Source organism: Entelurus aequoreus, linkage group LG25 (assembly GCF_033978785.1).
Source record: "Entelurus aequoreus isolate RoL-2023_Sb linkage group LG25, RoL_Eaeq_v1.1, whole genome shotgun sequence".
Lineage (NCBI taxonomy): Eukaryota > Metazoa > Chordata > Actinopteri > Syngnathiformes > Syngnathidae > Entelurus > Entelurus aequoreus.
This window is the reverse complement of record NC_084755.1, coordinates 25,102,844-25,174,932: the sequence shown is the minus strand read 5'-3', so window position 1 is coordinate 25,174,932 and position 72,089 is coordinate 25,102,844. Positions and strand designations below refer to the sequence as shown.

The window sequence follows — 72,089 nt, the reverse complement described above, 5'->3', positions numbered from 1 at the left end:
TTACCATTTACACAACGTGCCAACTTCACTGGTTTTGGGGTTTGTACGTGACGGTTCCACGACATGTTTTTGAAGGTCTTTCTGTCGCCCAACTTTTCCACAATTCAGCTTTCCAGCAGACCCGTGTCACTTTGACCATTACGACTTTTGACGAGCGCTGTCAACTCAGAATGCCAAAGGTCAGCGCGTAGGGCGAGTCCTCCGCCGTGGCAACGATAACTACCCATAACCACTCACAAACCAGCCTCTTTTTTGGCGCGTGTTGGAAAGTTCTGGAGCTTGTTTGCCGTGTCTGGGATAGAAGCCGCCGAGGTAAAAAGTATTAAATGACTCCAACGGACGTCGCGCGCAAATGTGGGAAAAAAACACGGCGGTGTGTTTGTGTGCTTGCCGTTAGTTTTACAAGCTGCATTTTCTCCTGACGCTTGTTTACACGGCGGTGTTACATCACCTCGCTGACAGAAAGACATGGACTGTGTGGGAAGAGGATGGAGGTTTGCACTCTGTAAGCCTCTTTGTGCTTATGTCAGCAGTACATGTGACTTTTTTAAAGGAACATGCACAAATGATCATTTGTTTTCTACATTTAAGACTTCCTGGTGGTCTACATAACATGTCATGGAGGTTCTTTGGTCAAAACATTGCACAGATGATGTTTTATAGCCTATTAGTGGTGTGCGATACCACTCGTTTTCTTTCCCATCCGATACCGAGTAAAAGTCAGGTTCGTATCAGCGATTCCGATCCGATACTTAGTGCAAATATTTAATAAAGTTGTGTATTTTCAAATAATACCATATCTATCTGAAAAAAACTGTAAAAATATAAGAAAGAAAGAGCGAAAATTTGGAATGTAATGAGAAAAGTTGACATTTTTATAATAATAAAATAACATGCTTAGTCATCTACAGTATAACACAGTTTTGTCTTTTTTAACATTTGTTTGTTGAATTTTTGACATATACAGTCCAGAAATAGAATTAAACACACGTCAAATGTTAATTGTCCCCCCAAACAAGTACACACAAAAATTATATATAAAATACAATTTAAAAATTTTTTTTTTAAAATACATTAAAATAATAAACTAGAAAAGAAACATTCATCAGTCAAAGTACAGGCATATATTGACATGAAGTCACAGACAACTGCACTCCTGAATGAAAGTTTTGTCTTTAAGAATATATAATCAGCATTTTTCTTCAATCAAAAAATATCAAAATGCCCCCCTCCCATATTTGACTTTTCAGTACGCGGCCCTTGGTGGAAAAAGTTTAGACACCCTTTATTAAAAATTTTAGAAGCTCTCAGAAATGTGTATATATATATATATATATATATATATATATATATATATATATATATATATATATATATATATATATATATATATATATATATATATGGGTAAATGGTAAATGGGTTCTAATAGTATAGCGCTTTTCTACCTTTTTAAGGAACTCAAAGCGCTTTGACACTATTGTATATGGGTAAATGGTAAATGGGTTATACTTGTATAGCGCTTTTCTACCTTTTTAAGGAACTCAAAACGCTTTGACACTATGGTATATGGGTAAATGGTAAATGGGTTATACTTGTATAGCGCTTTTCTACCTTTTTAAGGAACTCAAAGCGCTTTGACACTATTTCCACATTCACTCATTCACACATACATTCACACAATGATGGCGGGAGCTGCCATGCAAGGCGCTAACCAGGACCCATCAGGAGCAAGGGTGAAGTGTCTTGCTCAAGGACACAACAGACGTGACGAGGTTGGTAAAAGGTGGGGATTGAACCAGGAACCCTCAAGTTGCTGGCACAGCCACCTCCCAACACCACGCCGTCCCCTATATATATATATATATATATATATATATATATATATATATATATATATATATATATATATATATATATATATATATATATATATATATATAAACAAAGTTTAGTTAGTTTATTAAAAAATAAAATATTAGCTTATAAATTAATTTGAAAAATGACAACAACCATAATAAAATGTGTAACTCAACATGAATATTTTCCTACAAGCAGAAGGTTTGACACTGTAGGTTATGCAGCGCATAATCGTAAAAATACTTTTTAAAAATTATATTCTTACAAGGGAATAAAACATTTAAAAATGTAAATTAAAGTATGTAATGAGAAAAAGCTGAAATGTCAAAACCAACCGTTATAAATATACTTAGTCAACTATAATACCAAGCTGACACAATATCTGTTTTTAGCATTTTTTATTTCAATAAAAAAATATCAATATGGCCCCCATGTACTTTGATGGAAAACGTTTAGTCGGACTACAATGGCGGACTCGCGCAAAGCATCCATCCATCCATCCATTTTCTACCGCTTATTCCCTTCGGGGTCGCAGGGGGCGCTGGAGCCTATCTCAGCTACAATCAGGCGGAAGGCGGGGTACACCCTGGACAAGTCGCCACCTCATCACAGGGCCTCGCGCAAAGCACTTAGGTCAAATGTATACCATATATGGATAACACGGTGACATCATCGGTGCAAAAAATATCACATTATCAGAATCAGAATCAGAATAGTTTTATTGCCATTGTTTGAGAACGGGTTCTCAAACTAGGAATTTTTCTTGGTGCAAACGTGCGACATAAAACACATATAACACATATTTGGTAATAAAAAGAGCTGTGACTGAGCTATCAGATAGACTTACAAGGAATTCAAGGAGCTGCTGTTAGGAGTTATTGTTCATTTGCCTGATGGCCGAGGGGAAAAAACTGTTCAGGTGGCGGGAGGTGTGGGTCTGGATGGAGCGTAGTCTCCTGCCTGAGGGGAGAGGGGAGAATAGTGTGTGTCCAGGGTGAGAAGAGTCAGCTGTGATCCGACCCACACGCCTCCTGGTCCTGGAGGAGAACAAGTCCTGGAGGGATGGGAGCTTGCAGCCAATCACCTTCTCAGCAGCACGTACGATGCGCTGCAGTCTATTCTTATCCTGGACTGTGGCGCCGGGGAACCACACTGTGATGGAGGAGGTCAGGATGGACTCTATGATGGCTGAGTAAAACTGCACCAGCATCTCGGTCGGCACCTTAAGTTTCCTCAGCTGCCGCAGGAAGTACATCCTCTGCTGGGCCTTCTTGATGAGTGAGCTGATGGTCAGCTCCCACTTGAGGTCCTGGGTGATGGTGGTGCTCAAGAAATGGAAGGAGTCCACAATGACCAAATTCCAAACCGCTCGTTAGGTGGAAGTATGAAGAAAGGCAAGATTATTTCATAAACATGTCTGCAGTGCCTCTACAGTTGAAATGTCAAATTTTCAGCAGGCAGCAAAAGGTAAGAAAAGTTGGTTTTGCATAACCATTTAAGTCAATTAATTCATACACCACATGGCACTATGTAGGAAAAAAACATAGAAAAAAGACAAATCTATATAGAGCTTTGTATGAAAAAAAACCCGCAAACATATTCCTTTGCTCCGTTCCTGCTCCGCCACTGATAAAAATATAATGGCTCATTTGCCCATATAATCTCACATCTTAAAAGGCAGAAGTACTTGGATTTGATATGCTGTAGGAAGATTTATTCATTTATGTTTTAATGATGTTAGTTATTTTCCACACAAAAAAAAATCATTTTAGTAGTTTTAGTTTCTACAATTGAAACAAATGAAGAAAAACAGATGGTGTGTGTCCAAGCAAAAGCTTATGATGTCAAATACAATAATATGATCCTATATCAACATCTTATATAACAATATATCATTACATATATATAGAATCACATCCATGAATATTAAAAAATAACCCTCATCAAATGGAGCTTATGTTTACTATATTTATATATTGTACCTATCAACAATATGTTTTTATATTCTTTTTCAATTGTACAATACTTGTTTTAGATTAAAAAAGTATGAAAATATATCATATTAATAGGGCTGGGTACCTTTCGCATTTGAACTGATACGGTATCAATTACCGCTACCTAGGAAACGATATTGATTTTTGTGTGTGTTCATGTGTTAATAAATGTAAATTGTTTAAAAATAATATTTCTTAATGTGAAGTGAAGTGAATTATATTTATATAGCGCTTTTTCTCAAGTGACTCAAAGCGCTTTACATAGTGAAACCCAATATCTAAGTTACATTTAAACCAGTGTGGGTGGCACTGGGAGCAGGTGGGTAAAGTGTCTTGCCCAAGGACACAACGGCAGTGACGAGGATGGCAGAAGCGGGGATCGAACCTGGAACCCTCAAGTTGCTGGCACGGCCGCTCTACCAACCGAGCTATACCGCCCAACATAACATTTAACACTGAGCTGATAATAACTGTGCTGTCCAGTTGTTTTCTTATTACATTTCTGAGTCTCATTTGCAAGTATTATATATTACAGAACCATTGTTGGCTCGCAAGCGCCCCCCTAGAAGGCTGCCAAAAAAAAAAAATTCTCACAGCTGTGGTCTGTATGGGCCACAGCGGTACTCGGTTGTAATACACCTTTCCACCACTTGTGACAGTAATGTCAATACCCAACAAACAGAAGAAGTCTGGAGCTAAAGTCATAGAGAAGTTTCTTAAGTGCAAAAATTATGACTAAAGTGGTCACGTTTTATTTAAAAAACATATTCATTATTAATTTATTTTAGCACAACAAACTTGTATGTACATTTATTTTTCGTTAGCTATTTATGAGTCCCTTCTTATGATTAGTACTTATCTGTCTAATCAGCCTGACCTAAACCTAGGGTTTATGTGTTAATAAATAATAATCTTTGTGATGAACACATGCTTTCATATCTTTCGACAAGATTGTCAACCTGTAAGTAGGTGCAGGCCTGGCCCTAACCAATCTGGCGCCCTAGGCAAGATTTTAGGTGCCCCCCCCCCACATCGGCAGTGAAGTGTATATACTCACAAGAAACCGAATAGCTTTGTCTTTGACCTTTTTTTTTACTTAAAGAAAGCAAATTAACATATTATATGAGAATGTTATGTTATGATTATCTTTAACCGAATCACAGCAGTGCTCAAATTAAAAAACAGCATTCCCTCTCATGTGATATTGCTTAATTAACATTAATGATGTGCACTTTAACAACTAGGCTTACAACTATACCTAATATATAAAGGGGTGGAAAAGTGACTATTGTCAAGAAGGGAAGGTCGCAGCTTGCTGCGAGGTTGTTCTTCCAGTGCAAAGACGGCTCCGGACGACAACGTGAAGGTAGGCTTGGATTTATTTGACATAAATAACTCAAACTACCACAAACGTAAACAATAAAGCAAAAAAGGCAAGCATGCCTAAAACACAAGTGAAGCTGCTAGTTAGCAGAGGCTATGGCATGGACTAGGACAAAACTTACTTGACATGAACAAGACGTAACCAGTATGACAGTCTAGTGCAATGAACGCAGAATGAGTGAACAGAAAGCAAGACTTAAATAACAGACATGATTAACAACAGGTGCGTGACTCAAAACGTGAAACAGGTGCGTGACACATACTTGCCAACCCTCCCGTTTTTAGCGGGAGAATCCCGATATTCAGCGCCTCTCCCGACAACCTCCCGACAGAGATTTTCTCCCGACAAACTCCCGGTATTCAGCCGGAGCTGGAGGCCACGCCCCCCCCAAAAAAAGTCCGCCGCAGCTGCGATTGGACCTGACCAGCCTCCGGGTACAAGTACTGGAGTACCAATTGCTTGCCAGGGAAGATCTTCCCCAGGAAGCAAGGATTGACCGGTTTTGGGCCATCCTAGGGAGAGATGGAAGATTCCACACTCTCGTGCATTTGATGAAAGCACTTTTGTGCGTGCCACACAGCAATGCATCATCAGAGAGGGTGTTCAGCATGGTTAGAAAAATAGTGACAGAGAATAGAAAGAGGATGGACAATTCAACCCTTAACAAAGCATTGTACTTTCAAGTACAACAATGAGTAGATGAGTGTTGTGTATGTGTGTGTATATGTGTAAATAAATGAACACTAAAATTCAAGTATTTCTTTTATTTATATATATAATAATATATATATATATATATATATATATATATATATATATATATATATATATATATATATATATATATATATATATATATATATATATATATATGAAATACTTGAGTTGGTGAATTCTAGCTGTAAATATACTCTCCTCTTAACCACGCCCCTAACCACGCCCCCCATCCCCAATCACGCCCCCAATCACGCCCCCCCCCACCCCACCCCCACCTACCGATATTGGAGGTCTCAAGGTTGGCAAGTATGGCGTGACATGCCAGGTGAAAACTAATGGGTGACCATGGAAACCAAACAAAACAAGGAAGTGAAACCAGGAACTAAAAAAAGAGTCCAAAAAACAAGTGGCACATGGCCAAACAAAAACATGATCAACAGACATGACAGAGCCCCCCCCTTACGGACAGATCCCAGATGTCCAACAACAAAAACAAAAAAAACCAGGATCAAGAGTCATGGGAGGGCGGGAGGGGGACTTGGCGGTGGGTCGCCAGACCACGTGTCCCCGAATCCACCGGGGCAGAATCAGGTGGCGGTGACGCGTCGACCGCCGCTGAACCTGACGAGGTGGGCGACCTGGGAATGGCCACATTCGTGGCCGACGAGGAGGTCGGCGCACCTGGCGTGGCGGACGTCCATGGAATGGCCACATCCTTGGCCGACGAGGAGGTGGGCGCGTTGTTGTGGCAGGCGGCGAAGCTTGGCGTGGTGCGTCAGGCGGCGAAGCTTGGCGTGGGGGGTCTTTGTCTTGGCATGGGTTGTCTTGGTCTTGGCTTGGGCTTGGGGAGTCTTGGTCTTGGCTTGGGCTTGGGTTGTCTTGGTCTTGGCTTGGGCTTGGGGGGTCTTGGTCTTGGCTTGGGCTTTGGGGGTCTTGGTCTTGGCTTGGGCTTGGGGGGTCTTGGTCTTGGCTTGGGCTTGGGGGGTCTTGCACTTGGCGGCGTGGAGCGGCCACGGGCGGCACTTGGCGGCGTGGAGCGGCCACGGGCGGCACTTGGCGGCGTGGAGCGGCCACGGGCGGCACTTGGCGGTGTGGAGCTGCGACTGGCGGCACTTGGCGTCGTGAAGCTGCGACTGGCGCCACTTGGCATCGTGGAGCTGCGACTGGCGGCACTTGGCGGCGTGGAGCTGCGACTGGCGGCACTTGGCGTCGTGGAGCTGCGACTGGCGGCACTTGGCGGCGTGAAGCTGCGACTGACGGCACTTGGCGGCGTGAAGCTGCGACTGGCGGCACTTGGCGGCGTGAAGCTGCGACTGGCGGCACTTGGCGGCGTGAAGCTGCGACTGGCTGCACTTGGCATGGAGCTGCGACTGGTGGCGCTTGACGTGGAGCTGCGGACTGGTGGCGCTTGGCGTGGAGCTGGGCGTGGTGGAGCTTGGCATGGTGGAGCTTGGCGTGGTGGAGCTGCTGGGCATGTTGATAGCCTTGGAGCAGGGCGTGGAGCAGGTGGTGGTGGCCGGACCGGGGGTTGCGGCTTAGCAGGCCGAAAGACTGGTGGTGGCGGCCGTGCTGGAGGCTGTGGCTTGGCATGGTGACGGACTGGTGGTGGCGGCCGGGATGGAGGTTGCTGCCTGGTAGGGTGCAGCTGAGCCACCCCACCAACACAGCTCCCGGCCCCAGACCCCCCCTCAAGGAGTGGATACCAGACGCGCTCCCTGCGGTCTGGCTTCTTCTTTAGGGGTGGGTGGAGGGAGGTCAGGAGGGGGGTATACTCCTTCCCTTTAAATTGTTCAGAAATTCTATTCACCACCCCCACTTTAGACTGGGTCTGAAAAAATCTAAATTTAGAAAAAAAAATTCTCAAAAGGATTATTTTTAGAAACAAAGTCCTTAGTGGGCGGCTGACAGAGGGCGTAAATAGAATCTAAAAAAAAGTTTTGGTCTCTGACGTCATCACCAGTGTGCGGGATGACGTCATCAGCACGGGTCTCCTGCGGCAGTGAGGAAGACTGGGCTGGTTGGGGAATTTTGTTGTCCGGCGGAGGATCCTGGGGGAACGACACGCCATGCTGGCGAAAAGAAGCCTTTCTGGCTGGCCTCCATCTTCGCCAGCGCGTCTCCATCACCTCTTCGTGGCTCGTCTGCGGAAGAACGTCTGCTGCGTTCAGTCTGTCAAGAAGGGAAGGTCGCAGCCTGCTGCGAGGTTGTTCTTCCAGTGCAAAGACGGCTCCGGACGACAACGTGAAGGTAGGCTTGGATTTATTTGACATAAATAACTCAAACTACCACAAACGTAAACAATAAAGCAAAAAAGGCAAGCGTGCCTAAAACACAAGTGAAGCTGCTAGTTAGCAGAGGCTATGGCATGGACTAGGACAAAACTTACTTGACATGAACAAGACGTAACCAGTATGACAGTCTAGTGCAATGAACGCAGAACGAGTGAACAGAAAGCAAGACTTAAATAACAGACATGATTAACAACAGGTGCGTGACTCAAAACGTAAAACAGGTGCGTGACATGACAGGTGAAAACTAATGGGTGACCATGGAAACCAAACAAAACAAGGAAGTGAAACCAGGAACTAAAAAAAGAGTCCAAAAAACAAGCGGCACATGGCCAAACAAAAACATGATCAACAGACATGACAACTATTACCTGCAGGGCAAACATTAGCTAACCAGAAGGCAATAACAATGTAAACAAAAAACACATGCTTAAAAGATCTAATACAAATGTCCCTGAGGAATGTAAGGTGGGAGTAATGTAATTACCTAACGTTACATTATTATTTTCCATAACAATTTAGCCCCCTCCACAATATTAACCCGACGTTAAAACAGAACTAGCTCTTTATTGATTGGCAATTGCCGAATTATGTAACATTAGCTGAATGCTAAAAAGCCAGGTTACTATCACATTCTGTAACAGACAAATAATTTAATGTAGGCTAACGTTACTGTGGGAGAGGGTTGTGATCAGCGCACTGTTGGAGTAAAGGTCAGCGCCCCTGTCCATCAGACAGGGGCGTGGCATGGACTGACTGAGAGACACGGCTGGCAGATGATTAGTTTACGCAGGTGGTACGTGTTAGACTGATCGTCTGTTGTAGGGAAGAAAGATGGGTCTGTGCGGTTCTGTGTGGACTACCGCAAGGTAAATGCTGTGTCACGTTTTGACGCCTACCCAATGCCCCGGGTCGACGAGCTCCTGGACCGGTTAGACACTGCTCGTTTTTTCACGACACTGGATTTGACTAAGGGCTACTGGCAGATTCCCTTATCTCCAGAGTCTAAGGAAAAAACGGCATTCTCCACTCCGGAAGGTTTATACCAATTTGTGACCCTTCCATTCGGCTTGTTCGGTGCGCCTGCCACATTTCAGAGACTCATGGACCGGGTGCTGTGTCCCCACGCGGCATATGCTGCCGCCTATCTGGATGATGTCATCATCCAGGGGAACAACTGGGCGGAGCATGTGCAGAGGGTGGGAGCGGTACTCGAGTCCCTGAGGCGGGCGGGGCTCACCGCCAACCCGGCGAAGTGCGCAGTTGGCCGGAGGGAGGTACAGTATCTGGGGTACCACTTGGGGGAAGGACAGGTGCGGCCTCAGATAGACAAAACCGCAGCAGTTGTCCCCGAAGACGAAAAAGGAGGTGAGGCAGTTTTTAGGGCTGGTGGGCTACTACCGGAGGTTCATTCCCCGGTTTGCGGACCTGACCAGCCCACTAACTGACCTCACCCGAAAAGGTGCTCCAGATCTGGTCCAGTGGACGGAGCAGTGCCAGCAGGCATTCGAGAAGGTGAGGAAAGCACTTTGCGAGGAGCCGGTATTGCACATGCCTGATTTTTCCCTCCCATTTTTTTTGCAGGTGGACGCGTCGGGCAGAGGGCTAGGAGCTGTTTTATCCCAGCAGAAGGAGGGCAACGACCGCCCCGTGCTGTACATCAGCAGGAAACTATCAGAACGAGAAAGCCGGTACAGCACGTTGGAGAGGGAGTGCCTCGCCATCCGGTGGGCGGTCGGTGCCCTCCGGTACTACCTGCTGGGACGCCCGTTCAGCCTCTGCTCCACCGCATGAAAGATGCCAATGCGCGGATCAGCCGTTGGTATCTCGCTTTACAACCCTACCATTTCAGAGTGATCCATAGGCCAGGGACGCAGATGGCCGTGGCGGACTTCCTCTCCCGCTCTCATGCGGGGGGGGGGGGGGGGAGTAGGCGCGGCCGGACGATGTCCCGGCCTAAGTCTGGCGGTGGAGGTATGTGGGAGAGGGTTGTGATCAGCGCACTGTTGGAGTAAAGGTCAGCGCCCCTGTCCATCAGACAGGGGCGTGGCATGGGCTGACTGAGAGACACGGCTGGCAGATGATTAGTTTACGCAGGTGGTATGTGTTAGACCATGGGTCTCAAACTCGCGGCCCGCGGGCCAAATGCGGCCCGCCGGACGCTAGTTTGAGGCCCCCGCAATGCATATCAAGGCTTGATATGAAAGTTTAATGTTAGTGCGGCCCGCGCGAGTTTGACATGGATGCTGTATGGTATCATGTACCCAGAAATGACAGCTTAAAGCTGTGTGCACACCGGACACAATTGACACGATTTTGTCCCGCCCATACGCGAGCGAGCCCGCCTGTTTTGCTTTTTCTCTCATCATCCATGACTGAGATCACCACCATCACTGCGCTGTACTGCTCTGAAAGTCCGAAGCTCCGCTGTCATTTCTGGGTACATGATACCCTCTGGAGGCGTCACATTCTCCCTAGTTCTCCCTATAAACGTGCATTTTTTTCACACTGACAGGCTCAGATAGTTACAATAAGTGTCCGACAACATACTAGAAAGGAGAAATGAACGTATGTCTACCTTTAGCTTGAGATCGCTGTTTGTTGTTGTTCTGCTGCTGTGTGGACTAAAGGGGTGTTCACAGCAAAAGCGACAAAAATAATCGCAAAATACTCAAAAATACTCCCATGGTCAGTAAACGGCCGCCGGTAAACTGTGGGTTTTTCCCCCAGTTCTCTCCTTCAGTGCTGCTGCTCTGAGCCGGCTGCCTGCCAGCTAGCAGTGGTTCAGTCCTCCGGTCCAGTCCCGCGAAAAAAATAAACAACCTCCGGTCTGCATTGACTTTGTATGTAATCTCGTCGGTTTTCCCCCGGTTCTCTCCCTCCGAAACTCCCGGTCAGGTAAACCGCCAGCGAACTCCGGTCCAGTCCCATTCCCCCGGTCAGGGGAAGTTCACAGGGGATTCACCGGCTCTCTCCTCCCGGTCAGTAAACAGGGGATTCACCGGCTCTCTCCCTCCAGAGCCGGCTGCGAAACATAAACTCTCCTGGTCGTTAAACGGTTGTCGGTAAACTCTGTCTTCCATAAACTGCAGCGGGCACAGCAGCCTGCAGGACACCGCACAGGACCTGTGTGCAGTAACGTTATGAGACTCTCCACACTGATTGGCTCTCGCAACAAACAGCGATCTCAAGCTAAAGGTAGACATACGTTCATTTCTCCTTTCTAGTATGTTGTCGGACACTTATTGTAACTATCTGAGCCTGTCAGTGTGAAAAAAATGCACGTTTATAGGGAGAACTTATAATATAAATATTAAACGGCCACCACAAACACTTTGTGTTTCCATGGTTTCTGACGTTCAACCAATCACTAACTGTGCCGTGCTCGACGTCATATGCAGGCGCAGGACCCTGAGCCAATCTGGTACCAGCGGAAATTACGTTCTTTGTACGTCAGCTAAACACTAAAACTTAAACTTCAACACAACAGCGATACCTAGTGAAATTATATATTACACAGCCCCAAACATGTCTTTCTCAAAGCCTGCAGTGAAGAGAAAGGTTGGTGATGAGCACAGACAATTTCAGGAAAAGTGGGAAATTCAGTATTTCTTTGTGGAGCACAGGGGCACTCCGACGTGTCTTATTTGCACAGAGAAAGTTGCGGTGCATAAGGAATACAATTTGAAACGTCATTACACAACTAGACATGCTGAGGACTATGCAAAATACCAGGGAGATGAGAGAGCCAACCGAGTTGCCAATCTTAAAACATGTCTACTGAAGCAACAAGATTTTTTTAAGAAAGTAACCAAAGAGAATAACGCAGCAGTCGAAGCTAGCTATGTGGTTAGTGAGATGATTGCTAAAGCAGGAAAGCCATTTACAGAAGGTGAATTTGTCAAAAAGTGCCTGTTACAGGCTGCAAGTATTGTCTGTCCAGAAAAGAAAGGTCAGTTCAGCAACATCAGCCTTTCTGCCAACACCGTGGCAGAGCGCATTTGTGACATGTCAAGTGACATTTATGATCAACTGTGTGAGAAAGCAAAATGTTTCAGTGTATACTCAGTCGCTCTTGATGAGACCACAGACATCACTGACACTGCCCAGCTCGCAATATATGTCCGTGGTGTTGATGACAATTTTGAAGTGACAGAGGAGTTGCTCACAGTAATGCCAATGCATGGCCAGACCACCGCTCAGGAGATATTTCACCAGCTGTGTGATGCCATTGAGAATGCCGGTTTTTCATGGAAGAGATTTGTTGGGATAACAACTGATGGAGCGCCATCAATGACAGGGAGGAAAAATGGACTGGTGGCACTTGTTCAAAAAAAACTGGAAGAGGAGGGTGTGGAGGAAGCCATAGCTCTGCACTGCATTATCCATCAGCAGGCCCTTTGCAGCAAATGCCTGAAATTTGACAACGTGATGTCTGTTGTTGTGCAATGCATCAACCACATCAGATCCAGGGGCTTAAAACACAGAAGGTTCCGTGCTTTTTTAGAAGAAATGGAGTCAGAATATGGGGACGTGCTTTACTTCACCGAGGTACGTTGGCTCAGCAGGGGAAACATGTTGAAGAGATTTTTTGAGTTGAGAGCAGAAGTGAAAGTCTTCATGGAGAAGAATGGGGTGGCTGTTCCTGTGTTAAGTGATCCTATATGGCTCATGGACTTAGCTTTTCTTGTTGATGTCACGTATGAGCTTAATGTACTGAACAAGAGGTTACAAGGCCAGGGGCAACTTGTCAGTGCTGCCTATGACAATGTGAGAGCATTCTCCACAAAACTTATGCTATGGAAAGTTCAGCTATCTCAGACAAACCTTTGCCATTTCCCAGCATGCAAGGCACTTGTGGATGCAGGCACACCATTCAGTGGTGAGAAGTATGCTGATACCATTTTGAAGCTACAGGAGGAATTTGACCACAGATTTGCAGACTTCAAGACGCACAGAGCCACATTTCAAATTTTTGCGGACCCCTTCTCCTTTGATGTGCAAGATGCCCCTCCTGTGCTTCAAATGGAGCTCATTGACCTGCAGTGCAACTCTGAACTCAAAGCCAAGTTCAGGGAGGTGAGTGGAAGAGCAGACAAGCTTGGGCAATTTTTGAGAGAATTGACTCCCAGCTTCCCTGAGCTTTCCAGAATGTTCAAGCGGACCATGTGCCTTTTTGGGAGCACGTACTTGTGTGAAAAGCTCTTCTCCACCTTGAACTTCAATAAGTCCAAGTACAGGACCAGACTTACTGATGAGCATCTTCAAAGTCTACTGAGGGTCTCAATTGCTTCCTCCCTCAAGCCAAATGTGGCTCGGCTATGCGAGAGGAAGCGCTGCCAGACCTCTAGCCAAAAGTAGGCAAGAGAAGCCATGTTCAGAACAGTTCATGTTGAAAGTTTCATTAATGTTCATGTTAAAGGTTAAATAACTGTTAATACTGTTAATTTGAATCTGAAAAAAAATAATTTCTCTACCCACCAACTATATGTGGTTTCTTAAGTTTTTCTTATTTGCTGTTTTATTATTATTTTATTTATTTATTACTGATTGATTGATTTATTTTCTTTATTCTTTATTTGTTTATTTATTTTTTCATCTTATTTTGTGTAGAAAATTAAAAATTAAGATATTTGAGAACAGTGGAATGTTTTATCAGAGCTTTTCTTGTGGAAAACCGGAACCAAAGCACTGAAAAAGTGTAGGGTATAGCAGAAGCAAAAGCATTGAAGACAGTTTTTTTTTTCTTTTTTTTTCTGTTTTTAATAAATGCGTTTTTTTTGTTGAAAACCTGATGCGGCCCAGCCTCACCCAGACCCTAGCTCCAGTGGCCCCCAGGTAAATTGAGTTTGAGACCCCTGTGTTAGACTGATCGTCTGTTGTCTTTAACAGTGAGCGGCCGGGTGCAGGAGAGGAGGAAGGATCGAAGAGACTGAAAAGTCATTTATGTATATATTGAAAACCAAAAAAAGAGATCATTATTAAACCCTGTCAACTCTGCGCAACTGTTTCCAGCGTGATTCTGTGGGACTGTGAGTAGAAAAGCTTACAGTTACCTACCTGCTACCTCTGTCTTTTTCTCGTTTCTCCTCCTCTTCTTTTCTCTTTTTTCTTCCCTGGGCACCTGACAGTTTTGGCCGTTTTGACATCTTGTGTTGATTTTTTGATGTGGTAAGAGTCATGATACGGGAAGGGAGGGGGCGCACCGTGCGGGGGGATGGGGGGGGGGGGGGCGTAATGTTGTAACAAATAATATTTCTATTAAATAGGCTTTACTTTGCATTTTAATTAACGTGGGATTATTTTTTGTATTTACAAATAATAGTACCAACTTTTTTTTTTTTTTTTCCTCCAACATTTGTGACACTGGCTAGTCGTAGTTTTCAATAACGCATTTGGAGGCATTGAAATCACCGCGTAAAATCGATAGTGCTAACCATTCGCATGCATATGGCATATCCCATGTAAATTAGCCTTTAGCTAGCGCATTTTGAAAAGTGGAGCCTGACTTTTGAGCGTGTTTTATTAGGCATGCTTGCTTTGATAGCATGGAAAATGGTAACACTCTTTAGTAATGGCTGTGAATTGGGGACCACACGATTCGATTCGGTTCTCGGGGGAATTGATTCGATTCAAAATGATTTTTGATTCAAAATCAGTACTTTTTTTTATTAACATTGGGTGTCAGTTCTATAATTAACTGCATTCCTAATAAACAAATGTAGAACATTTCGTTATTACTTCAAAGAAAATTGGTTTTGTTTAAAAAAAATTCTAGCCAAACATTTCAAAGTCAAATACAAATAAGGCAACAAGAGAAGTATATTTTCTAAAGTACATGTGTACAACAGATATAGATGATCTACATCAACTATATGATTTGTCTGAGTGGACGGACAGGACAGATTAAAAAATAAAAGATTCTTATAATTATTATTTTGACATCCCTACTATTTAGAGACAGTCCGCACTGAGTGCTTGTTTCCCGCCATGTGATGTCACAAGCAACAAAGGTATACCAAATATGGCACCTGGCAGTACTAGCGGAACTTGGTCGGTAGTACCGATAAAAGTAGTACCTCTAAAAGTAGTACCTATAAAGTAGTATCTCTAACAGTAGTACTGATAAAAGTAATACCTCTCAAAGTAGTAACTCTCAAAGTAGTACCTCTCAAAGTACCACATTCACATTCATTGGCTTTAATTTGGAGGTGACTGTTTGTTTGCAGCAGGTGGGTACATGTCTATGTTTAGCAGTAAGAGGGTGCATATACTTCCTGTTGGCCTATGGTGGGTACATGTCATGTTGATACTGTCAGCAGGAAGAGGGTGCATATTAGGGCTGTGAATCTTTGGGTGTCCCACAATTCAATTCAATATCAATTCTTGGGGTCACGATTCGATTTTTTTTCAATTCAACACGATTCTCGATTCAAAAACGATTTTTTTTCCCCCGATTCAAAACGATTCTCTATTCATTCAATACATAGGATTTCAGCAGGATCTACCCCAGTCTGCTGACATGCAAGCATAGTAGTAGATTTTTGTAAAAAGCTTTTATAATTGTAAAGGACAATGTTTTATCAACTGATTGCAATACTGTAAATTTGTTTTAACTATTAAATGAACCAAAAATATGACTTATTTTATCTTTGTGAAAATATTGGACACAGTGTGTTGTCAAGCTTATGAGATGCGATGCAAGTGTAAGCCACTGTGACGCTATTGTTCTTTTTTTTCTTTTTTTTATAAATGTCTAATGATAATGTCAATGAGGGATTTTTAATCACTGCTATGTTGAAATTGTAACTAATATTGATACTGTTGTTGATAATATTCATTTTTGTTTCACTACTTTTGGTTTGTTCTGTGTCGTGTTTGTGTCTCCTCTCAAGTGCTCTGTTTATTGCAGTTCTGAGTGTTGCTGGGTCGGGTTTGGTTTTGGAATTGGATTGAATTGTTATGGTATTGCTGTGCATTGTTTTGTTGGATTGATTAATTAAAAAAATTAAAAAAAAATAATTTTATTTAAAAAATTATATTTAAAAAAATCGATTTTTTAAAAATGAGAATCGATTCTGAATCGCACAACGTGAGAATCGCGATTCGAATTCGAATCGATTTTTTCCCACACCCCTAGTGCATATACTTCCTGTTGGCAGCAAATTGGGCTCTGACACAATCCTTGAATGGAAAATAACAAGATTGGGGAAAAGTTGAGTTCCAATGTTGGACACACAAGATGACAGGGAGATGATCCAGGATAGCCAACAGAACCAACTCAATACGTGCGTGCGTGCGTGTGTGTGAAGGAGGTGGCCTGTGAATAAGTATTTGGGATGTGGACATGCTTATGACGGGAAAGAGAGTCAAAAGTAAGAAAATGCTTCCATCCTTATGAACGCCAATGAAGACTGTACTCATTTATATGTTAAACATGGATCTGACATTTGACTGATCACATGTTATTCCCTGACCAAATGACACTGTTTATGGTCAATTCCACCACATCAAATGTACGAATGCCTAATAAAATGAACTGTGAAATATTGTTATTAGTTAAGTGTTGATGATCCCATACTTTATTCTGAAATATCATTACTTAAACTTTTTTTTTGACATATTTGTGTTACTCCTGAATCCAACTATACTTTAAGTTGTTTTCCCCCCCAAATAAATTAAAATAAAACACATTTAAAAAGTTGAAATTAGCTCTTGTTTTCACTCAGTATTCGTTTGTAGTATTTTTCAACTATGAATGACTGGGTTTGGTTAAAGTAGAACAATTTTTTGTATATTTTTCAAATAATGCATTTTGATCTGGTTGCATATTTAATAAATACAATTTAAAATCTTAAATCAAGTTTAAACTCTACAACAAATAATATGTGTTGCCTGTAACCACTTTGTAGGACTCAAATTTAATCTGAAATAAATACATGTAATCTTTCAGATTTTTTTAATAGTATATTTGTGTAACTCATTTTCCAACTATACTTTATTTTCTAGAAATATAAAAAAATAATTGACACACACACACACACAACAACACACACACACACACACACACACACACACACACACACACACACACACACACACACACACTGTATAAATATGTATACATACATATATACACACATATATACATATACACACATATATATACACACACACCAGTGGCGTGCGGTGAGGTTATTGTCTGGTGAGGCACTGTATCATCACAGTCAGATTTACAAACATATGAACCCTAAATAGTATCTTATTCACCATGTGATTGGCAGCAGTTAACGGGTTGTGTTTAAAAGCTCATACCAGCATTCTTTACACAACTGTAGCACACAAAAAAGCACATTTAATAAAAAAAACATTATTATGGCCTTACCTTTCTTGCTGTACATCCACACAGCCAGCCTTTGCGTGTGTACCACGCCGTTTGAAAAGAACGGGTCTTCTGTCCCGAAGTCAAACGCAAACCTTTTAGCTCCGGCGTTGGTCTACCTTTAATTATTACCTCCTGCTTCGATTGAAAGTCCAGTTTAGAAAACTGTTTTATTTTACATATGTAATCCTCCATGTTTTTAATAAAAGTCCAGGCGAGAGGAAATAAACAACTAATTGACTTGCAAACTTTTTTTTTTTTTTCTTCTGCTGCCGAGGAATGATCTCTGGGATCACTACCGCCCTCTACCACCAGGAGGCCGGATTACTGCGAGCCTCAACCAGTACGTCTTTTGCAGCAGATTTATGAATGCTCAGCACAAGAAATACGTTACACACAGGGACGTGCACATGATTATAGAGGGGCAGGGGCTCAAAGTCAGAAAAGGGCAGGACATTTTTTTTGGTCCTTTACACAATATGGAAATTAATGTAAAATTAAATTTGCTAATAGGAAGCTAACTACTTAGCTATGTGTCCTTTGTAGGTAAAAGTGATTGCCATTTCTTTTGTGTCAACAAATTATTGTCATAATGAGTTAATTCACATTATCATAGGCTTAGAAGACATGAAAAGCAACAAAACATTGGTTTATTATTAGGCTATTTATTGTTAAAGATAAGCACTTTAATATTGAACATTGAACAGTGCAACATGAGCTTTGGAAAAAAATACAAAAATAAATACCCAAATGGAAAAAACTTCAATGTGAAAATCTGTCCTTCTTCCCTTAACTTGATGAAAACACCATCAAGTTGTAACTTATGGTCTTTCTCACTTAATGCTCAGACTAAACAACGGAAACGCAATACAGGGCCAAAAATATGGACATGGGGCCAGTAGAGGGCTGTAGGATGGAGGCCACCCATACCCAAATATGCTCCTCAATGTAAATTCAGGGCTTCCATGAAATGCTGTGAAATCAGTGCACAATCAGTAGCCAAACCTTCTGGGGGCCTTAAAGCAGCAACCTTCTGGGGGCCATGTCCCTATAGATGTTGATCACATCATTGTGATTTATGACTACGTCTTTTTCAATGGAGAGGAGAAGGAGATCAGACAGCCTCTCTTCTGTGCATAGGCCTCTGAGTGAGTTTTTGACCAGCTTCAGTTTAGAAAAAGACTGCTTCTACACTCTCCTCCTCCTCTCTCTCAGGTGTTGCTTCTAAGGTCTCTGCCTCTCTCTCAGGTGTGACACTTTCTGAGGTCTGTGGTCTTTCTTGAATTCTGGTGCTAGTACTTGGTTTTAGCCATGCATTAAGAGGTCTGCTACCCTTAGCTGCTTCCTGGCGCTCCTTCTCCTTCCTTTTCTGTATCCTTTCTTTTTTTGGCATTGTGCTGCAGGCATAATCAACATGAATCAAGTTTAAATACAGATGGTAATATTCCTAACAGATAACCTACATCTTATATCCCCAGAATGCTGAAATTATTATTATTATTAATAATAATAATAATCATAATTATTATTATTATTATCATTATCATTGTTATTCTTCTTATCATTGTTATTATTATCATTATTATTATTATTTTGTTAACCCACACAGTAATAGCAAAGTCACAATAAACTTTATAGCTAAACCTCTACTGTGAGAGAAATGTGATCCGGCGTAAACACAGTGCATTTTATTTTGAAAATTAACCCAGTGTTTTATTTTATATTTTGTACAGTATTTCCTGTCCCGCACGATCCGCTCTGCTCTGTGCGGAATTGATGTGCCGTGCTCAATTGATGCGCCGTGCTCCGACGTCCGGCAAAAACAGAAGCTGACACATTGAATAATAGAATAATACAGCGTTTTTCTGAAATATTACTCATATTAGATGCTGAATAAGTGGACGGCGACTAGACCATAACTCACAGGTTCAAGTTGCTCCACTGTCACGTCTCCTCAGGGGCGCAGTTGGCTCTCTCTCCTCTCACTTACTCACTCACTCACCCTCTCTCTCTCTCTCTCTGGCGGAAGCGGCAGGCTCAAACAACCCGGTATTACAAGAAAACGTGGAGTTTTTGTACCGCTGTTTTTTTTTGTTTTTGTTTTTTTTTACATCCCTGACAGGAATTTATTAATGTTGTTTAAAGGAAAAAAAAAAAAAAAGAGAAAAAAAACCACACACAGGCAGAGGGCATTTTTTAAGACGAGGCAAAAAAGGGCAGGGGCTCAAGCACTCATAGGGCCCTATGTGTGCACGTGCCTGGTTACACACATACAGTTGTTGACAAAATACACTGTACATTATATACCTCAGCTAACTAAACTATGCCATAGTTTAGTTAGCTGATATAATTCATATAGCAATACAGTCTCACTGTACAGCAGCTCAGCAGTTAGCCGAGTCATTGTGCACAATCCATGTTGAGGCACAAATCAGTGACGTGCCTCAACTGGCTGCTGACACCGCACCGTCTCTTCTCAGTATTTGAACGGCAAATGTGAAAATAAAAATAAAAATAATCTAAAACTGGTGAAGTTAAATGGAAAATAACTTTAGTATAATCACTGGATACATATAACAATTTAATTTTTTTTTTTTTCTTTTTACATTTTTTTTCTTTCCATGATGGCAGGTGAGGCCCCGCCTCCCCTGCCTCTAGTGACTGCACGCCACTGACACACACTATATATATGCAACTAGTCCTAGTTACCTCATTCATTTTCATTTGTTTGTTTTTAAAATAATGCACATTGATGTGGTTGCATATTTCCGAAACATAATTTAAAAGACTTAAGCACGACAAAAATAGCATTTGTTACCTGTACCATCTTCCTAAAGTTTCACTTTACATTGATAAATAAATGATAAATGGGTTATACTTGTATAGCGCTTTTCTACCTTCAAGGTACTCAAAGCGCTTTGACAGTATTTCCACATTCACCCATTCACACACTGATGGCAGGAGCTGCCATGCAAGGCGCTAACCAGCAGCCATCAGGAGCAAGGGTGAAGTGTCTTGCCCAAGGACACAACGGACATGACTAGGATGGTAGAAGGTGGGGATTGAACCCCAGTAACCAGCAACCCTCCGATTGCTGGCCCGGCCACTCTACCAACTTTGCCACGCCGCCCCCATTGAAATATATTATTTTTAATTCTTAAGAATGTTTTTGCCTTTTTTTGGTCTTTCTTGTTCAAACTGTACTTTAAGTTCATTTAAAAAACTTTAAAAAATGTTTATTAAGTTGAAACCCACACTTAAGTCGTGTCCCCGGGTTTCCACTAAGTTCTGTGACCCTAATAAAATGTAAAATATTCCACAAGTAAGTTGCATCATTCAAATCCTGGTCAGGCATAGTGACAGTCAAAAGTAAGTTCCCTTATTTATTTTTCTATACATTGTATGATTTATTTTTTAAATGTTTTTTTTTTAAACTAAAACTGCATTTAAGTCTGTTACCTATTTTGTTATTTTTTCCTTTTTAAAATGATTTGGTTGCATATTTAATAAATAAAATGTACTGTAAAAATGTTTAACTATCTTAAACACTAACAAAAATATATTGTTTGCCTTTCACCACATCCTAAAATTAAACTTTACTATGTAATATAATCATTTTAATCCTTCAAAAATTGTATTTTATTTACATATTTGTGCCACTCCTTATTACAAATACACTTTACATTTATTTCCTGAATTAAGAAGTTCAACTCTACACTTTAGTCGCGTCCCTAATTTTTGACCCAGTTCTGTTACCCAAACACATTCATCCTCTCACGTAAAGTCATTTACCTCATTTATTTTTCTGTATATTTTTTGATTTTTTTTAAAACTATGACAGCCCAGTCCTGTTACTTATTTTCCTTTTATATCTTCATTTTGAAATATTGTTGTTATTGAATCACTATACTGTGTTGATGTATTTTATGTTCAAATCTCACTCCAGATACTTTCAGTCCTGTTACTCAAATGAGTAATCTTCTACAAAAATAAAATAATGTTGTTTAAGATGCAAAAATACACACTTGGAGTCGTCCAATGTGTGTATTTAGAGTTGTAAAAAAAGGACAAGAAAGGATGCACAACAAGCAAATGGCACAGATGAATGATTATTTGCACATGTAAAAAAACAGCTAGCAGACAGGAGGTATGCGTGTGAAAAGAACATTAAAGCAGTCAAAATATTATTATTACTTGATCACAAATAAACAAACACCTTTGGAATGTAGTCATTCTGAATTTGATGAATGACTGCATTCATACACGGCCACGCCCCCCTCCGAGTCTCATCTCTGGGCCACGCCCCCGCACGCCTTGTTGGGGTGTGTATGTGTCTCGATTGGTCAGGGGAGTGTCAGTGGGCGTGGCTACTATAAAAAGCCCCGCGCTCATATAAAACAAGCCTTGCCTTTTGATCGATGAAACGTAAGAAGTGATGGAGGACATTTCGTGATTGGATGTAATCTTTGTGGACAAAATCTATTGTTTTTCACAGCAGAAGAGGATTTATTCTCCTGTTTTAAGTCTGATGTGAATCAGCTGACAGTATGGGGGTACTGCTGGTCCTTGCTGTCATACAAGCGCTGACAGTCGCATTGGTGAGTGTGGGACTTTTCTCCTTCTCTCTGGCTTTAGTACATTTGTATCCAGGGATGTGATATTTACCTTCATATTGAGGTGTTACTGCTTCCCTCAATGTCGGCAAAACAAGATTATATGTAGCACATCAACATTTCAAATGTCACTAAGAAAGCGCATTGTGGATTGTTGGTTTTAATCAATATGTTAGGTGGGTTTCTATTGTTTGTGAGTCTTAGCAATGACATGTGTAGACAAAATAATATAAGGTCCCATCCAACAACGAGGATCTCACTTTAAAAGACCTGTTAGTGTGTGTGAGACAAATTGAAGTTGTATCGGCAGGGAGGCAGGGGCTTGAGAGGTCAGAGAACATCACTTTCAGCTTCCAGATATACCTTTGGAGCTAGGTTTATTCAACAGGCGTGGGAGAGCAGCAACAAATTCCTAAAAACACTAGTGTTTCTGTCGTATAGAGCTTGGACAAGCGGAAACACAATCGCAGTTCTTTGCATTGAAATTTTACGTTTCTAAAGGCCTGTATATTGCATAACAGGGCAGCCAGAAACTTGGGGGTTCCAGTTTCCAATCCAGCTTGTGCCATCCTAGTTCCCAGCTGACACAAGACATTGAAACAACGTTGAGAACTTGTTGAATTAGGTCCTCAAACCTAACGTCAGAACATGCTTTGTGATGACGTTTAATCAATGTTGGGCTCTGACGTTGATTTGACCATTGAATGAGATATAATATTGGTCATTTCCAAACCAATATTCTACAACACAAATACAATGTTGAAACAACATGCTTATTGACGACGTTTATTCAATGTCAGGTTGTGACGTTGATTTGATCATTGGTCATTTCCAAACCAATATTCTACAACATAAATACAACATTGAAACAACATGCTTATTGACGACGTTTATTCAATGTCAGGTTGTGACGTTGATTTGATCATTGGTCATTTCCCAACCAATATTCTACAACACAAATACAACGTTGAAACAACGTTCTTTTTGACAACGTTTAATCAATCAATCGGGTTCTGATGTTGATTTGACCATTCAAATTTGGTTATTTCCCAACGGAAAGGGCCAAGCGGTAGGGAATGCATGGATGGATATTCTACAACACAAATATGTTGAAACAAAATTTGATTACGTTTATTCAATGTTGGGTTCTGACGTTGATTCGACCATTGAAATTTGGTTATTTCCCAACCAATATTCTACAACACAAACACAACATTGAAACAACGTTTAATCAATGTCAGGTTGTGACATTGATTTGACCATTGAATTTTGGTCATTCCCCAACCAATATTATACAACACAAATACAACGTTGAAACAACATGGTTTTTGACAATGTTCAATCAATGTCGGGTTCTGATGTTGATGATTTCACCATTGAAATTTGGTTATTTCCCAGCCAATATTCTACAACACAAATACAACGTTGAAACAACATGCTTTTTGACGACGTTTAATCAATGTCGGTTTCTGACGTTGATTTGACCATTGAAATTTGGTCATTTCCCAACTAATATTCTACAACACAAATGCAACGTTAAAACAACATGCTTTTTGACGACGTTTAATCAATGTCAGGTTGTGACGTTGATTTGACCATTGAATTTTGGTAATTTCCCGACCAACATTCTACAACACAAATACAACGTTGAAACAACATGCTTTTTGACAATGTTTAATCAATGTCGGGTTCTGACGTTGATTTGACCATTGAAATTTGGTCATTTCCCAACTAATATTCTACAACAAAAATACAAAGTTGACACAACATGCTTTTTGACGACGTTTAATCAAAGTCAGGTTGTGACGTTGATTTGACCATTGAATTTTGGTCATTTCCCAACCAATATTCTACAACACAAATACAACGTTGAAACAACAAGCTTTTTGACAACGTTTAATCATTGTTGGGTTCTGACGTTGATTTGACCATTGAAATTTGGTCATTTCCCAACTAATATTCTACAACAAAAATACAAAGTTGACACAACATGCTTTTTGACGACGTTTAATCAATGTCAGGTTGTGACGTTGATTTGACCATTGAATTTTGGTCATTTCCCAACCAATATTCTACAACACAAATACAACGTTGAAACAACAAGCTTTTTGACAACGTTTAATCATTGTTGGGTTCTGACGTTGATTTGACCATTGAAATTTGGTCATTTCCCAACTAATATTCTACAACACAAATACAACGTTGACACAACATGCTTTTTGACGACGTTTAATCAATGTCAGGTTGTGACGTTGATTTGACCATTGGATTTTGGTCATTTCCCAACCAATATTCTACAACACAAATACAACGTTGAAACAACATGCTTTTTGACAACGTTTAATCATTGTTGGGTTCTGACGTTGATTTGACCATTATTTGACCGTTTTTTCCCAACCGAGAGGGCCAAGCGGTAGGAAATGTATGGATGGATATTCTACAACACAAATACAACGTTGAAACAACATGCTTTTTGACTACGTTAATGTTGGGTTCTGACGTTGATTCGACCATTGAAATTTGGTCATTTTGCAACCCATATTCTACACCATAAATACAACATTGAAACAACATGCTTTTTGACAACATTTATTCAATGTCAGGTTGTGACGTAGATTTGACCATTGAATTTTGGTCATTTCTCAACCAATATTCTACAACACAAATACAACTTTTAAACAACGTTTATTCAATGTTAGGTTGTGACGTTGATTTGACATTGAAATTTGGTAATTTCCCAACCAACAACGTGGATCCAACGTTAGACACCAACATTGTCTCAATTTACAAATACAACTATTTTGCAACGTTGGTTTTTATAGGACATATACATATAATCAACATTGTATCAATCTCTTGTGCCTGCTGGGTTACGTCAACCACCTCGCTCCCAGTGCCACCCACACTGGTAGCCCAAAGGTGTAAATCATGGGTTTCTTAATGTAAAGCCCTTTGAGTCCCTAGAGAAAAAGCGCTACATAAATATAATTCACTTCACTTTTGTTGAATAACCCTGCTGTGGGGCTGGGTTAGGACAAGGCTGGGTATTCAGATTTAAACACTGGGTTTGATTCTGCCCCTACATTCAGGCGTCTGGAGAGTGCCCGGTGGTGTGCGAGTGCCCAGCCGGGGCCCCGTCCTGTCCACCGGGGGTCAGTTCCGTGGCGGATGGATGCGGCTGCTGCAAAGTGTGCGCGGCACAGCTCAACCAGGATTGCCACGAGGGGCAACCCTGCGACCACCACAAAGGCCTGGAGTGTAACTACGGCAACGACGTGGGCCGTACTCACGGCATCTGCAGGGGTGCGTATTGGGGAGTGGTGGGAAGGCTACGACGGAGAGGGAATGTGTAACTTCAGGGTGGAGGGATCAGGGGGGGTCTGGCCCCTAAACCAAATGGCTGGCGTTTCTCTTTGATAGGAGCTTGAGGTTTGAAGCCAGAGCCACCGTTGAAAAACAGAGCACCTTCATGAGCTGCGCGCTGAAAAGCGGCCAAGTCCGGAGATTTATAGAAGTAGTTCAGTGTGTACACAAACAGCCCCATGAAACACACAGTGGTATTTTATATGGGTGTTTATTTGGGGCTGTTTCAATATAAAGAGGGAGGTGTTCGGGGTGTTGTATGGGGGAGTCCCATTACTAAGGAGGCTGTAAACAAGTCAAAATTCCTCTCCAGGCTAAGAATAGAGCTCGCTTCACAAATATGGAGATGCTGTGTCTTGGCGCCTTCAGAATAAAAGTCTCTTTTTAGATTTACTTTGCTGTATTATTTTGTCAAACCTAAAAATATATAAGAACAGCACCAACGCCACTAATATGTATTCGGGATGGATACCGAATTGGGGACTTTTATAAGTATCAACCGTCGGTACTACCGATTCACGTAAAACTTTACGGCACCATGCAGTGGTACCTCAACTTAATAGTGTTTGGGCTAATTAATATGCTTTTAGTTACAGGCAAAACCTTGAGTTGCAAGCACCCTCGCCAATAGTTGCCGTTGAAAATGTAACAGTGAACCCCGTAAGAGCCGACCAAAACATTTTGTCTCACTGGCTAGCATTAGCTTATGGCGAAAGATGGACATAACACAGTTTTTCTAAGCATGGGAAGAAAGAAAGTCAGACTTTGAGCCGCACCATCTTGAAGCAGAATGAATCGATAGCGTCAGCCAAGGAGGTTAAAATAATACCTTATATGCGGCCATTTATTTATGAAAATATGGAGACGCTGCTGATAGTGTGTTTGACGGAGGAGTAGCTGAAAGGAGATACTGTAGAAGTCCACTTTTGAAGGTCAATTATTATTACAGTTCTTCATAAAACCACAGCACTTGTTAGTCGTACAATCTATTGTATTGTTTTTATACATCCATTTATACAATATTTCTTATTTAAAAGTGAGTTTTTTCTTTTTTTTAAAAGCATGTTGTTGGGGCCAAGCACAAATTAAATATGATTTCAATTAATTTCAATGGACAAAGTTGACTTGAGATAGAAGAGTTTTGAGTTGAGAACCATTTACTGCCGTACTACCATATTTCGCATGTGACGTTGCGTTCGGTCGCAGACTCGTCACTGGGTAATGTTACAATTTTCCATGCCAACAAAGCAAAATGTAGGCGTTTCAAATATGCTAATTTACACTTAGTTTGCTTTTTTTTTTGCTAATGAAAACTACATCTAAGATGCACCTCACAATCAAACAGCACCTCACAATTAAACAGCTGGTGTGTAATAAACACAATACTTATATTATAAACACTTTGTAGGACTCAACAAAAGACAAGACTGGCACATTCAACTTAATAGCAAAGACTACTTCCTTGTTAAGGCTAAAAACTAGTCTATACACTACTGCCATCTAAGGTCTTGAACCGCATGCAAAGTCTAATACTGGCAAATGAGACTCATACAGTAAGTGTTATAGAACAACTGGACAGAACAAAACCTGTTAAATGTTAAAAATATATATATATATTATGAAAACAATTATGATTATTACCTCATTTGAACACACAAAAGTACCGTATGGATTCAAATGTGAAAAGTACCATGGCTAGTGTGTGTGAGTGGGGTGTAGTCGCAGCGTGGGAAATGTTTGCAGATGTTTTGACCGAAATCCGTAACATAACTTTAATTAGAGGTTCACAAAAAAAAAAATCGATACCCATCTGAATCGCAATTATTGTACATCCTGATTGGTAATGGAGTCATAACTTTTCTTGGGACATTCAATTTTTAGAAATACATTTCTAGGTCATCTCCAAGCAACCAGGAGGAGCTTTTCTAACATCTAACCTGTTCTGAAAAAGTGTCATTATAATACTGTATATAATATTATAATAAACAATAAGCATCGTGAGACTCGGTTAGAATGAAGAATCGTGTTGAATTGGGGATTGATTCTGAATCGAATCGTCACTCAGGGAATCAGAATCAGATTCAAACCCTGGCTTGAATATTTTCCTTCTAACCAACTTGTGGTCTTTCCTTCTCTCAGCCAAGGCAGAGGGCCGCTCCTGTGAGTACAACGGGCGAATCTACCAGAATGGTCAGAACTTCCATGCCGGTTGCAAGCACCAGTGCACCTGCATCGACGGGGCAGTGGGCTGTGTGCCCCTCTGCCCCAGCCATTTGCCCTTGGCTTCCCCTTCCTGTCCCGCTCCACACCTGGTCAAGGTGCCGGGCCAGTGCTGCCTCAGCATCCACTGCCACAAGGGCTCTACCGTGGTCCAACCGTACCCGCCGTACCCCTTCATGCCGTACCCTTACCCCAAACCCTACCAGAAACTGTATCCCTACAAAGCCAAGACTGACCTGGACGCCCTGGGGAACGAGCTGGTGGAGGCGGGCCGCAGATGGGACAAAGCGCGTGGCCACAAGCACCTGGCGGGTGGGTGCAAGTGTTTGCGTCCGAGCGCCGTCTGTTTTCCTGCGCAGTAAAGCATGTGTTTGTGTTTGTGCACACATGGCCCCACTGTCAGCCTCTCCATCTGCATGTGTGTGTGTGTGGCACTGTGACACTTTCCATCTGCATGTGTGTGTGCGGCAGCATTTACCTTGGCTTCTTTTCCACTGGCTCCCTGCACACCAGAGGTGCTCTCTCTCACACACACACACACACACACACACACACACACACACACACACACACACACACACACACACACACACACACACACACACACACACACACACACACACAGGTCTCTCTCACACACACAGGTCTCTCACCCAGCCTTCCCTTCTGTGTAATCATGTGAGAGTGTTGCCCTGAATGAAGCCAGTGTGTTATTTGCCTGGCCTTTTCCCCTCACTCCCCCGCCGCTTCAACCCACATTTTTGCATATGGTGCCCTGACAATTTGCTCCCTTTCATGCCCACAGCGTGGCGACAGGTGGGAGATGAGTGCGTGGTCCAGACCACCTCCTGGTCCCAGTGCTCTCGCAGCTGCGGGATGGGCGTTTCCTCTCGCGTGACCAACGACAACGCCGGCTGTCAGCTGGTCAAGGAAAGGCGTCTGTGCAACATCCGGCCCTGCAGCTCCATGTCCATCCCGCTCAAGGTGATGTTGTACACCCTGGTCACATGCAGACAATCACACGCGCTGCTTGGTCAAATGATTCAAACCCACCTTGGATGTTCTAGACCAAGGGTCACCAACGCGATTGCCCGCGGGCACCAGGTAGCCCGTAAGGACCAGATGAGTAGCCCGCCGGCCTGTTCTAAAAATAGCTCAAATAGCAGCACTTACCAGTGAGCTGCCTCTATTTTTAAAATTTTATTTATTTACTAGCAAGCTGGTCTCGCTTTGCCCGACATTTTTAATTCTAAGAGAGACAAAACTCAAATAGAATTTGAAAATCCAAGAAAATATTTTAAAGACTTGGTCTTCACTTGTTTAAATAAATTCATTATTTTTTTTTACTTTGCTTCTTATAACTTTCAGAAAGACAATTTTAGAGAAAAAATACAACCTTAAAAATTATTTTAGGATTTTTAAACACATATACCTTTTTACCTTTTAAATTCCTTCCTCTTCTTTCCTGACAATTTAAATCAATGTTCAAGTAATTTATTTTTTTTATTGTAAAGAATAATAAATACATTATAATTTAATTCTTAATTTTAGCTTCTGTTTTTTCGACGAAGAATATTTGTGAAATATTTCTTATTATGATTCAAATTCAAAAAAATTATTCTGGCAAATCTAGAAAATCTGTAGAATCAAATTTAAATCTTATTTCAAGGTCTTTTGAATTTCTTTTAAAATTTTTGTTCTGGAAAATCTAGAAGAAATAATGATTTGTCTTTGTTAGAAATATAGCTTGGTCCAATTTGTTATATATTCTAACAAAGTGTAGATTGGATTTTAACCTATTTAAAACATGTCATCCAAATTCTAAAATTATTCTTAATCAGGAAAAATTACTAATGATGTTCCATAAATTTAAAAAAAAGTTTTTTTCTTCTTTTTTTCGGTTGAATTTTGAATTTTAAAGAGTCGAAATTGAAGATAAACTATGCTTCAAAATTTAATTGTCATTTTTTTCGTGTTTTCTTCTCTTTTAAACCGTTCAATTAAGTGTAAATATCATTAATTATTAATAATAACATAGAGTTAAAGGTAAATTGAGCAAATTGGCTATTTCTGGCAATTTATTTAAGTGTGTATCAAACTGGTAGCCCTTCACATTAATCACTACCCAAGAAGTAGCTCTTGCTTTCAAAAAGGTTGGTGACCCCTGTTCTAGACCAAGGGTGTCCAAAGTGAGGCACGTAACTTTTTTTAACGCCTCGCGGCATAATCGTTAGAATTTTAATATTAGCATGATAGCTGTTTTTTGCAGGTATACACCTCATTGTCAAATATTTTGGTAGTTGACTACCTGTTAGCATGCTAACGCGAGTACGCTAGCTTTTTTTTTTTTTTAGCAAGTTTTATGTGGTCATATTTTGGTAGTTGATGTATGCTAATTTTAGCATGCTAGCTGGGATGTAAACCTCTTTGGGAAGGACGATTCGATTCGCATCGCAATACATGGGTTACGAAGCGATTCAAAAACAGAAAGACTCCATGGGATTCGATTTTTTGTGTCAACGATTCAATACAATTCGATTTAGTATATGAACAATTTCATACAATTCGATTTAGTGTATGAACAAGTCGAAACAATTCAATTTAGTGTATAAACGATTCAATATGACTCGATTTAGTTAATGAAGAATTCAAAACAATTCGATTTAGTGTGTGAACGATTCGAAACAATTCGATTTAGTGTATGAACCATTCGATACGATTCGATATAGTGTATGAACGAATCGATACGATTTGATTTACTGTATGAACAATTCGATTTAGTGTACAAACCGATCGATTTAGTGTATGAACAATTCAATACAATTCGATTTAGTGTGTGAACAATTTGATTTAGTGTATGAGTGATTCAATTGGATTTAGTGTGTGAACGATTCGAAACAATTGGATTTAGTGTATAAACAATTCGATACGATTCGATTGTGTACGAACAATCCGATACCATTTGATTTAGTGTATGAACGATTTGATTTAGTATACAAACAATTCAATATGATCCGATTTAATGTATGAACAATTTCATAAGATTCGATTTCGTGTACGAACATTACGATACGATTCGATTTAGTGTATGAACGATTCAATACAATTAGATTTAGTGTATGAACGATTCGATACGATTCGATTTAGTGTACGGACGATCCGATACGATTCGATTTAGTGTATGAACGATTGGATACAATTAGATTTAGTGTATGAACGATTCGATACAATTAGATTTAGTGTATAAACGATTCGATACAATTAGATTTAGTGTATGAACGTTTCAATACGATTCGGTTTAGTGTATGAACAATTTTATTTAGTATATGAGTGATTTGATTCGATTTAGTGTGTGAACGATTCGAAACAATTCGATACGATTCGATTTAATGTATGAACGATTTGATACGATTCAATTTAGTGTATGAACCAGTCGATACGATTTTATTTAGTGTATGAACAATTCGATTTAGTGTACAAACAATTCCATACGATTCGATTTAGTGTATGAAGGATTCTATAAGATTCGATTTAGTGTACAAACGATCCAATACGATTTGGTGTATGAATGATTCGATTTAGTACGGAGCCCCTAAAGGGACATGGGGGAAAAACATTTTTTTTAGATATGTATCTCGTGCGCAGGAGAAACTATCTCGTGCGCACGTGATACATATCTCGTGCGCACGTGATACATATCTCGTGTGCACGAGAACGCATTGGATGCGTGCGCATGGTTTGAGGTGTGTGTTAAAATGCCATTCGGCTGTATTTCCAACTAGGACTTTCCCCCATGTCCCTTCAGGGGTGTTGTGGCAAAATGTGAATGCCTGCCAAAAATGTATTTCCTTCACGGGGGCGCGCAGCGCTCGCTGAACCTGCATTTTTGGCTTGTTCTGTCCATAGCGGATTACTAGGTGTAAGACAAACACTTTATCTTCCTGGTTATTGTATCGCTACGTGTTTGACATTGTTTAAGACTTTATCGTGCCCGGAAAAGGACAGTTTTCCTCTTCTGTGGTATTGATGAGATTTAAAGGACTGTGGTTAGTCCGATGTTGATGTGATAAAACCTCTTTCTTGTTTGATAGACACACACACAATTGTAACTGTTATTTCTTCTTGCACACAATAAACATGTACAACGTGTTTGGATGTATTCATTTTTGTAAAATTGTCATTAAATGTAATATTGCCTGACAAAACGTGATTCGACGTAATATTTTGATATTTACACGTCGCATATTTAGACACGCGTATTTTACTAGAATACCCTTTTGAGCATTACATATACTGTATCAAAAGCAAGTACCTACTGTACTGTTTACTTGTTGAAATACCCTTTTTAGAACAAAAATGGCCACTTTGTTGCTGCCAAAAATGTATTTCAAATAATATTTTGATATTGACACATCTTATCTCTGCATATTCTACTAGAATACCCTTATTGGAATTACATATATATAAATCAAGTACCTACTGTACTGTTTACTTGTAGAAATACCCTTTACAAAGCTAAAATATACCAAAACAACCACTTTGCTGCTGCCAAAAATTGATTTAAAGTAATATTGTGATACTGACACATCTTATCTCTGCATATTTTACTACAATACTCTTATGGGCATTACATATATATAAATCAAGTACCTACTGTACTGTTTACTTGTTGAAATATCCTTTTTGGAGCAAATATCTACCCCTATAATTTATATGTGTATATATAATATAATATATATAATATACATATTATGTATAAGCATGTATATATATATATATATATTATATTTTATATGTATTATATATTACTGTAACTTGTTCTTAAAAATAGTAGTTATTTTGTATGTCAAATTGAGTGTATATATGTATGCTGTGTATATGTATGTGTGTGCGTGTATATATATATATATATATATATATATATATATATATATATATATATATATATATATATATATATATATATATATATATATATATATATATATATATATATATATCATCACACTAAGACATTCAGTGACAGTTTTCCAGTGTTTATCAGTGATTTTTCTTTAATTATTTAGAATTTTGGTACAGTAAAAACCTTTTAAGTGTTTGCTAATGAAATTTTCTGAAATTTGTAGGTATATTCTTGCTATCGTTTACATTTTCAGAATGTATAATATTGGTTTTTAGAGAAATGCTTTGACATTTTGTTATTATTGTTAATATTATCTATGATCAATTTTTGGCGGCAGCAAAGTGGCCATTTGGGTAGTTTTTAGCTCTAAAAGGGGTATTTCAACAAGTAAACAGTACAGTAGGTACTTGATTTTGATATATGTAATGCCCATAAGGGTATTCTAGTATAATATGCAGAGATAAGATGTGTCAATATCAAAATATTACTTGAAATACATTTTTGGCAGCAACAAAGTGGCCATTTGGGTAGATATTTGTTCTAAAAAGGGTATTTCAACGAGTAAACAGTACAGTAGGTACTTGACTTTGATATATGTAATGCTCATAAGGGTATTCTAGTAAAATACACGTGTGCAAATATGCGATGTGTAAATATCAAAATATTACCTCAAATCCCTTTTTGTCAGGCAATATTACATTTAATGACAATTTTACATAAATGAATACATCCAAACACGTTGTACATATTTATTATGTGCAACAAGAAATAACAGTTACAATTGTGTGTGTCTTCCAAACAAGAAAGAGGTTTTATCACATCAAAATCGGACTAACAACAGTCCTTTAAATCTCATCAATACCACAGAAGAGGAAAACTGTCCTTTTCCGGGCACGATAAAGTCTTAAATAATGTCAAACACGTAGCGATACAATAACCAGGAAGATAAAGTGTTTGTCTTACACCTACTAATCCGCTGGCATTTTAACACACACCTCAAACCATGCGCACGCATCCAAGGCTTTCTCATTCGCAAAAGATATGTATTACGTGCGGTACAAGATATGTATCATGTGCGCACGAGATACATATCTAAAAAAAATGTTTCCCTTATGTACCTTTAGGGGCTCTGTAATTTAGTGTACGAACGGTTCGATTTAGTGTATGAACGATTCGATACAAATAGATTTAGTGCATGAACGATTCGATACAATTTGATTTAGTGTACGAACGATGCAATACGATTCGATTTAGTGTATGAACGATTCGATACAATTAGATTTAGCGTATGAACGATTCGATTTAGTGAATGAACAATTTGATCTAGTGTATGAGTTATTCGATTAGATTTAGTGTGTGAACGATTCGATACGATTCAATTTAGTGTATGAACGATTCGATACGATTTGATTTTAGTGTATGAACAATTCGATTTAGTGTACAAACAATTCAATATGATTCGATTTAGTGTATGAACGATTCGATACGATTTCATTTTAGTGTATGAACAATTCGATTTAGTGTACAAACAATTCAATACGATTCGATTTAGTGTATGAACGATCCCATAAGATTCGATTTCGTGTACGAACGATCCGATATGATTCGATTTAGTGTATGAACGATTTGATTAAGTGTATGAACGATTCAATACAATTAGATTTAGTGTATGAACAATTAGATTTAGTGTATGAACAATTTGATCTAGTATGAACAATTTGATTTAGTGTTTGAACGATTTGATTCGATTTAGTGTATGAAAAATTAGATTTAGTGTATGAACGATTCAATTTGATTTAGTGTATGAACAATTAAATTATATGATTAACATTTGTTGGACATATTCTTTTTTACACCTAAAAAAACAAAAGCATTCCTTCCTGTGCGTACACTCCTCATGTTAGAGACTAAATAGTCAAATCCTCAGCACCAAGCACTCAGACTAGATCTGTCCAAGCTAAGTCTGTGAGCATTAAATGAGAGGCCAAACGTCTTGTAAGACAACGGATCAGTTGAATAACCTGATGAATGACAACACCCATAGGCACATTTATCTTTAAATATAAAAAAGCACATTATATAAATGTGACATGCTTCCAGTATTTTCACATTTTAAAACAACAGATACACGGATATTGAGCCCATTGTACAAGAACGTTGATTTTTGTGAAATAAAGAAAGACAAACTGGAAATCTATCTGAGCCGCCATTACTGGGGATGTTACAATATTGTTAAAAGTACGTATCTTGTCATTGTTTGGCCGTGACTCTCACCTTGTTTTAAAGATAAACTGTTTACTAGTCTGGCGCGACACCCTGTCCATGTATCCACGTCTGTTCTCGTTAAGTAACGTAACGAGCTTGTGACTCTTTTCACTGACAACCCTGGCTCTTGTGTCCTTTTAAAGACAAAAACCCTCAACTTGTTTCTAGTTGGACACGATAATGTGCCTACACTCGATGAACCTAAGGATTCACAGCTCAACCTCTCCATCCAGATATGCATCACTTTATCAACCCTAATGCTAGCATTTTAACACATTTTTCAGGAGTAATATATATTGTATATATATATAGTGTATACCAGCTAAATTAACTTAACAAAGCTAGCATGCTAAAATATTAACTGCAGCATGCGTCAAGTACGCATGCTGCAGTTAATATTTTAGCATGCTAGCTTTGTTAAGTTAATTTAGCTGGTATACACCTCAGTGTCATATATTTTGGTATTTCACTAATGCTAACTGTAAGCATGCTATTGTTAGTATAGTACTGTTAATATGCTAGCTTTTTAAGCTCATTTTGCACATATTTTGTTACTTGACGCTATATGGGCAGCGTGCTAACGTTAGCATTTCAGTTCGACTTTGCCTCTTCAGCATTTACACAAAACTTCTAACAAAATTGCCAATTTCTAGTTCTTTGAAAGAAACAACAGCTATATATTGTACTGGTTTTGAAGATGGAAAACTACCAAAAGGCCCTGACGTCTTTTGATTTGTTAGCCTGTGGCCCTCAGTGGAAAACAATTGGGCACCCGTGTCCGAGACCAGTGGTTCTCATACTTTCCCCCCCATCCTCCCAAGTACCACCTCAGAAAACACTTGGCTCTCCAAGTCCCACCATGCAAACAACATTGAAATACAGTAGTGTAGTAGACCTAAGTATTCATTAAGTACCACCATAATGACAACATTAAAATACAGTAGTGTAGTAAACCTAAGTATTCATTAAGTACCACCATAATGACAACATTAAAATACAGTAGTGTAGTAAACCTAAGTATTCATTAAGTACCACCATAATGACAACATTTAAATACAGTAGTGTAGTAGGATCTAGGATCAGGGCTTTTTAATAAACAAGTATATTTGATCATTTTGGCCACAGTTTGAACAGTAACACTGTTTGAATATAGAAAAATAAAACACTGTACTTTAATCAATTGATTATTTGGCGTACCACAGTAGCTTGTTTTCAAATTAAATCATGGTCATTCGATTCATCGTTTCATCAATGAATTCCACACACTGATTTATGAAAGATTGAAGTGTTTGTTGTTAAAAATTTTAAGGAGCTTATCTTAGGGCTGGTTGATTGATTGATTGATTGAAACTTTTATTAGTAGGTTGCACAGTGAAGTACATATTCTGTACAATTGACCACTAAATGGTAACACCCGAATAAGTTTTTCAACTTGTTTAAGTCGGGGTCCACTTAAATTGATTCATGATACAGATATATACTATCAAATATATACTAACATCATAATACAGTCATCACACAAGATAATCATCAGAGTATATACATTGAGTTATTTACATTATTTACAATCCGGGGTGTGGGATATGGAGGGGGAGGGGGGGTAGGTTTGGTTGGTATCAATACTTCAGTCATCAACAATCAGCATCAACAATTGTATCATCAGAGAAATGGACATTGAAAAAGTGTAGGACTGACTTGGTAGGATATGTACAGCAAGTAGTGGACATAGAGAGAGAAATATCAGAAAGCATAAGAAAAACATTTGATTATTTACAATCCGGGGAGGGTGTTAGTTTAGGGTTGTAGTTGCCTGGAGGTGTTCTTTTAGTGCGGTTTTGAACGAGGATAGAGATGCCCTTTCTTTTACACCTGTTGGGAGTGCATTCCATATTGATGTGGCATAAAAAGAGAATGAGTTAAGACCTTTGTTAGTTCGGAATCTGGGTTTAACGTGGTTAGTGGAGCTCCCCCTGGTGTTGTGGGCGTTATCAATATATACTGTGACAGACATGTCATCTATAAGAAGCAAGGATGGTTGCATGAACACTCGCTCTCTGGTAACCGAGCAAGGCAGGAAAGGATCAGTGATCAACAGCCAATCAGGTGACAGTATGAACAAGACAGGAAGTGATCAATCAGGTATCAGTATGTACCATCATGCATGTAGCCCTACTTCTTGTCTAATGTTGACTCTGAGTAAAAAGAGAAAGTCCAAATGAAGAAATTGTGGATCAAACAATAAAAGTATGGCACTTTTTTGGATGTTTCAAAGGGACTGTAGTCAGACCAGTGTGGTCTGTAAATGATGCAAGGTCCCCACTAAAATTGGTAATCAGAAGAGGTGGGAATCTTTGGGCACCTCACGATTCAATTATGATTCAGGAGCTACAATTCGATTAAAAATGGATTATTATTATTGATGCATCTTTAATTGATGTATATTGATGCCGTTTTTCATTTCATTTTCATTTCATTTCACTAAATAGGCCTTTATCAACTTTAAAAAAAACAGTGCATTTGGAATATAAGGCGCACTTGAAAATCCTTTAATTTTCTCAAAACTCGACAGTGCGCCTAATGTACGGAATTATTTTGGTTGTGCTTACCAACCTCGAAAGCTATTTTATTTGGTACATGGTGAAATGATAAGTGTGACCAGTGGATGGCAGTCACACATAGGATACATGTAGACTGCAATATGATGGCAGTCACACATAAGAGATACGTGTAGACTGCAATATGACTCAAGTAAACAACACCAAAATCGTGTATGTTCCATTGAAAATATAGAACATTACACACGATGCTCAAAAATCTATCAAAATGTTTTAGTACAACTTTGGTAAGCTATGAAGCCGCACCGCTTGATGGATTGTACTGTGCTTCAACACACAAGTATGAATATGGTGTGTGTATAAGGTAAGACATTATCTGGCTTTTTGTTTCGCAATATTATACAAAAGCAACTTTTCTTACCTTCTGGTACCTGCTGATGTGTATTTGGGATCTGCATAAGTCCTGAAAATTTGCACGAGTCTGCCTTTGTAATTCATGCCCACTCCGTAGTCAATAAGCTTCTTCTTTTTCACTATCTTCTTGTTATGGGACATTCATCCTCCGCTGTTGCCATTTCTAATATAAAGTAGTGTAAAGTTCTAACTTATATCTCGCTATGGAAGCACTAAAAACGACCAGTGTAGTGAGTTTACATTATTCACCCAAGGAACTTTAGTTATTAGAGAGTTCCCGTCGGACGGTTTTTCACGGGACATATTTCCGGTGTTGTTGTTGCACTCGTGAGCAAAGGATGAGGAGATGCTGCTCCGTTGTGGATTTATGTAAAGTCTGAATATCATTAAAACAGTTAGCTCCATCTTTTGACACTTCTTCCACTCCTCTTAAAAGAAGACAAAAAAAGATATATTGAAAATATAGCTACTTCTACATCGCTACAACAAAGATGACGGGGAGAAGATGCTGCCGAAGGTAAGCCACGTAAATAAGACCGCCCACAAAGCGGCGCATCCTGAAGCGATTGTCAGAAAGCGGCTTGCAGATGGTCTGTAAAACATAATCTATGCAACATTTTGATCAAAGAACCACCATTACATATTATGTAGACCAGTGGTCCCCAACCTTTTGTGTCCAATGTGAGTTTACTATTTTGTTGACATTTCCTTTCCTTTCTGCCTTGATAGCTGAGGGGATTATAATCAGAGGAAGGTTACATTTGAAATGATAATGTTCACATTTGATACAGTTTACTCCTGGTCCTTATATTCCATAGCTCATATAAATATCAATAATGATGAAATATTTATAAAACGTTTATATCCGACCTGGGCATTCAGCGGCCCGCGGGCCACATCCGGCCCTTTGTGAGGCCAATCATAAATTACAAAATAAATTTAAAAAAGTATCTATGTCGAGTGTGCAATACAACTGTGCTGCTTTTATTTTGAAAAGTGTTATTTATGGGCGTATGTCCGGGTGTAACCTGTGAGTGAAGGTGCACAGCGACAAGTGATGAGACGCTAAAAAGAGAAAAGTTGGTGACGAATGGCGTGTTTTCAACCAGACATGGACTGCCAAGTATTTCTTTACAGAAATTTAAGGTAAAGCCGTTTGCTTAATTTGTAGTACACAGGTTGCTGTGTTTAAAGAATATAATTTGAATCGCCACAACACGACGAAGCACGAGGAAAAATACCGGAATCTGTCTGATGAAGAGTGCGCAAGGGAGGCTGATGCGTTGATGGTAAAACTGCAAACCCAAACAGGACTTTTTGCCAAATTTCACACCCCCAGAGATGCAGCTGTCAGGACAAGATTCGTCATTTCTCACAAAATCGCCAGAAAAAGTAAGGCGTTTTCTGACGGAGAGTTTATTAAGGAGTGCTTATTGGACTCTGTTGCGCTGATAATGCCCGGAGACTTTGACTGTTTTTCGCTGGCTTTGGATGAGAGCTGTGATGTACGTGACACCGCCCAGCTGCTCATCTTCTTAGGTGGGATAACTACAGGCTTTCAAATCACGAAGGAGCTGGCAGCCCTGCAGTCAATTAAAAGAGACAACCACAGGTAATGACTTCTTCACATAGGTAAATGCGTGTTTGGACATGTTAGGACTGAAATGGGACAAGCTGGCAGGTGTGACAATCCAATCCACTTTATTTATATAGCACTTTTAAACAACAAAATGTTTCCAAAGTGCTGCACAACAATATTAAAGGCCTACTGAAACCCACTACTACCAACCACGCAGTCTGATAGTTTATATATCAATGATGAAATCTTAACATTGCAACACATGCCGGGTTAACTTATAAAGTGCAATTTTAAAATTCCCGCCACACTTCCGGTTGAAAAACTCCTTTGGATATGATTTATGCGCGTGACGTCACAAAAGCAACGGAAGTGGTTGGACCCCGTCGGACCCGATAGAAAAGCCTCTTGTTTTCTTCGACAAAATTCCACATTATTCTGGACATCTGTGTTGGTGAATCTTTTGCAATTTGTTTAATGAACAATGGAGACTGCAAAGAAGAACGTTGTAGGTGGGATCGATCGGTGTCTTAGCGGCTAAGTACAATACTGTAATATCTGTGATATTTGCATTAGTGTACTGTCTTTAAGGGTTTGGGGAACGCGCATGCGCGAGTGAGTTGGCGGAGAACTTGTGTGTGTGAGCGTGAGTTTTGGCTAACAGCAGCTCGTGTATGTGTGTGTGTTACTTTTTGAACTACAACCAGTTACCGCTTTTTAATAAAGCGATTGAGCAGCGCTTCCTCGTCTGTGTGACTCCTTCTCCACTGCGGGGCATTACAATACTTACAGCAACACAACAAGGACTACTTACTACGCCTAGCCGATGCTTGCCGCCAAACCCACGGATGAAGTCCTTCGTCGTGCCGTTGATCGCTGGAATGCAGGTGAGCACGGCTGTTGATGGGTTTCTATCTTCATTTGAGAACGATGCTACGCGCTAGCTCAGTAGCTAAGTGTGTCACCGATGTATTGTCTTGGAGATAAAAGTCACTTTAAATGTCCATTTCGCGTGCTCGACTCTCATTTTCAAGAGGATATAGTATCCGAGGTGGTTTAAAATACAAATCCGTGATTCACAATAGAAAAAGGAGAGAGTACATAGTTCTGTGAGGTCTGGTTGCTAAGTTGCTAAGTTAGCTTCAATGGCGTCGTTAGCACAGCATTGTTAACCTTCGCCAGCCTGGAAAGCATTAACCGTGTATTTACATGTCCACGGTTTAATAGTATTGTTGATTTTCTATCTATCCTTCCAGTCAGAGGTTTATTTATTTTGTTTCTATATGCAGTTAAAGCACGATGCTATCACGTTAGCTCGTAGCTAAAGCATTTCGCCGATGTATTGTCGTGGAGATAAAAGGCACTGAATGTCCATTTCGCGTTCTCGATTCTCATTTTCAAGAGGATATAGTATCCGAGGTGGTTTAAAATACAAATCCGTGATCCACAATATAAAAAAGAGAGTGTGGAATCCAATGAGCCAGCTTGTACCTAAGTTACGGTCAGAGCGAAAAAAGATACCTCCATCAAGTCGTTCACTGTAACGTTCCTCATCTACGAATCTTTCATCCTCGCTCAAATTAATGGGGTAATCATCACTTTCTCGGTCCGAATCTCTCTCGCTCCATTGTAAACAATGGGGAATTGTGAGGAATACTAGCTCCTGTGACGTCACGCTACTTCCGGTACAGGCAAGGCTTTTTTTTATCAGCGAGCAAAAGTTGCGAACTTTATCGTCGATTTTCTCTACTAAATCCTTTCAGCAAAAATATGGCAATATCGCGAAATGATCAAGTATGACACATAGAATGGATCTGCTATTCCCGTTTAAATAAAAAAAAAATCATTTCAGTAGGCCTTTAAAAACAATATTCAAATATTATCCTTAGCTCCACCAATGACTGAATAAAAACAAAAAATAATTACATATAAAACCAATATAAAAAACAATATAAAATAAATGATTAAAAACGATTTTTAACAACAGATGGTTGTCCAAATCTGACAGGGAAAAATGTTGGATAATGCAGGATAAAGTGACAGAAATTAACCCTGTGCATTGTATTATACATCAGGACGTGTTGTGTAAGACAGTGTTAAAAATAAAACCATCAAAAGCAATCTGCTTTTGTATAAAGTTAAGTTAGGTTGAATTAAATTACTATTACTATTAATTATTATTATCATTTATCTTACGGTATATCAAAAATAATATTGAGCAAAATTTAATTTAAATATTGTCGGTGTGGCCCTCCAGCAGTGCTCGGGTTGCTTATGCGGCCCCAGGTAAAAATTAATTGCCCACCCCTGGTTTATATGCGAGTTTTCAGCCATATTGCCCAAGTGGAGGATATATGTCATCTCTTGAAAAGTGTTGCACATTCTTGGCTGGCAGGTTATAGCATCATTGCAAACTGTTGGAACATGCACCAAATCATTCACTTAATAAAAGGGTCTGAATGTTCTTTATAACCCAAATTATGCATTAACTTTAAATCCTTTGTAACTTTGTTTAGAGATTGAACAATTTTTTATCAAAGTATTGACCCCTGGGGTACACCACAAGATATATTTAGCTATAAAACTAAGTTATCAATATTGTTTCTTTCAATGGTGCAAAACACTTCATCTACCTGAACGCTTTACAAAATATGGTGAAATTTGTGTTTGTGACAAATTCTTCCTGTTACCAGGCATTTTTCTCAATGGCAACACATTTATTTCCACTTCCAGTTATCCCAATTCCAAATGTTGCTTGGTGCAGCCAATTCAATTCTTCAAATGAAATGAACTGAAATTCTACATTTGGAAGAACATCGAAAAAACCAACTTCATCTGCTGACTGTGAGGCCGAGGTGCTAATCGCTAGGCCACCAAGTGCTATGAAGATGCTAAATTCATTCAGGAAAGGAATGCCCTCAATGTGATTGGTATTAATACCAGGACATGTTCTTCAGCACTCTGCTGCTGAATAACATGGAGACGTTCCGTCTATTCACGCTTGTGTAGCTGTGGGCCATTGAATTTGTCAGTTCATTCCCAAGCAGAAATATTACAAGTTGGCCACTCGGAGTCCAACAATGATTAAAAGATGACACGTTTGAATGTCAAATATTGATGTACAGCTGAATAATTCACGTAAACCCGCTGCGTGACCTCGGCTAGGATGGGTTTCCGGGTGTTCCAATCTTCTTGTAGCCATCTTAAAGGCCTACTGAAATTACATTTTCTTATTTAAACGGGGATAGCAGAGCCATTCTATGTGTCATACTTGATCATTTCGCGATATTGCCATATTTTTGCTGAAAGGATTTAGTAGAGAACATCGACGATAAAGTTCGCAACTTTTGGTCGCTGATAAAAAAAGCTTTGCCTGTACCGGAAGTAGCGTGACGTCGCAGGTTGAAGGGCTCCTCACATTTCCCCATTGTTTACACCAGCACCGAGAGCAATTCGGACCGAGAAAGTGACGATTACCCCATTAATTTGAGCGAGGATGAAAGATTCGTGGTTGAGGAACGTCAGAGTGAAGGACTAGAGTGCAGTGCAGGACGTATAATTTTTCGCTCTAACCGTAACTTATGTACAAGGGCTCATTGGATTCCACACTTTCTCCTTTTTCTATTGTGGATCACGGATTTGTATTTTAAAACACCTCGGATACTATATTCTCTTGAAAATGAGAGTCGAGAACGCGAAATGGACATTCACAGTGACTTTTATCTCCACGACAATACATCGGCGAAGCACATTAGCTACGGAGCTAACGTGATAGCATCGTGCTTAAATGCAGATAGAAACAAAAGAAATAAGCCCCTGACTGGAAGGATAGACAGAAGATCAACAATACTACCAAACACTGGACCTGTAACCACACGGTTAATGCTGTCCAACCTGGTGAAGCCTAGCAATGCTGTTGCTAACGACGCCATTGAAGCTAACTTAGCTACGGGACCTTGACAGAGCTATGCTAAAAACATTAGCTATCCACCTACGCCAGCCCTCATCTGCTCATCAACACCCGTGCTCACCTGCGTTCCAGCGATCGACGGCGCGACGAAGGACTTCACCCGATCATCGATGCGGTCGGCCGCTAGCGTCGGATAGCGCGTCTGCTATCCAACTCAAAGTCCTCCTGGTTGTGTTGCTGCAGCCAGCCGCTAATACACCGATCCCACCTACAGCTTTCTTCTTTGCAGTCTCCATTGTTCATTAAACAAATTGCAAAAGATTCACCAACACAGATGTCCAGAATACTGTGGAATTTTGCGATGAAAACAGAGCTGTTTGTATTGGGATACAATGTGTCCGAATACTTCCGCTTCAACCATTGACGTCACGCGCAAACGTCATCATACCTAGACGTTTTCAACCGGAAGCTTCCCTGGAAATTTAAAATTGCACTTTATAAGTTAACCCGGCCGTATTGGCATGTGTTGCAATGTTAAGATTTCATCATTGATATATAAACTATCAGACTGCGTGGTCGGTAGTAGTGGGTTTCAGTAAGCCTTTAAGAGATTCAAGTTCTTTGCCATGTTAGACATCCCGTGGTCCTAAATCCATGATGCACAACATGTGCAAAGTTCCTTCTTTCCAAATCTGTATATAACAGTCTAGCAGGCACAAGCAACCCCTAAATGTAAAAATCTGAAAGACAGTTATCCCATTATTTTAATGTTATTTTACACTAAAAATTAATTGTTCAAAAATGCACTTCCATGCAGTCATACTACTCCAAAACATGCATCTAATCATCATACAATTGTCTCGCTGTGGCGAACTCTAACTGTAAAAATCCAAAATCCAGTTATTTATTTGGTTCTATTAATTTTCTTATTTTGCACTAACCAAAACATTATTTTTTTTATCATGCATCTAATTAACATGCAACTGTCTCGCTGTAAAAATACGAAATAGTTATTTGGTTCTATTAATTTTGTTATTTTGCGCTAAAAAAAAGATTGAACAAATAATTTTGTATGTATTTATATTAATCCAAAACATGCATCTTATTATCATGCAATTGTCTTGTTGTGGTGAACTCTAAATGTAAAACTCCAAAAGTCAGTTATTTAATTGGTTCTATTAATTTTATTTTGCAGTTTGCACACAAAAAATTTTTTACAATTGATTTTTTATATATTTATATTACTCCAAAACATGCATCTAATTATCATGCAATTGTCTTGCTGTGGCGAACTCTGAATGTAAAACTTCGAAAGTCAGTTATTTATTTGGTTCTATTCATTTTATTTAGCAATTTGCAGTAAAAGAAATTGAACAATTTATTTTTTATGTACTCATATTACTCCAAAACATGCATCCAAGTATCATGCAATTGTCTCGCTGTGGCAAACTCTAACTGTAAAAATCCAAAAGGTTCTTCGGACCAAGTACTGACATGACAGTCTCGTCCAGCTTTACAATACCGTTTTATTTTTTAATCAATTGTCTTGCTTTTCAGCAATAGTCTTTGTGTTAATTTGTCTCGCTCTCGCTTGCGCTCCACCTCCAACTCTCCTCTCCTTGTCCTCGTGCGTAAACTTACGGATCATGGTTTTCAGCGTCTTATTTAGCCGCTCCACCAGCCCGTCAGTTTGTGGGTGGTATACGCTGGTGCGGATCGCTTTAATTTCCAATAATCCGTATAATTCCTTTATCGTGCGTGACATGAAGGACGTGCCCTGGTCAGTCAGAATCTCTTTCGGGATTCCAACTCGGGAGATGACCTTAAACAGCGCCTGTGCGACACTCTTTGCAGAGATGGAGCGCAGTGGCACTGCTTCGGGATAGCGCGTTGCGTAATCCACCAGGACTAGCACAAAACGATATCCCCGTATGCTCGGGTGGAATGGTCCGATGAGGTACATACCAATTCTTTCGAAGGGGACTTCCATGAGCGGCAATGGGCGCAAGGGCGCCTTGGGGGTGGCCGCCGGGTTCACCAGTTGGCAGTCCGGGCAGGCAGCACACCAGCGGCGCACGTCTGCCCGGCCAATAGAATAGGACCATGACCCGATTGAGTGTTTTATCATACCCCATGTGGCCAGCCATGGGATTGAAGTGCGCCGCCTGGAAAAACCTTTCCCGGCGGCGTTTCATGACAAACAACTGGGTGATTTCCTTACCTGACTGAGTATCACGGCTCACTCTGTATAATCTATCCCTAATAATTGAAAAATTAGGAAATACCCGCGCTGTTCCCGGGCGCACCAGCTGACCGTCGATGGAAGCCACCTGGTCCCAGGCCGCACGTAGAGTGTTGTCTCGGGACTGCTTGAGGGGAAAATCCTCCGTAGGGTGCCAGTGGGGGGCGCGAAGCCCCCGCCGGTTCCTTCTCGGCAGTGTCGGATGAACCCGCGTCGCCACTGAGAACTGCACAGATATTCCCTTTTCCTACGGTCCGTGAGAGCACCCCGTCGCATTGTGTCACAAAGCTGTTAAACCCCGGCCAATTTGTCCCCAGAATTACGGGGTGCGTACTTACAGCTACCTTGACCCTATGCTTTTGTCCCTCATACCAAATTTCCACTGGCACTACAGGGTACTCGTGCACATCCCCATGAACACATCTAATTTTTAGCCGTGTTGCCTGCCTCAAAGCCCCGGGTCGAACCAGGTTCTGGTGGATCATGGACTGCTCGCAGCCCGAATCCACCATCGCCCGGTATGTACCCCCTTGTATCCTTACCGTAATACAGTACGTCTCACCCGGGCCGGGGGAGGGCACTGAAGGGCCGGCCACCCGGATCACCCGCCTCACCTCCACCTGCGTAGGTCCCTGACGCGCGTGACCGGGTCGCCCACGCCTCTAGCACGCCTGCCCAGGCATTTGAGGGGCCGTCTGCGTGGGAGATGTTATGCAGGCAGCAGAGAGAGTCACACAAGTCATGCCTCTGGATCTGCCATACTCCCTCCTGCTGTTGCGCGCTCCGTTCGCGCGGTGTGGGTGCCAGTTGCGCCTCGCGGTGGACAGCCAGGTGGTCCTTGGCGAAGGTCACCCATGCTGCCAGGTTCCGGGGCCGGTGGTACCGGACCCAGTTGGCCGTCCGTGCCGGGATCGCCTCCACGAACTGCTCCAAGATGACATGATCCAGCAACCGGCCGTCTACCTCTTTCGTCTGCAGCCATTGCCTCGCCGCCTCCTGGAGCCGCTGGCCAAACACAAACGGGCGGTCCTCCTCCCCCAGGCGCATCGACCGGAACTTTCCTCCTTCCCATAGTTATGTCCGTATTTAGCTACAGGCTAATGCTAGCCAGTAAGACCGGATCATTTGGTCGCATCTTAACGTTTACTATGACATTTGCTACGCCGATTAGCCGAGAGACAGCTCTTATCTCAAAACACTGTTAAGTTGGGGCACCTTTAAGTTCAGGTACAACTGACCCAATCCCGGCAGTTTCCGATTGACATACAATTACGTCAAATCCAACGGTGCCTTGTTTCGGTACCCGTTTTTTTTTTTTTTTTTACACTTGGGCACTTGGCGATCACTCCAGCAGCACTGAGCGCAGGCTCAGCCTAACTACCTCTAGGTAACGTTGCAATTTTCAATGCCAACAAAGACATGGATTTAAAAAACGCTCCAACATAAGTTAAGTAAGGATCTACTTTTCCAAAAAATGCGCTAGCTTGATGCTAATATACATTGCTTTTGGGATTGACATCCTACTGATTAGCATTAGCGATTTTACATGGCTATTTCAACACATTCAAATTTAACGAAAACTACAACTAAGATATAATCAAACAGCTGGTGCGTAATAAGTACAATCCTTATATAATTAACAAATATTGGGGCACAACTGACAGCCATGATGGAAACACCATAAATTATACACTGCTTAGACTTGCAACTGCAATCGTAACTTAGTGTCATACTTGCAAATGAGACTCCGAAATGTGATAATGAAAGAAGATATAACAGCAGCTCATGTTTAAAAGTTGCAATAGAAATGAGATTTTATCATCAAAAACAATTTTTATTTATTAACACACACAAAAGCAGACAAAATTGAGTCACCGGGAATCAAATGTGAACGCTACCATCCCTAGGTACCACTGCATTTTAATATATTACAATTTAAGAATATTCTATATGACAGTGGTTGTCAGCTGTTTTTGGGAATCTGCTGCAAAAATGCTAGTCAAAGATCTTCTATATGACAGGAGTTTTGTGGTGTTTATAGGAATCTGATGTAAAATAAATAAATAAAATAAAATAAAAATAAGTCAGATCTTCTGCATGACAGAGCTTTCTCTGTTTGTAGTAACGCGCTGCAAAAACACAAATTATCTGCAGTTTTTAGGAATCATCTACATGACGGGAAATTTCTGCTGTTTGTAGTAACGTGCTGCAAAAACACGAGTCAAAGATCTTCTATATGTCAGTTATTTTGACAGTTTGTAGGAATCCTTTATACAATGGCCGTTTTTAGCACTTTGTGGGAATCTGCTCCAAAAACACTTGTAAGTTATTTTAAATGACAGAATTTTTTTGCAGTTTTTAGGAATTTTCTGCGTTTTTTAGTAATGTGCTGCAAAAACGCGAGTCAAAGATCTTTTATAAGACAGGAGTTTTCTGCAATTTTAGGGACTCTGCTTCAAAAACTTATTTTAAATTATTTGATGTTTTTTTATACAGTTTTTAGGAATATTGTGTATAACAGGGGCTTTCTGCTGTTTGTAGTAACGTGCTGTAAAAACGCTGGTGAAATATCTGTATGACAGGTGTCTTCTGCTGTTTTTAGGAATCTGCAACAAAAACACTAGTCAGTTATTTCAATGACAGGATTTTTTTTTTTAGCAGTTTTAAGACTTTTTATGACAGTTTTCTGCTGTTTGTAGTTTGTTTGTAATATGCTACAAAGATCAATGATCTTCTATATGTCATTGGCATATGAAATTCTGCAGTTTTTAGGAATCTGAAACAAAAAAAACAGTCAGTTATTTCAATGACAGGCTTTTTCAGCAGTTTTAAGACTATTTTCATTTATTTCCCATGAGTTTGTTTTAGCGTAAAACATCAAATTAACTACATGTTGAATTAAAAAGTTGTTTCATTTCAATAAAAAGTGTGATTTTTTTAAATTGGGAAGGGGAAGGGCTTCAAATGAAGTCAGGAGTGGCCCTGCTTGGACCCCACTATGGACCCCACTATGGACCCCACTATGGACCCCTCTATGGACTTTCAGGCGTTGGATTGTGCCGCACACATCTTATCTTCTAGGCAGAAAGTATGTGGTGGAGTACTCTTTATGCCACATAAAAACAAAATTCAAAAGCAGTATGTCACACATTCACACAGTATATTCCTATTTTTACGGACACTGAAAAACTTTTCAGAGAGGCTCATAACACTTTTCTTTGTACTTGCACTGGGTGACTCTTTGCTGTGTGATTTCAAGGAGCACTCCAGTCACCCACTCACATTTCACACACAACAAAACGTACTTTGCTGTGTGATTCCAAGGAGCACTCCAGTCACCCACTCACATTTCACACACAACAGCAAATGTTCTGCTGATCCACTCAGGAGGCCCATGGCTCGCCGTGCACCTGTTTGGCGCCGCTCTCCCACTGTTTGTGGAGCTGTTGTGGGTGTAAAGCGCAGCAGCCGTTGGTAATTGTCGGCACACTCTTAACCTATCGCTTGCTCTCAACTCTCTTTGTTTTCTCCCACTCTGGACTTTATGGCATTAACTTCGCTTTCAAGTATTTGTGTGGGATTAATGACTTGTTTCACACTGCTAATGCTCAGCAAATGGTCACAAGATATCATGAATCTCTCTGTGGAACCAGTGGTGGATTGTCAGGGCCAGCAAGGCCTTCTCTGCTGGCCTAACGTAGCCAGAAATCATGATCATAATTAAAGATAAAAGTAACTTTCCGTAAATATCTAAAAGTATTCATATTCTCTTCATGTCATATTATGCTGTTGTTTTTAGGTTAGAGTTGGTATCCAATCAGAATTCAGCGAGCTTATGTTGCCATGCTGTACCAAATCTCCCCGGGGCCTTCAGAATCAACAATGTCTGTGGACTGTAAGTGAACGGGCACATACAGTTGATGGATAATTGCCATAGCCAATCAGATCACCAGTTGTTGTCAGTAAGGCCTTCGCGTCCTGTGATTGGATACACACTTGGGAGAACCCAGGTGAATATCCAATCACAAGTTGCGAAAACAGGAAATGGCACTGGAGCCATACGAGCCATAGAAAGCCACAGAAAACTCACCCATACGTACTTTTTTAACTCACAAAGAAGGAGAACAAAACGTTGATTAGGTGGCAGATATATATTTGCAAGGCCATTTTCAAAAAGGATACTTAAAGACAAACTACATCTTGTGAGACGAGGTCGGCAGACAACGGAAGCTAGCTAAGCTGTCCCGGTAGTGAAATGGTTTACCTGCCACTTTCACACGAATCAACCGACGACGAGCAACAACCGCCTACAAGCGGTACCAGTAGCTTATACGGCGTCGAATGGGTGCTACAAGTTGTGAGTTCAAATATTTTATTTCTTTATTTATTCACGTTTCATGTGTTTTATGCAATTATTTTAATTATGACAGTACCACGTAAGATATGTTTTAATTGCTGAAGCGGGTTTATTGAATGCTAAATGTGCCGAAAAATAGACAGTTTTGTCAACTGTTGAGGTGATTCAATGCACAGTAAATGTGTTTCTTTATAATAATAATAATAATAATACCTGGGATTTATATAGCGCTTTTCTGAGTACCCAAAGTCGCTTTACATGTATAGTATCTCTCCAGCAATGGTCATGTGGTGACATAAATTACGGTATTTTGAGAGGTGAAGTCGGACTAAGTAGGACATCACTGAAGGCCTAGGTGAGAAATGCACGGCCCGCCGTTGTGTGGAATGCAGTGCTCAGCTTCAAGAGGTAGTCACCTGAAATGGTTTTCACTTCACAGGTGTGCTTGAAGCTCATCGACAGAATGCCAGGAGTGTGCAAAGCAGTAATAAGAGCAAGGGGTGGCTATTTTGAAGAAATGACAATATAAAACATGTTTTCAGTTATTTCACCTTTTTTTGTTCAGTACATAACTCCACATGTGTTCATTCATAGTGTTGATGCCTTCAGTGACAATCTACAATGTAAATAGTCATGAAAATAAAGAAAACTCATTGAATGAGGTGTGTCCAAACGTTTGGCCTGTACTGTATATATACTGAACCTTGCCAAAAGATATGAAAGCATGTGTTAATCACAAAGATTATAATGAAGGCTTAGGCCAGGCTGATAACCAAAATAAATGAAGGGACTCATTAAAATGAATAAAAAAATAAATGTACATACAATTGCACAGTGCTAAAATAACTACATTCTAACTACAAAACCCAAAACCAGTGAAGTTGGCATGTTGTGTAATTCGTAAATAAAAACAGAATACAATGATTTGCAAATCCTTTTCAACTTATATTCAATTGAATAGACTACAAAGACAGATATTTAATGTTCGAACTGAGAAACTTTTTTTTTTGCAAATAATCATTAACTTAGAATTTAATGGCAGCAACACGTTGCAAAAAAGTTGGCACAGGGGCATTTTTACCATTGTGTTACATGGCCTTTCCTTTTAACAACACTCAGTAAACTTTTGGGAACTAAGGAGACCATTTTTTAAAGCTTTTCAGGTGGAATTATTTCCCATTCTTGCTTGATGTACAGCTTAAGTTGTTCAACAGTCCGGGGTCTCCGTTGTCGTATTTGACGCTTCATAATGCGTCACACATTTTCAATGGGAGACAGGTCTGGACTACAGGCAGGCCAGTCTAGTACCCACACTCTTTTACTACATAGCCACGCTGTTGTAACACGTGGCTTGGCATTGTCCTGCTGAAATAAGCAGGGGCGTCCATGATAACGTTGCTTGGATGGCAACATATGTTGCTCCAAAAGCTGTATGTACCTCTCAGCATTAATGGCGCCTTCACAGATGTGTAAGTTACCCACGCTTTGGGCACTAATATCAATCAATCAATCAATCAATCAATTCCTTTATTGTCATTGTCATAATAACACTTAAGTCATACATGTCAACGAGATTTTGTTTGAGCTTTGTCCAGCGGCATAGAAACTGCATTGAAGTGCAGGTTGACCATAGTTCACAGTTTAGCATTGTCAGGAAGATGGCGAATAGAGGGGGCGCGGGGGTGGGAACAGTCAGATGTCTGATGGGTGTTACGTTGATGTTGCAGCAATGCAGTGTCCAGAGCACAATTATTGAGGTGGTGAAGAGTGAGGTAATGAGATGGTCCGGGGCAGCAAAGGGGCAGGCTGTTCATTTAGCAGTCTTACAGCCTGGGGATACAGACTGTGAGACATTCTGGTGGTCCTGGCGCGAATCGATCTATACCTTCTTCCAGAGGGTAGCAGGTTGAAGAGGCCATGTGCTGGGTGGTATCTGTCCTTCAGGATGTTGTGTACTCGCTTTAGGCAGCGAGTTGTGTACATGGCACTCATCTCTGGGAGTATCGTCCTTGTAATTTTCCCCGCCGCTTTAACCACTCGCTGGAGGGCCTGTTGGTTCGCTTTAGTGCAGCTAGCAAACCACACCAAAAAGCCGTAAGTGAGGACACTGCTGATGGCACAGTTGTAAAAGTTAACCATTGATTTCTGTGGAATGTTTGCGCATTTTAGTTTCCTCAAAAAAAAAAGACGTTGTTGGGCCTTTCCGACTGTAGAAGCAGTGTTAATGTCCCAGCATAGATCTTCTGTTAGGTTCACCCCTAAGAATTTGAAATGCTTGACCCTTTCTACTAGATTGTTATTAATTAAAAGTGGAGGGTGTTTGCTCTTCCCTTTCCTGCGGTGTTGATGGTGAGCGTGGCAGAAATGTGCTCACCTATTTTCACATACACCCCCATACCATCACAGATGCTGGCTTTTCAACTTTTCACCTATAACAATCCGGATGGTTCTTTTCCTCTTTGGTCCGGAGGCCACGACGTCCACAGTTTCCAAAAACAATTTGATATGTGGACTCGTCAGACCACAGAACACTTTTCCACTTTGCATCAGTCCATTATGATGAGCTCGGGCCCAGCGAAGCCGGCGGCCTTTCTGACAGTGGTTTTCTGAAGTGTTACTGAGTCCATGTGGTGATATCCTTTACACACTGATGTCACTTTTTGATGCCTGAGGGGTTCAAGGTCACGGGCTTAGCCGCTTACGTGCAGTGATTGCTCCAGATTCTCTGAACCTTTTGATGATCTTACAGACCATAGATGGTGAAATCCCTAAATTCCTTGAAAACTGTTCGACAATTTGCTCACGCATTTCTTTACAAAGTGGTGACCCTCACCCCATACTTGTTTTTGAATGACTGAGCATTTCATGGAAGCTGCTTTTATACCTAATAATGGCACCCACCTGTTCCCAATTAGCATGTTCACCTGTGGGATGCTCCAACTAAGTGTTTGATGAGCATTCCTCAACTTTATTCAGTCTTTTTTGCCATTTGTGCCAGCTTTTTTTAAACATGTTGCAGGCATCAAATTCCAAATGAACTAATATTTGCAAAAAATAATGTTTTCCAGTTCGAACATTAAGTATATGGTCTTTGCAGTCTATTCAATTGAATATAGGTTGAAAATGATTAGCAAATCATTGTATTCTGTTTTTATTTACAACCCCCGTTTCCATATGAGTTGGGAAATTGTGTTAGATGTAAATATAAATTGAATACAATGATTTGAAAATCATTTTCAACCCATATTCAGTTGAATATGCTACAAAGACAACATATTTGATGTTCAAACTGATAAACCTTTTTTTTTTTTCAAATAATCATTAACTTTAGAATTTGATGCCAGCAACACGTGACAAAGAAGTTGGGAAAGGTGGCAATAAATACTGATAAAGTTGAGGAATGCTCATCAAACACTTATTTGGAACATCCCACAGGTGAACAGGCAAATTGGGAACAGGTGGGTGCCATGATTGGGTATAAAAGTAGATTCCATGAAATGCTCAGTCATTCACAAACAAGGATGGGGTGAGGGTCACCACTTTGTCAACAAATGCGTGAGCAAATTGTTGAACAGTTTAAGAAAAACCTTTCTCAACCAGCTATTGCAAGGAATTTAGGGATTTCACCATCTACGGTCCGTAATATCATCAAAGGGTTCAGAGAATCTGGAGAAATCACTGCACGTAAGCAGCTAAGCCCGTGACCTTCGATCCCTCAGGCTGTACTGCATCAACAAGCGACATCAGTGTGTAATGGATATCACCACATGGGCTCAGGAACACTTCAGAAACCCACTGTCAGTAACTACAGTTGGTCGCTACATCTGTAAGTGCAAGTTAAAACTCTCCTATGCAAGGCAAAAACTGTTTATTAGCAACACCCAGAAACGCCGTCGGCTTCGCTGGGCCTGAGCTCATCTAAGATGGACTGATACAAAGTGGAAAAGTGTTCTGTGGTCTGACGAGTCCTCATTTCAAATTGTTTTTGGAAACTGTGGACGTCGTGTCCTCCGGACCAAAGAGGAAAAGAACCATCCGGATTGTTATAGGCGCAAAGTTGAAAAGCCAGCATCTGTGATGGTATGGGGGTGTATTAGTGCCCAAGACATGGGTAACTTACACATCTGTGAAGGCGCCATTAATGCTGAAAGGTACATACAGGTTTTGGAGCAACATATGTTGCCATCCAAGCAACGTTACCATGGACGCCCCTGCATATTTCAGCAAGACAATGCCAAGCCACGTGTTACATCAACGTGGCTTCATAGTAAAAGAGTGCAGGTACTAGACTGGCTTGCCTGTAGTCCAGACCTGTCTCCCATTGAAAATGTGTGGCGCATTATGAAGCGTCAAATACCACAACGGAGACCCCGGACTCCAACTTAAGCTGTACATCAAGCAAGAATGGGAAAGAATTCCACCTGAGAAGCTTAAAAAATGTGTCTCCTCAGTTCCCAAACGTTTACTGAGTGTTGTTAAAAGGAAAGGCCATGTAACACAGTGGTGAACATACCCTTTCCCAACTATTTTGGCACGTGTTGCAGCCATGAAATTCTAAGTTAATTATTATTTGCAAAAAAAAAAAAAGTTTATGAGTTTGAACATCAAATATGTTGTCTTTGTAGTGCATTCAATTGAATATGGGTTGAAAAGGATTTGCAAATCATTGTATTCCGTTTATATTTACATCTAACACAATTTCCCAACTCATATGGAAACGGGGTTTGTACAATTTACACAATGTGCCAACTTCACTGGTTTTGGGGTTTGTAAATTAATACGTTTTTAAAACAAACTGTCAATAAAAGCAAGTGCAAATGAAAATTCAGCTTCACCACTTTAGTCATAATTTGTGTGCTTATGCCTTAAGCTCCAGATTTCTTCTGTTTGATATTGTCATTACTGCCACAAGTGGTGGAAATCAATCAATCAATCAATCAATGTTTATTTATATAGCCCTAAATCACAAGTGTCTCAAAGGGCTGCACAAGCCACAACGACATCCTCGGTACAGAGCCCACATAAAAGAAAAGTGTATTACAAGTGAGTACCGCAGCCCTCTGTGGTTAAGAAAGACTGGTCTAAATGAGAGTATTTGTTGTAAGAATCTTCCATATGACTTTTATATTTCCTGCTGTTGATGGCAGTCATGTGCTTCAAAAAAGCGAGTCAAAAAATGTCAGGAATTCTGTGCAGTTTTTGGGAATCTTAAATATTATGGTTTGTTTTTCCAGTTTTTAGGTGGTAAACATTTTTTTGGAACTGTCGATGCGTGACGGAAAGAACGTTGCCATGTGCGTCAATGATTGTCTATGTGTGTCCTCTGATTGGCTCGTGATCAGTCCAGGTCAAACGTGATAGGCTTCGCCTTAAAAATGTTCCCTTTCTCCCCCTCCACAGAAAGGCAGGAAGTGCTCCCGAACCCACAAGGCCCCCGAGCCGCAGCGCCTGTCCTACGCCGGCTGCAGGAGCACTCGCCTGCACCGCCCCAACTACTGCGGCGTCTGTCGGGACGGCCGATGCTGCTCGCCTCGCCGCACGCGCACCGCCGGCGTCACCTTCGCCTGCCCGGACGGCGAGCGCTTCACCCGATCCGTCATGTTCGTCCAGTCGTGCAAGTGCAGCGACGAGTGCAACCACCTCAACGAGGCGGCCATGCCGCCGCAGCGATGGCTCTACGGAGACACGCACAAGTTCATGGACTAGTTCCTCTGCGTACTAACTCTGCAGTCGTAGAATAGTGTCCCCATTATCTAGGAGTAGATACATCTTCACCAGCTCTGCTTTAGTGTAGATAAAAAAAAAGAAGCTGACATTTTGTGGATGGAGACGCCAAACTGAGACTTTTACATGGGTGGGGGGGTCCTGTCATGTCACGTCCTGTGAATAGCTGACACACACAAACCATCAACCATAGAAAGCCCCCTCTTTGGGTATTTATTGTGGGGGGTCACACATGTTTGGAGCCTCAACGGGACTAAACAGCTGAGAGCTGTCAGCCATTGAAGGGGTTTGACCCCCCGGGTCCAATCAGAGGCCCTATCTAGGAGACGGATGATGAAGAGGTCAAAGGTCGTTGACACAGCTGGACGCACCCCCTGCTTTTGTCTACGCGAGAACCCCAGGCGTTTAGCCGCAGGCCGGGGATTCTGGCGTCGACAAGTCCAACCGCCAAATTACAATCCCGACTCCAAGGAAGCGGCAGGAGAGGGTTGCTATAAAAATAAAAAAGGGAAAACCGGGGCGCTGAGGTAAACCCCTCATTTGGGACGCCAGGGCGGAACCGCTCGGCCTGTCATCAAGCAGCTCCAGTTGGAGGCTGAGTCATGAAGAACATGAGTCATACTTCTTAGTGTTGTGAGAGGCAGCGGGTCAAAGCTGAACCATTTCTTCCAAAGCATTTCTACTGTAAAAGACATGAAATGAAAAATACTATACTTCTGGATGCTGTTGCTGCGTATCGCTTTGGTGTCGCGGGAGCAACAAACTTCCATGCTTTTGTTGATGTGCCAAAACTTTTTTCACAGACATAGTCCATGTCAAGTATATTTGAGCACTGAGATGTTCACATCCTTCATATGCAAACTCAAAAGGATTCTACAAGTGTACATAATAATTACAGCATGATTTGACTTGTGTATTCCATTAAATACTTCTACATAAAGTCACAATTATTGCTGCTATAGAAACACAACATCGTGTGCAAAGAACCCTTCACTGCTCTACAAACATTTTACAGTATTTTCAGGACTATAGAGCGCACCAAACTATATTTTTGAAGAAAAAACATTTGTTCCCCATACATTAGTCGCACCGGACTATAAGTCGCAGATATATACGTTGTGAAATGAGTTATTTACACAGAAATATTTATTTACATACCTTCATTGTTCCCAAACGGTGTCTGTAACACAGCAGTAAAACGGACGATCAAACAAAACAGAAGTCATGGTCATGGACCAACTAGCAGCGGAAGCTAGCTCTCTAATCAGCTAAACAGACTCAATATCTCCACAGTGACATTTTGGTGAATTTCCTGAGAATGCCAGAATGCCATTGTAAGTTGCTAATACTAACACAGACATTCGTAAACATGTTATCGTCATTAGCTAATGCTATCAACGCTAGCGTCATTACATCATGATAGCGCGTACAAATATGCATGAAAACACTCCTACAGACATCAAACATGGGACGGTTTAGTAAGTGAGAATTGTTTCAGTTATATTGCAAAACTTACAAACGTCGCCTGGAGATATGAATGAAGAATTCATACGTGTAGAAACGCTATGGACGACTAGAAGGACGGAAGGGCACTTGTACTTCCGGTTGAAAGTGTGGTGTCATTGTATTATGGGAGAACTACAGAGTCGACAGGCTATGACGTCACGAGTGTGCGACGGAGCGGGAGACACAGTGGGAGTGAGTCAGAGAGCGAGACACATGTGTGATTGGGCTAATAAAAGTATCCACGTTATAAAGTACAGATGGACTCACATATGTCATTCAGTAACGCGACATGGTGTCAGAAGTCCTGTAGTTAATGTGGAGTGTGAGCCAAGTGAAAAGATAGTTTGTACGCGTCGGTGGAGAAAGAAGTTAAGGACAACATGAGCGAGGGGGACGGAGCCGCTGCAGGGCCTGAACGGCCACCCAACGCACCGGTGGTTGCCGTGGGACCGTGCGCTATGTTCAACATCCAGCCACTGGAATCCTTTGACTTTTCAAATCCACAAGAGTGGGACAAATGGATTCGGAGATTCGAAAGATTTCGCCAGGCAAGTAACCTAAATGCAAGCTCCGAGGACAATCAAGTGAACACATTGATTTATTGCATGGGGTACGAGGCGGATGATATTCTCCGTGGGTTAAATCTGAAGGCCGCTCAAAGACGTACATACCAGGGAGTGAGCGAGGGATTCTTTGTTGTGAAGAAAAACGTTATCTACGAATGTGCTAAGTTTAACATGCGCAAGCAGAAAGAAGGGGAGAGCATATAGAGCTGTCACTGCACTATATGCGCTGGCGGAGCATTGTAGCTACGGGATGCTACACAATGAACTGATCAGAGATAGACTTGTCGTCGGATTGCAAGACAAGGGGCTGTCTGAACGCATGCAGTTGGACGCGAATCTAACCTTAGATAAAGCCATAAGAATGGCACGACAGAGCGAGGAGGTGAAAAGGCAGCAGTCTACTCTCCGAGGGGACACCACCAGATCAGAGGCAAGTGATGCAAAGTCTGTTGATAGAGTGTTCAAGAGCAACTTCAAGTCTGCTAAAAACAAACCTCAATATGCTGATAGCCCAAAGTACAAGCCACACCAGTACTCAGTACAGCAAGGACAAGGGCGCATAGTCACCCTGTCAAAATTGTGGCAGCTCTCCATCCCATCCAAAAAGTGACTGTCCTGCTAATGAAGTAAAATGTCATGCATGTGGGAGGAGCGGACATTACAAGCGTGTGTGCAAGTCCAAATCAGTGCATGAAGTTGAAGAGGATGAGGAGGGAATCTTCCTCGGCAGTGTCACGGAGGATGGGGATCCTTGGATGGTCAAAATTGGCATCCATGAGAGCAGTGTGACATTCAAAATCGACACAGGTGCCGATGTGACAGTCTTGCCTCACTCAGTGTTCCTAAACACATTTGGAAAGGATCCGCCTAGTCTCAGAAAGGCAACAAAGCCACTCCTGGGACCAGGAAGAAATCCCCTCGACGTGGTGGGCATCGCCAGGTTGCTACTGAGGAGAGGGGAGAAGACAGAGAGGGTTGATGTGCATACTGCCCTGCTGGGAAGATCTGTGAGCTGTAGGCTGGGGCTTGTAGCACGCCTAGACAGCGTCACTATGGAGACATTAAAGGAGAACTACCCGAAATTAGGCACCGGGCTCGGACAAGTGCGGCAGCCATATGCCATCAAGCTAAGACTAGGGGCGGAACCATTCTCACTAAAGACACCAAGGAGGATTCCATTGCCTTTAATGGACAAAGTCAAGCAAGAACTGTCCCGCATGGAACAACTCGGGGTGATAAGTAGAATTGAGGAGCCAACAGACTGGTGCGCTGGCATAGTGGTGGTGCCCAAAAAGACAGGTGCTGTATGCATATGTGTCGATCTCACCAAACTCAACTAGTCAGTGTGTAGGGAAAAGTTCATCCTGCCATCAGTGGAGGAAACTCTGGGAATGCTGTCTGGAGCCAAAAATTTTAGTAAGCTGGATGGGGTTTTGGCAAATTCCCCTAACTGCAGATTCGACGAAACTGACAACTTTCATTACTCCCTTCGGGCGCTATTACTTCAGGCGGCTACCGTTTGGCATAGCATCCACCCCCGAACACTTTCAGAACCGGATGGTGACGGAGGTCACAGAAGGGCTTGAGGGCGTTGTTTGCCACATGGACGACGTGCTGGTGTGGGGCCAAACACAAGAGGAGCATGATGCTCGCCTGCATGCCACACTGGAAAAGATCCAAAAGGCAGGCATCCCTCTGAATGTCGATAAGTGTGACCTGTCAAAGTCAGAGGTGACCTTTCTAGGCCACGTGCTCTCCATCAGTGGCATCAGCCCAGACCCAAGCAAAACAGAAGCTGTGAGGAAGATGGAGGAGCCAACAACTGTGACTGAGTTGAGAAATTTCCTTGGAATGATAAATCAGCTTGGGAAGTTTGTGCCGCAGCTGGCCGAGAGAGACAAGCCTCTGCGAGATCTCCTGTCAAAAAAGAACTGCTGGGTGTGGGGCGTCGACCAGGCAAGGGCCTTCCAGGATCTAAAGGATGCACTGACGTCTACACCAGTGCTAGCCATTTATGATCCCAACAGAGAGTGCAAAGTCTCAGCAGACGCGTCGTCATACGGGTTGGGAGGCGTACTGCTACAAAAATGGGACGAAGAGTGGAGGCCAGTGGCCTACATGTCGCGGTCTCTCACACCAACAGAGCAGAGATACGCGCAAGTAGAGAAGGAAGCTTTGGGGCTGACCTGGGCCTGTGGGAGGTTCCGCAACTTCCTCATCGGGAAACATTTCCAGATGGAGACGGACCACAAGCCTCTCCTGAGTCTTCTGGGGTCTCAAGCACTGGATGCTCTACCCCCACGGATCCAACGCTTCAGGATGCGTCTGATGCGCTATTCTTACTCTATCTCTCATGTGCCAGGGAAGTGCCTGTGGACAGCTGACAGGAGCACCTGTTTAGAGAGAGGAGACAGCAGCGGACAAAGAGCTGTTTGAAGATAATAACATCTATGTGGACATGGTACTGGAGAACCTACCTGCAAGCGCTGACTACCTGGAGGAGCTGAGAGAGCAGCTGCAGAGAGACAGTGTGTGTGCACAGGTGATGCAGCTGTGTGCTGAAGGCTGGTCCGCACACAGTTCCAAAGAACCAGCACTCAGGCTGTACAGGGCAGATCATGCATTCCTTACAGTCCAAGATGGTGTCTTGCTAAAGGGACACATGCTCGTCATCCCTTCTATAATGAGAAATTATGTTCTTGCCAAATTGCATGAAGGATACCATGGCGTGGTGAAGTGTAGACAGCGGGCACGACAGTCAGTATGGTGGCCCGGGCTGAGCCAGCAGCTGAACGAGTTGGTTCTCAACTGCCGAATATGCTGTAAGAAGAGACAGAACCACAGGGAGCCGCTGATGCCGTCACCATACCCAGGCCGACCATGGGAGAAGTTAGGAGCTGATTTATTCATGCTCTGTACCAAGACCTACCTGCTGGTAGTGGACTACATGTCAAGATACGTGGAGATTGCTTTGCTGACCTCCACAAGGTCAAACGATGTGATCCACCACCTAAAATCGATCTATGCACGTCACGGAATCCCGGATCTTCTCGTTTCGGATGGAGGGCCCCAGTTCTCCGGAGCAGGCTTCCCTGAGTTTGCAGAGTCTTACGGGTTCCGTCACGTTACCAGTAGTCCAAGATATCCTCAAGGTAATGCTGAAGCCGAATGTGCAGTACAGATGGTGAAAGGTCTCCTGAAGAAAGCAGATGACCCCTATCTTGCTTTGCTCGCTTACAGGGCTACCCCTCTCGACAATGGGTATAGTCTAGCGCAACTTCTCATGGGGAGGAGGCTCCGCACAACAGTGCATATCCTTCCTGCTTTGCTAAATCCTGCTCTTCCTGATAGTGAAGCTGTTATGCTGAAAGAAGCGGATAAGAGGACAAAAGATGCACAACGCTACAACCTGCGGCATCGTGCAATGAACCTTGACAGACTGAATCCGGGACAGGACGTGTGGATCAAGGACCAAAAGAAAGCCGGAGCTATCATCGGACGTCACACCACTCCACGATCGTATCTGGTGGAAGGACCCCATGGGACCATCAGACGGAACCGTCGTCATCTCATCCCTATGGGATCCTAGCCGGAGCAGAGTGGCCGTGGTGCAGCGGAGCCGTTCCTGGGGGGCGTTCCAGAGCAACCTTCAGCAGAACCATCGCAGCAGAGTGTTCCAGAACCTCCATCTACTCCTACTCCTAGAACCAGGTCTGGGAGGGCTGTGGTGAAACCAACTAGGTTGGAAATATAATTTTGTTTCCTAGAGACATTACAGAGACTCTATTGAAAAAAAAAAAAGAATGTTGTGTGAAAAGACAGAAAAGTGTAATTGAAATGTTTTGGATATGCTTTATTGTACTGTAAATGTTCAAATCAGTTGCAGGGCTTAGGTTGAGGACAGTACAGGATTAGTATAGGATGGATGTTTGAGTATTGATGTTGAAGTGGATTGTTCTAAGGGTAAAATATTTGTGTGTGTTTGATTGTCTGGTACAGGCTCAGGTAGGAGCAGACCTTCCAACCACAAGGCAGAATAATCCTCAAGGTCTGTTGAATCAATGGCAGTCTACCCATTGATTCTAGAAAGGGGAGATGTGGTGTGATTGTATTATGGGAGAACTACAGAGTCGACAGGCTTTGACGTCACGAAGGTGCGACGGAGCGAGAGACAGAGAGCGAGACACGTGTGATTGGGCTAATAAAAGTATCCACGTTATAAAGTACAGCTGGACTCACGTATGTCATTCAGTAACGCGACAGAAAGCACTCGACAGAAGGAAATACTGCACACGTTCACCCCGCAGCACCTGCAGTGAGCAAACTTGTCCAAAAGATGGCACCATGGCACAAATAATAGCACACCTTTTCTGTGTCTTTGCTTGTATTTTTAGTGTAAATAGCTGGAGCGTCTAGTGCATGGTGTCAAACTCTGGCCCGCGGGCTAAATTTGGCCCGCCGTGTAATTTCACTTGGCCCCTGAGGCGATATCATATTAACACTAGAGCTGGCCTGCCGATTATATACAGCGGCGCTGCCGCGGTAACACCGCATTCACCGCTAATTCTCATACTTGCCAACCCTCCCAACTTTCAGTGCCCCTTCCGAAAACCATCAAGTCTGCTGTCAGAAAATGTGTATTTAAATTATCAAAATCTTTCCGTTCTGAGTTCCCAATGTACAGGCAAGAAGCTGTCTTTGTTGCACCAAGCCAAACGCTTTGAAGATTCCGCTGTGTACGGTGGAATGAGACGGGAGGGGTTATCTATTGTCCTCGAAGACCTGCCGAAGCTGAATCCAGGACCAGCCCAAGCCTGAGGCATCTTTTTCCTTTGTGTTAATGTGACCGAAAACAATGACCGTTTACATACTCCCCATTCCTGTTGAGACATGTGTTGTTGCGTAAACATTGAATATCTAAATAAAAGAGGAGATGAAAACCTTTTTCGTCAGGGAGCGTGGGTGACACTGTAGAGGTTACAGTGTCGACACGTTATCTCCTAAATTGAGTCCAAAATTTTATTCTGTCTCTGTTTGATTCCTTGCCTTTTTGTCTTGTTTAATAGATGTCATCAGTGTTTGAACCTGACATCTTATTGGTCCTTCGAGCCGGATTCCAAAACGCCTGACAATTCCAGCATGAATGAGTGAAACCAGAAAGACCATGGCATCCAAATCCTGATTGAGGAACTGCTTTTTCTTAATTCGGGCTGGAATTGGAAGAATGGCGGAAAACCGAGGACAAGAGGAAGGAACGCAGAGTTCAGTGAGTACGTTTTGAATTGACAAAGAAAGAAACGACAAAGAAAGAGCGTGTGACTGAGGGTTACGACGCATAGACAAACCCTGTAAATCCTAGGCTCTAACAGGTAAAAAGGCCAAAGAATTAGGAGGACGACGGAGTCCAACGTCCGTAAGATTCAAACGTCCGTAAGATTCAAACATTGAAAATAAGCCAAATTAAGGACGATGAAGTCCACAAAAATTGAAAATTAAAACAAGTAGGCCAACATACTGAAGGGCGTCGGAGTCTGTGAAATCAGAAATATCCGTAAAACAAGTGTGAAAGGTGTGAACGTGAGAGTGTGTGGGAGTAATCGCCATTAGGCTATCACTCCATATTAAAGTTGTGAGAAGTAAATAGTGGGTTATTGTGGATGCATTATGCATGACACCTCCACTGGGGAACCATCTCCAGTAGAAGCGACGTGTACCACAATAATAAATTAAACCTCTATCTTACAACAAAGACAAAAGTAATCCTTATAAATTCGGCTCTGTAGGGGACGACGGATTACTCCAAATTTACAAAATGGGAAAAGGAACAAGTAAACCAAAGGTTAGTCCAAAAGATGAGTTAAAATGTAAAGACTGGAAAGCAGTAGAACCATACAGTGAAAGTGTATTGGAACAACCAACAGTAAGGTCAAAAAGGGACCCAAAAAATGCAGACTTGATATGGTCTATTACAATATATTTTAACCAAAATAAGAGAAAACAACAACAACAGCGGTTACACCCTACTGCATGTTGGCGTTGTGGCAGAGAAGGGCATTTTGCAAGAAAAAATTTAAATAAGAGACATCCAAATCTCCAAAGACCACACAAAAAGACAAAGAAATTGATCAGAGGGATAATAAGGACATACTAAATTATGAGGACTTAAGTAAACAAACAGCAAGTAAATCAGAGATAATAATATAAATAAAGGGTAAAGAAATCAAATTTTTGTGTGACACCGGAGCATGTAAAGTTAAAGAAGTTAAAGTGCCAATGATTGTCACACACACACTAGGTGTGGCGAAATTATTCTCTGCATTTGACCCATCACCCTTGATCACCCCCTGGTAGGTGAGGGGAGCATGTACAAGTACATGTAGAGAATAAAATGACTGTGCTAGGTTTAGCGATAGTATCAGATTATGAAGGAGGAATGAAAAATTGAAAAATAGATGGTAAAATTGAGATTGAGTGTGGAGAGAGACAGAGAGAGAGAGAGAGAAAGCAAATAGGAGAAAATCTCAAAGTGCTAAAGTGAGAGAAAAGTAAAAATAAATGAAGAAATTGGAAAAAATCAATGAGAAGAATTAATGCTAAATGGAATAAACTAATGCTTACGACAGAGATAATGGGGGGTATTGAAATAAGAGATGAAGAAAAGGTAGACTGAAGATATACATGATATACATGTTTGGATGTATAAAGAGTGCTTTTATTTATACAAATATATATATGTATAATTAAATAATGAAACAAATAAAAACCTAGATTAATAACTATAATAAGAGTTGAGATGTATAGTATGATAACATGATAAAGTGGGTTACATGTTTATTAGCTAAGGAAAGAAGAGGGAAAAAAAGAAAAAAAAGAAACACTCTTCAAGTGTTGCTGACCTTTGCCCTTAGGAGTGCACTCACGCACCACCTTGTGTGTGTGTGTGTGTGTGTGTGTGCGTGGCGCATTGGGGGAGGTGTGAAAATGAATTTATTACATGTAAGTTTAAAGTAGGTTTAACTTTGAAGTGTAGTGTAACATTCTTAGGTTAGATTATGTTTCAGACATTTGTAGTATACTATACATCTGAGTGTTGAGCTAAGATAAGATAATGACATAACATAGAATAAATAAGGAGGTATGGCAATCGCGACAACTATCAGCTAGCGATAGACAACTGTTTGCTTTGAATGTTGTTGAATAATAATTCCAAATAAAAAATATAAACAATGGGAAGAATGTAAATTCAGAGTGTAAAAGTATAGATTAAGTGGCGTATAGACAGTTAAGTGAGTTTAAAACGTTACTTAAAAAATACATAAAGTAATACGTATAACATTTGAATTAGGAGAAAAATAACATTAGCGTTATTAAATAATCTACATAGTGAAAGACACAAAATAAGCAAAATAAAAGTCCAATTATGCAAAAGAGAAGTAAAGGATCTAGGACGTTGTCTAAACAGAGATGGACGCACTATTGTGGAAAGTAGAAAAACAAAGTACTACAAGTACAAAAACCACAAACAAAGAAGCAAATGATGTGATTTTTAGGATTAACTAATTACTGTAGAAGTTGGATACCAAATTATGCTGAAATAGTAGCTCCATTAAGTAAATTAATGTAAAAAAAAAAAATCTAATCATCCATAGAGTGGAATTCAGAAGCTGAAGCAGCATTCTGTGAAATAAAAATAGAACAGAATGTGCGATTGTTACAGTAACGAAAATTTTGAAAGCTATCAAATGACCATCAAATTGCTCAATGCAAGCGGCAGAACTAGAAGCACTAATAGAAGCATGTAAAGTAATGAAGGATCAAAAGGTCACAATATATATATAAAGATAGCCAAAATATAGGAATGATAAAGTCAACAGGAAAATATGTAACACATTGGAGAACTGATAAAAAATAAAATAAAAAATAATAGAAGCAGTACAGCTACCAGCTAAAATAGCAATATGCAAATGTGCAGCACACACCAAAGGAACAGACACAGTATCACTAGGAAATGTGTTTGCTGACAAAATAGCATAACAAGCAACAGAAAAGGAAATACAAATTCCAAACTACAAACTAGCGCTTGCAACAACAAAGTACTCCAAAAGAAAAAGATAAATGGATTAAAAAAAACGAAGTCACGTTGAACAAAGAAGACCTCTATGTATGTCCAGACAATAAACCAATCTTACAAAGAAAAATCTGTATAAGTGGACAGCAATATTGAGCCATGGTTGAACTCATGGCTTAACAGGAGGGATATAATATGAACCTTATACAGAAGTACTATACTTCCTATAGTTTAATTCTTATAAAAAATAATAATAATTGTATAAAACATCTATGCAATTATATAAATAAGAGTGAAGGAAAACATTATTGTCTGGTCATAGTAGATGCATTTTCAAAGTGGGTAGAAATATTTCCTAAAGGAAAAGCAGATGCGCTAACAGTAGCAAAAGCATTATGCAAAGATTTAGTAAAAACGTACATTAACATTACAAGTACAACAGGACTAACACCATTTTGAAAGATAGTGGAAAGACCAAGCTGAATACATTTAGCACATTGTAAAAAGGTCATATAAGGGAAAAAGTATTTGGGATTGTATTTGTGTTATCAAAGGGACATGTTAACTAGCACACTACAAATTCCACTGTCACAGTTGTAAGCATACCATTTGATGGTGTGTCAAAGTTTGATAATAATTGGTTCCTGTTTTGGTAATTAATTTGTTCCTTATGGCGGAGCAAGTGGGAAAGGCTACAAAAACTGATTGTGTTGTATGTATAAGCCCAGACTATTACTCACAAAATTAAATGCTCCCCGGGACGATGGCTTTTAACCATTTTTTTTTCTTTGTCTTTTTATGTATTTATTCATTTTACATTTTATATTAAATGTCTTGGTTTTTCCACCCTCTGAAAATCCTATGAAATGTTTAACAAGCCATCCTATAATAATACAACAGCTATTAATGTAACAATACAATAAAGCAAATATATTTAATGATGTTTTTTTTCATTATTTTAACAATAGGCTAATGTATATTACTTTATATAGATTCTACAAGAAACACAAAACTTAAAAACTCAAATATTTACAATTGCAGACACAAGGTTCTTGTTCTGCAGTGCTGTGTGCTAATGTGCTTCGTACACCTGCAGGACCGCAAGCAAGGTCGTTGAAAAAATGCGGACTGGATTTTGAGTGATGTGGGCATTTTCTATATGAACAAGTGGAATGGATTGGATACTGACGCACTAAAGAGGCTCTCTACCTTACGCTATGAAGTGAGGGGAAACTGAGTGAATAATGACAGGTTATATGATTATTTATTTAAACTCATATTCGGGCCACTTTATAATGAATATGTCGGCATGTATTTGTAAAAAAATAAAAAAAAATAAAAGTATATATATATATATATATATATATATATATATATATATATATATATATATATATATATATATATATATATATATATATATATATATATATATATATATATATTGTTTTTTTAGGTTTAAAAGGTTGTTGAGAGTAAGGAGTGTACTCACGTGAGAGGCCGTCAATGCGTAATGACATTTCCGCATTCCTTTGCTTTCATACACATGCGCAGTGGCACGTAATTTCGCCAGAAATAAAGCGAGAAATGTGGGCACTCGACGGAAAAGTCGATTTAACACGATGGCTCGGCGTTAGACCTGCTGCTTCGTCTCCATGGAGACAAATGAGCGTGTTGTTGCACAGGTGTCCACAACACGGAAGTGAAACGAAAAGCCCGGGAAAAGTTGGTTAATGCGGTGTCGCGCCCCTACTGCTGTAGCGCGCATGGGGGCGGTGCTCTGTGCCAGCGGCAGCACTTCCGTGTAATTTATTAGCGATGTCAATGATTATAAATATTATTTATCCCCTACTAACTTTTTTTGTGATTAATAACATGAGTCCAAATTCACAAGTTTTGTTGATGATGATGCTAAAAGTCTACAGAATAAAACACATGATGTTAATACATCAATTGAGGAAAATAGAGAGGGGGGGGGGGCACATTTTATGGCAGCAAAGAAATACGCTGAAATATCATGTATCCCAGGGGTCACCAACCTTTTTGAAAGCAAGAGCTACTTCTTGGGTACTGATTAATGCGAAGGGCTACCAGTTTGATACACACTTAAATAAATTGCCAGAAATAGCCAATTTGCTCAATTTCCCTTTAACTCTGTTATTATTAATAATTAATGATATTTACACTTAATTGAATGGTTTAAAAGAGGAGAAAACACGAAAAAAATGACAATTAAATTTAGAAACATAGTTTATCTTCAATTTTGACTCTTTAAAATTCAAAATTCAACCGAAAAAAAGAAGAGAAAAACTAGCTAATTCGAATCTTTTTGAAAAAATTAAAAAAAGAATTTATGGAACATCATTAGTAATTTTTCCTGATTAAGATTAATTTTAGAATTTTGATGACATGTTTTTAATAGGTTAAAATCCAATCTGCACTTTGTTAGAATATATAACAAATTGGACCAAGCTATATTTCTAATAAAGACAAATCATTATTTCTTCTAGATTTTCCAGAACAAAAATTTTAAAAGAAATTCAAAAGACTTTGAAATAAGATTTAAATTTGATTCTACAGATTTTCTAGATTTGCCAGAATAATTTTTTTGAATTTTAATCACAATAAATTTGAAGAAATATTTCACAAATATTCTTCGTCGAAAAAACAGAAGCTAAAATGAAGAATTAAGTTAAAATGTATTTATTATTCTTTACAATAAAAAACAATACATTTACTTGAACATTGATTTAAATTGTCAGGAAAGAAGAGGAAGGAATTTAAAAGGTAAAAAAGGTATATGTGTTTAAAAATCCTAAAATAATTTTTAAGGTTGTATTTTTTCTCTAAAATTGTCATTCTGAAAGTTATAAGAAGCAAAGTAAAAAAATAATGAATTTATTTAAACAAGTGAAGACCAAGCCTTTAAAATATTTTCTTGGATTTTCGTATTCTATTTGAGTTTTGTCTCTCTTAGAATTAAAAATGTCGGGCAAAGCGAGACCAGCTTGCTAGTAAATAAATACAATTTTAAAAATAGAGGCAGCTCACTGGTAAGTGCTGCTATTTGAGCTATTTTTAGAACAGGCCAGCGGGCTACTCATCTGGTCCTTACGGGCTACCTGGTGCCCGCGGGCACCGCGTTGGTGACCCCTGATGTATCCCCTACTAACTTTTTTTGTAATTAATAAAATGAGTCCAAATTCGCAAGTTTTGTACAATGCCAAGTCTGTCTGAAGTCTATAATCCACATGATGTTAGTACATACTGGGGATGCACGTGGGACACATACACTATATTGCCAAAAGTATTTGACCACCCATCCAAATGATCAGAATCAGGTGTCCTAATCACTTGGCCCGGCCACAGGTGTATAAAATCAAGCATTTAGGAATGGAGACTGTTTCTACAAACATTTGTGAAAGAATGGGCTGCTCTCAGGAGCTCAGTGATTTCCAGCGTGGAACTGTCACAGGATGACACCTGTGCAACAAATCCGGTCGTGAAATTTCCTTACTCCTAAGTATTCCAAAGTCAACTGTCAGCTTTATTACAAGAAAATGGAAGAGTTTAGGAACAACAGCAACTCAGCCACAAAGTGGGAGGCCACGTAAACTGACAGAGAGGGGTCAGCGGATGCTGAAGCGCATAGTGCAAAGACTTTCTGCACAGTCAGTTGCTACAGAGCTCCAAACTTCATGTGACCTTCCAATTAGCCCACGTATAGTACGCAGAGAGCTTCATGGAATGGGTTTCCATGGCCGAGCACCTGCATCTAAGGCATACATCACCAAGTCCAATGCAAAGCGTTGGGTGCAGTGGTGTAAAGCACGTCGCCACTGGACTGTAGAGCAGTGGAGACGCGTTCTCTGGAATGATGAATCACGCTTTTCCATATGGCAATCTGATGGACGAGTCTGGGTTTGGAGGTCGCCAGGAGGACGGTACATTTTGGACTGTATTGTGCCGAGTGTGAAATTTGGTGGAGGAGGAATTATCTTAAGACTTATCTTCATTGAGTGCACACAGATACACACATTGGCTGACTTTAATTTATAAGGCTCTTTTAGGTTTAATACCTCCATACTTGTGTACTCTGTTACAAAGAAAAAGCAGCTCTTACGCATTACGTTCTAACAATTTGTATGTTTTAACTGTTCCTCATGTACGGACTGAATTTGGCAAAAGAGCTTTTGGCATTGCTGCCCCTATGGCATGGAATGAATTGCAGACGAAACTGAAACTTACAGAACTACTTCCATTTGGAGCCTTCCGTTCTGTCCTGAGGGACAAACAGCAAGAGACGTTTGCACAGTGCCTGTGTTTTTAAAGATGTAAATCTCTGTTGTTTTACACTTCTCTTATGTATTTTAAAATGTATGTCTTAATGTATTTATTTTGAAACTGCTCTGTGACATGTGCTGTTGACCTCTTGGCCAGGTCACCCTTGTGAAAGAGATCTTGATCTCAATGGGTTTTCTTATCTGGTTAAATAAAGGTTCTAAATGGTGTGAGGTTGTTTTTCAGGAGTTGGGCTTGGCCTCTTAGTTGCAGTGAAAGGAACTTTTAATGCTCCAGGATACCAAAAAATGTTGGACAATTCATTGCTCCCAACCTTGTGGGAACAGTTTGGAGTGGGCCCCTTCCTCTTCTAACATGACTGTGCACCAGTGCACAAAGCAAGGTCCATAAAGACATGGATGACACAGTCTGGTGTGGATGAACTTGACTGGCCTGCACAGAGTCCTGACCTGAACCCGACAGAACACCTTTGGAATGAATTAGAATGGAGACTGAGAGCCAGGCCTTCTCGACCAACATATGTTGTGTCACCTCACCAATGCGCTTTTGGAAGAATGGTGGAAAATTCCTATAAACACACTCCACAACCTTGTGGACAGCCTTCCCAGAAGAGTTGAAGCTATAATAGCTGCAAAAGGTGGGCCGACATCATATTGAACCCTTTGGGTTAGGAATGGGATGGCACTTCAAGTTCATTTGCAGTGTTGGGTTAGTTACTAAAAACCAGTAACTAGTTACAATTACTAGTTACTTTATTTCAAAAGTAACTCAGTTACTAACTCAGTTACTTACACCAAAAAGTAATGCGTTACTGTGAAAAGTAACTATTTAGTTACTTCTTTTCCCCCCCCTTTTTTTAAGGCTCCCATTAATGCCCTTTTAGCCTTCATTTCAGTACTGTTATTGCACTGGAGAATAATACAATCTGTTGATCAACTTGACATGCATTTGCATCACTGAACTCAGAAAGCAATGTGGTCTACATACAACACACAAACAATGTGGTCTACATACAACACACAAAGACAAAGATATGTTTCAAAGGGCCAATTTATTTCAGGCCAGAAAAAATTGACAAAACTATTTTAAATAGCTGCAACATAATGGCCCTTTAACTCTAAGTAGATAGGATCTTTGATCCAAGACACAACTTACATTTAACTAAAATGTTATTTTCTTTGTGCTCGACAAAAGAAAAGTAATGAGAATGTCTCCATGTTAAAAAACTCGACTTCTGGCTTCGCCATGATGTCTTGTTAGTTGTTATGAGAGTAGCGTATGTGTGTGTGTGTGTGTGGCCCTTTAAGATATGACAGCATGAGAGGTGAGTGACGTCAGTGAGTGAGTGGGCGAGAGAGGTGAGGGAGCGGCGACAGTGAGTGAGTGTAGGTGCTCTAGCTTGCTGGATGGCTGCGTCCAATAAAGTCACAAAGTTGCAACAAACCGCCGGGCTCGTCATTCACCCTCAGTTGTAAAGACCCTCTTCCGGGTAAAGTGAAGGTTGTTAGACCCGAAGTACGGCTCTGGAGGAACTGCTTTTTGTGGGTGGGGAAAAGCACGCCTCTTCTTTTCCACCGGAGCGCTCCAATAAAACACACTCAGATCTTCAGTTTCTAGCCGATACTACATAAAAATAACGTAAAATAACGCAGTAACGCATCATGCAGTAACGGTAACTGAGTTACTGTATATAAAAAAATAACGCGTTAGATTACTAGTTACCGCCGAAACTAACGGCGTTACAGTAACGCGTTACTTAGTAACGCGTTAGTCCCAGCACTGTTCATTAGTGAGTCAAGGCAGGTGGCCAAATACTTTTGGCAATATAGAGTATTTTCTGGCATAAAATAAGTGTGTTTTTTAAACATGGATTTGAGTCT

General features: G+C 40.7%; 1 protein-coding gene across 1 annotated transcript; it reads left to right on the top strand.

Annotated features, from left to right (window-relative positions):
- The first annotated feature begins 22,040 nt into the window (after window positions 1-22,040).
- Window positions 22,041-56,712, top strand: LOC133642172 (CCN family member 1-like). Its single transcript, XM_062036239.1, has 5 exons — window positions 22,041-22,223; window positions 25,328-25,541; window positions 27,741-28,133; window positions 28,627-28,805; window positions 55,444-56,712. The coding sequence occupies exons 1-5, from the start codon at window positions 22,173-22,175 to the stop codon at window positions 55,747-55,749; spliced, it is 1,143 nt and encodes a 380-aa protein (XP_061892223.1). The 5' UTR covers window positions 22,041-22,172; the 3' UTR covers window positions 55,750-56,712.
- The last annotated feature ends 15,377 nt before the right edge of the window (window positions 56,713-72,089 follow it).

Bases quoted from the DNA above. Each gene is read 5' to 3' on its own strand.
- LOC133642172 (XM_062036239.1), top strand. From the start codon at position 22,173: ATGGGGGTACTGCTGGTCCTTGCTGTCATACAAGCGCTGACAGTCGCA. The intron at 22,224-25,327 runs GTGAGTGTGGGA...CCCTACATTCAG, and splicing joins AAGCGCTGACAGTCGCATTG to GCGTCTGGAGAGTGCCCGGT. The intron at 28,806-55,443 runs GTGATGTTGTAC...CCCCCTCCACAG, and splicing joins CCATGTCCATCCCGCTCAAG to AAAGGCAGGAAGTGCTCCCG.